This window comes from Zalophus californianus, chromosome 12, assembly GCF_009762305.2.
Source record: "Zalophus californianus isolate mZalCal1 chromosome 12, mZalCal1.pri.v2, whole genome shotgun sequence".
Taxonomy (NCBI): Eukaryota; Metazoa; Chordata; class Mammalia; order Carnivora; family Otariidae; genus Zalophus; species Zalophus californianus.
In genome coordinates, this window is record NC_045606.1 from 91,555,877 (window position 1) to 91,609,136 (window position 53,260).

The window sequence follows — 53,260 nt, forward strand, 5'->3', positions numbered from 1 at the left end:
AGGAAAACCCACCCTAGCAAGAAATGACAAAACTTGCAGTCTTTCACATTCCCTCAGGACTCATGGCCTTGGTGAATGACAGGTAAGTGACAGACAGGTGGTTTCCAAGGACTGGCAGTCAGTAGCATGATGCTAAATTGGAGTAATAGACTCTGGAACATCATTCTGAACTAAGGTCTGGATTACTTTAAAAAACAAAAGAAAAACAAAAAACACAGATCTAGGGGCACCTGGGTGGTTCAGTCGGTTAAGCATCTGATTCTTGATTTCAGCTCAGGTCATGATCTCAGGGTCTTGAGTTGAGCCCCAAGTCAGGCTGCATGCTCAGCGGGGAGTCTGCTTGAGATTCTCTCTCCCCCTCTCCCTCTGCCCCTCCGTCCACCCCCCCCAAAATAAATAAATAAATCCTTTTTAAAAACCCATAGATCTAGCAAGGTGCAATTTACATATCATAAAATTCACCTGTTTTAAGTGTACGATTCATTGTTTTTTAGTAAATTTACAGTCATACAACCATCATCATAGTCCAGATTATTTTTTTACAGTCTCTCAGAAACTGCTGTTCTATTGCAACTGTAATAAAATTGCCAGTTCCAACTTTGCCTCTTACCCATGCAACCAGCTTTTGTGTGTCTATCTTATCATAGGTTTCATAACACCTTAGATTCAGCTATCATTGGGAATAATAGCTTCTTCTCAAGTACACTCAATATGCCATATTCTGCCCTTCATAACTACAGCTACAGTTGAAACAGCCTCTACAGGGATTTGGAGACTTAAAGAAGTATCCCAAACTACTGGAAATCAGAAATCATTTCAATAGATTTAGCAATATCTACAGGGTTGTTTATATCATTACTGGCAATACTGCCCTTAGACCCTGGTGAGAGAAGCCCTGCTCTGAGCTATGCGTTCTGACTGGAGCTACATCAAAGGTAAAGAGGTCATGGAGCCAAGGTGTTCTTGCAGCTGAGGACTGGGGCTGGCTCTCTCCACACTGCCATCTCCAGAAACAGAATTCTGGGAAGTCTGAGAATTCTAAATTGCAACCTGACTTTCTTCATGATGGTGTATTTTTCAAGATAGGAGGATAAAAACATTTTACCTAACAGTTTGCTAGACTGATTTAAAATTTTTCAGTATTTCAAAATATGGCATGCGGAAATCTGTATGACTTCATTTACATGAAATGTTCAGAAGAGGCAAATTCATTGAGACAGAAAATAGATTAGCAGTTGCCGGAGGCTAAAGGGAGGAGGGGAATGATGAATGACTGCTGATGGACGTGGGGTTTCTTTTTGGGATGATGAATGTGTTCCTGAATTCCATAGTGGTGATGGATACACAACTCTGTGAATACAGGTTCCCCTACTATCTGAAAGTAGAGTGTTCCTATGAAACCTTTCCTAAGCTAAAATGTCCTAAAGCAAAGAAGCAATTACTATTGGGGTGCCTGCGTGGTTCAGTCCGTTGAGTGACCGACTCTTGATTTTGGCTTAGGTCGTGATCTCAGGGTCATGGGATTGAGCCCTGCAACAAGCTCCGAGCTCAGCATGGAATCTGCTTGAGTTTCCCTCCCTCTGCCCTGCCCCCTGCCGCTTGTCCACTCTCTCTCCACCCCCACCTAAAATAAATAAATAAATCTTAAAAAAAAAAAAAAAGAAATTACTATTAATTTGTATGGGAAAATTGAGTTCTCCGAGATCCGAATATCACCTTTCTTGGGCTTTTCTGATACCTTAGGATATATCTTGCTAACAGATGCATAGAATAAATCTAGATAAAGCACAGAGGCTCACAGACACAATTCAAAAGCTCAGGTGGCTTGTTGCTGGGATGCTGAGTGTGGTTCCCAGTAAAGGAGCTCAGCAGCACCACTCTCGCTGCTCAGGTGCGAGTTGCCTCTCTTGATGCAAAACGAATGCTGCATGCTATTTTCCCTTTTCTTTGTAAAAGTGAAAACACTCTTCAGATTCCTTTTAGTTAGCAAAAGCAACTGCTAATGCAGGTTTTCCATAAAAGCGAAGTGGCCAAACTTGAACTTTCAAAAAACAGGGGATACTTGTACTAAAAGTCAGTGAATTATATGCTTTAAAAGGATGAGTTTAAAAAAAAAAAGATGAGCTTAGTATTTGAGTGATATTGGAATAAAGCAATTACAAAAATATGTAGACTTCTGTAAAGAAGAACTAAAAAATAATTTTGCTTTAAATTCAACCAAAAGTGGAGATATTTCTAATATTTGGAGCCAAAAGAAACGTAAGTATAGTGCTGGTGAATTTGTGTGTTTCTTAAGCCTATGCATGTTCCTATCTCTGACTATAAGGACATTTGCACCTATACAAAAGTGTATATATGAGTGAATTAAGGTATGTAGTCATTTACTTATTCTCCAAGTGATGGGTGGTTGGAGGCAAGGGCTGGAGCATGAGGAGGATGCAAAAAAAAAAAATCTAGAAAACCATATGTAGCCTTTATGAGCTTATGGTATACATGAGTCTATATAGGGCTAGTTGTATAGAGTGGTATGTAATGTAATTCTACTATGCCACAACTACCTATACACTTGGGAGAATACTCCAGATGTTAGTTCCTTAGTCTGCTAATTCTCAGGGTGAAACTCGGGATGCAAGCGCCGAGAGACCCCACAGGTTAGACATATTGCTCCCAGCTGCCTCTGACCAGAGTCACGTAGTCCGTCCTTACTGTTAAAGAAACCTGTAAAAATGCCTCAGGAAATAATATCAAGTTGCCTCCCAGAAAGTCTGTGGGATGCTGTTCTGCCTGAGATAACAAACATAATGTGCCATGTATGCAAGAAAAAAAAAGTAATTTGCAGCTTAGCCATAGTTACAGGATGTAGAACTTTTGCCTTTGTACTCTAGAGATGACATCACCAGTGCAATCTGCTCAGAATGTTTTGCAGTTACAAGCCCCTAAAGCAGAACGACCAGGCCCCTGAAGCCAAACGACCACCTCGCTACAACCACACCAAAACCAGATTGGGAGACGCCAGAAGGGATAAGATGATCAAAAAAGGAAATATTATAGCTGACCTAATCCGTAATCAGTCAGCATGACCCAAGGCCCTGAGACCCTTACCCTGAATTCTCACCCTTTAAAAACCCCTGCTTGTAAGCCACTGTGGAGTTTGAGACTTTTGAGCATTAATTCCCTCCTTCTTCTGGGTGGCGCCACATCAATAAATAGCCTTTCTTCACCTCAAAACCTCCCTCTCTCAGTTGTTACTGGCTTGCTGCTCATCGGGTGGACGAACCCTCGTTGGGTTCCGTTACAAAGGTTGGACTGCACGTTAACTTTAAGATTCCTTCCAGCTCTAACCTTCCACAACGCCGTGATTTCATCCTCCTCCTGCAGCCGTATTAACTCGGTTCAGGAGTGAAGTAGATAATTAAGTCGTCCAATCAACATATATTTATTACAGTTCCTTATTATGTTTATCTATGTAGATAAGAAACTGTATTTTGGTGAACTCCCGCCTATAAATGCCAACTACTCGGTTCAGCAACTCTAAGCTTCCGTGAGACCGGAGGCCCAAGATCACGTGGCAGTCATCGCCAGGGGTTGCTATGGAGCCCAACACGGTCCAAATCCGTGTGTGTGTGTGTGTGTGTGTGTTTGTGTGTGTGTGTGTGTGTGTGTGTCGGACGTGGTCCTTCAAAAGGACTTTCCCGGGAAACTGGTGTGTGTGTGTGTGTGTGTGTGTGTGTGTGTGTGTGTGTGTGTGTGTGTGTGTGTGTGTGTGTGTGTGTGTCGGACGTGGTCCTTCAAAAGGACTTTCCCGGGAAACTGGTGTGTGTGTGTGTGTGTGTGTGTGTGTGTGTGTGTGTGTGTCGGACGTGGTCCTTCAAAAGGACTTTCCCGGGAAACTGGTGTGTGTGTGTGTGTGTGTGTGTGTGTGTGTGTGTGTGTGTCGGACGTGGTCCTTCAAAAGGACTTTCCCGGGAAACGTGTGTGTGTGTGTGTGTGTGTGTGTGTGTGTGTGTGTGTGTGTTGAAACTGGTGTGTGTGAAGATTTTATTTTATTTATTTGACAGATATACAGCGAATGAGGGAACACAAACAGGGGGAGTGGGAGAGGGAGAAGCAGACTCCCGGTTGAGCTGAGAGCCCGATGCGGGGCTGGATCCCAGGGCCGTGGGACCATGACCTGAGGCGAAAGCAGACGCTTAAGGACTGAGCCACCCAGGGCCCCGGGAAACTCGTATTTGAAAAAGAGTGCCGTTGGAATTCGTTTTTTCTTAAAGTAAACCCATAAGCAGAGATACAAACTTTCACTCCCAGAACAGAGAACGATGCCCCTCCTCCTAAGGGAAGAACTTCCACTCCTTCGGCGGCGGAAGCGGCCGGAACCAAAGAGCCGTGGGCACCGGTTTTCCTGAGAGCGCTTCTCCGTGACGAACCAGACTCCACCCCCGCAGTGTTGCCGTGGAGACGGAGAGAGCTGTGTGGATGCGGAGAGGCGCTGAGGCCGGGCCTTTGCTGTCTGTCCCGGGAAGGGGCTCACCGAACCAACACCAAGATGGTTAGTGGCTCGGAACAGTGAGGGAGAACTTTGAGTAGAGCCTAGGACTGGAGATCAGAGGTTCTCAGCACACTTCTGGTTGAAGTCTAGGAGTGTCAGCGGAGGATGATCTCCCGGCCTTACCCCTGTTCTCACGGGAGACAGGGATGCAACTGTAAACACCTCAAAGCTTTCTTCCCCCTGCTTCTCCATTTCTCCGCACCTAAGCTGCGCGTAGGATGGAAAGCAGACCAAGGAAAGGCTGAGATGACAGACGCTGCGCGAAAGCATCTCTTAGCCCCCTCGAATGAATTGATACAGAAGATTAGGTGTAGTAGCCGTTGGGTTCAGCTCAAGTGCAGGGTGATGGCCCTTTGAGTAAAATACCTGTTACAGAGAGTTTGAACGGGCTTCCCTGGGATTCGTTGGTAAGGATTTGACATGCAAATCCTAGAGCTGTCACTCCGAGTTTAAAACTGACCATCGGAGTTGAATCATAAAGCTATCTTTGTCTTTGTTGCTTCTTTCACAGATGCTTTCAAGGGCCAAACCTGCTGTAGGCGGGGACCTACCGCACACTGACAAAAGAAAGAAGAAAGGTAGGAAGATTCCGAAACTAGAGGAGCTACTTTCACAAAGAGATTTCACTGGAGCTATTACCCTATTGGAGGTAATGTGCAAAGAAGGTTGCTTCTTAGGAGGTGGATACCAGAATATGGATGAATGCTAGGGTGAATGTTGGTTCTATGCTCTTGGAACAGGTGGGCGCTTTTGGGGGGCTTCTTGTAAATCTAGTCAGGCACAGATTGCAGATTCCGTGTCAGCAATAGACCTGATTAACGATGAACTGAGAAGATAGACTTACTTCTTGAGGGATACTTTTAATTATCTCTAGTCCCACTGATGGGGAATTCAGCTATATAATGGAGGGACATTTAGTATTGTATCAGTTCACACAGTGTTTATCCTGACTGCTGACCAATATATGCTCTATTCCTATTATATGTTACAAAATTTGGATCTTTTAAGTAATACCGCCATGCTTCATGTTTATTGTCTAGAATACTACATCTTCAGAAAATACTTCGAATCTCTATGGCAGTAGTTCTCAACTGTTAATGTGCATCAGTATCACCTAGGGTACTGATTCAAATATATACTCCTGGACTCCTACCTTAGGGATTCTGATTCTTTCCAAATCAGTCTGTGGTGGTGCTCAGGAACCTGCATTTTTGACAAGTGGCCCAAGTGCTTCTGATGTAGGTTGTCCAAGGATACTACACTTTGAGAAACTGCCTTGTGGGAATCACACGTTATAGGAGGATGAAGGGGCTCACCAAAGAATGAAGAGAAGAAGCGTTTTGACAGCACAGCCTAGTTATGTTGTGCCAGTCATTTCTCCCTAGCACTACTTCGGTTATATTACTTGTAATCTATCAACAATAATTGTTTTAATTAGCTTTATATATTTCTCAGTCTTCCATGTATAGTCTTCTGTTTCTCACTAGCTCTGATATCGAGCACCTTGTTTGACTTTTTTGGTGTTAGCTTTCTTATCTTTAAAGTGGGGAAGTTGGGGGCGCCTGGGTGGCTCAGTCAGTTAAGCATCTGCCTTCAGCTCAGGTCATGATCTCAGGGTCCTAGGATCGAGCCCCATATCAGACTCCCTGCTCACAGGGGAGTCTTATTCTCCCTCTCCCTCTGCCCCCTCCTTTGCCCCCCCGCAACTCATGCTCTTTCTCTCTCTCTCTCTTTCTCAAATAAATAGATAAAATCTTTAAAAAAATAAATAAAGTAGGGAAGTTGACTTGGAAAGACCTTCTAGCTCTGTAAATCAACGGACTCAGTGGTAGGTATTTCTAATTTTTTTTTAAAGATTTTATCTATTTATTTGACGGAGACAGCAAGAGAGGGAACACAAGCAGGGGTTAGTGGGAGAGGGAGGAGCAGGCTTCTGGCGGAGCAGGGAGCCCCATGCAGAGCTCGATCCCAGGACCTTGGGATCATGACCTGAGCTGAAGGCAGACCCCTAACGACTGAGCCACCCAGGCGCCCCATATGTCTAATTTTTATCAGTCCCTGTTTCTCTTCTCTCTTTTCTTTAAGACGATGACCACATTTTCCTTACTGTGTAATCCCACACTGCTTTTAAGTTGTCAGGGAGGCTCTATTCTGTGCTTACATTCTTAGGTGGGCAGTCACAGTGCCATGATGTATGGGGGTGGGAACTGCTGTGTTTGGGGGAAGGGGGTCTCATGAGCTTTCCTGTGGTTCCAGGTAATTCCTGAAGCAAATTCAGGGAGCCTTCAAATAAGAATTTCTTCAGACTTAAGACACTGTACTCAGATCCACAGCATTTTGTGAAAGGAAGATTTCTAATGTTATGGAGTTAACTACAGGAGTAAGTTCTTATCCTAGACCAGAAAGTATTGATGGATGTCTTCATCTTGTAATAGTCAAGGCACCTAGGGTTCTATACCAATGATCTATAAATATGTGTTGGCTCCCTGTTTAATTTTTTACCAATTTTTTGGTTTATCAGCCTGTAGAATGGAAAACTCTCACCTTACCATGGGAGTTCAAACTCCTCCTTCAAGGCCTCACTCCTTTCCTCCAGAACAGGACTTCTGTTCGCTGGGAAATTCATAAATATTTTTTCACAATGGACACAAATGAGGCCAGTCTTCTGAATATCCTTAAGACTGAGAGGCCCTGGTAAGCCTATTCAAGAGTAATAGAATGATTTAATGGTTTATTCTCAGTGAAAGGTCATACCTATGAATAAATATATGTGTGCACCACTGGGACAGATTTGAAGTGTGAGTTGGAAGGCAGTAGAGCATGGAGGGTGAGAATACATGTGGTGGAGTCAGTGGGCTGTCGTGGTCCCTGCTAGTACCTTCCCTGACTGTGGTGGTCTTGAGTTCATTGCTTAATCTCTCTAACCTTCAGTTATTTGGCATTAGATACTTTGCATAAATCTCGTGTTCCTTAATAACCCCCAGAATTGTAATGGGGTTAACTCTTAAATACTTTCTGGAATAATGTATCAGTAAATACAGGAAAACAAATGTGAAATATTTGAAAATATTTCTTTCTGTTTCTTTCAACTGGAATATTAAGTGAACTAGATTTTTCATCTTGTGAATGTCTAAGAAATAATCTCTCTGTGTTACAGCTTTCTTGAATAATGTATAAAGCAAACATTAAAATTCTTTTAATTCCTAACATTGAAAGGAATTGAAAAGATCATACAGTTATATACATTGTTTCAATATAGCCTGTTTAAGGTGCTCTGCAGCAATAATTGTTCCAGCATTTGATGATGCTTCTTGGAATAAATAAAATGTATATTCTGTTAGTTGTTGCAACATTCAAAGAAACATATGTTTCTGTGACAGAAGGAAATTGTGCTGGAGTGCCTGGATGGCTCAGTCAGTTAAGCATCATCAGACTCTTGATCTCAGCCCAGGTCTTTATTACAGGGTCATGAGTTCAAGCCCCACGTTGGGCTCCATGCTGCGTGTGGAGCCTACTTAAAAAAAAAAAGAAAGAAAGTAATTGTGCTGAGTTCCCTAGGTATAGTCTTAATTAAACAGTATTGTCTTACTTTTATTATTTGCGATTTCCTTGCTGATTTGTTTATCAGTAGTTTAACATAGCAGGGTTTTTTGTTTGTTTGTTTTTAATTTTTTTAAAGATTTTATGTTTAAGTAATCTCTACACCCAGTGTGGGATGCAAAAACTCAAAACCCCGAGATCAAGAGTCACACACTCCACTGACTGAGCCAGCCAGGCACCCCAACATAGCAGTTTTTTAAATAGACAACTTATTCAAAGTCTGTCTGTCTTTTTCTTTTTTCTTTTCTTGTCTTTTCTTTTTTTATGAAATTTTAACCTGAAGTTCAAACGTCATGTTGGGGAACAAGAAGCAGATACTAATCTGTGGATTGGATACTGTGCTTTTCACCTGGGTGACTACAAGAGAGCTTTGGAGGTTAGTAAAAAAAAAAAAAAAAAAAAAAATTACAACACAAGGGTTTTGAAAAAGTTATTAAGCTTTATATTATAATTATACATGCTCCTGGTAAAATTCAAATAATACAGGAGGGAACAAAGTAAAAAGAAAAAAATCACCTATTTGCCTTCTGCAATCCTATTTCTTTGTTAACAGAGGCCACCATTGGCTCTTGTTTGATGTATTGCTTCAGAATTCTTCTATATAAGCTCAAGTATGTATATATATATATATATGAATGTCTTGTTTACTCTTTGCTTTTAGATATATACTAATGGATTGTTCAAAATATCAATATTAGTATTTCTTAAGGAAACCTTCAGAAGAAAAATAAACCCTTTTGATAAAATTTCCATGACGGTTTTCTCAAAAGAAATTCATTTTTATTTTGTTTGGTTAATTTTAGACATAAGAAAGGTTATCTTTATATTTGTGCAAGTTGAGTTTTGAAAGTTGTTTTTCTTGGTCATTGTAAACAGCATCTATGTAATGAACAATCTATAGGAATATGAGTCTAGATAAAATTATAGTTGACTTTTGTCAAGCAGTTTTTAAAGCATAAGTGAAATTGTTTAAACATTTCCCACATATTCTTACCCCCCAAATGTAACCTAAGGATATTTATAGAACATGCATAACCAAAATGAAATGTCCAAGATCAAGTAATGAGGGGGTATGACGAAAAACAAAAACAACAAAATCAGTGAGGGCAAAGGGAAGATATGAAAAGGACAGAATAGAAGCTGGCAGTATTTGTGAAAGATATAGGGGAGAGAGAGTAGCCCAAAAGTAGTAAGAAAAATAACAAAGGTATCTGGTATATACTGGTAAATAGTAAGAGTATATGGAAAACATAGTTGACAAAGTAAATCTCAGAAGGTGTTCTTGTCGGGAAAAAAATGCCTTTTTAAAATGTAAAGCCAAATAAATAAAGCCAGAAAACAATTAGAATGAAATGATATTTGTAGTATATTAAGGTTATCAGGTTTTAAGTTAACTGAACCTATGCATTTCTTATAAGGTATCTTTTGTTTTCCTTTTTTTTTTTAATTAAAAAAATTTTTTTAAAGATTTTATTTATGGGGCGCCTGGGTGGCTCAGTCACTTAAGCATCTGCCTTCGGCTCGGGTCATGATCCCAGGGTTCTGGGATCGAGCCCTGCATCAGGCTCCCTGCTCCTTTGGGAGCCTGCTTCTCCCTCTTCCTCTGCCTGCGTGCTCTCTCTCTCTCCGTCAAATAAATAAATACAATCTTTAAAAAAAGTAAAGATTTTATTATTTATCTGAGAGAGGGAGAGATAGCGAGAGGGAGTATGAACGGGGAGGAGAGGGAGAAGCAGGCTCCCTGTGAGCAGGAAGCCCGACTGGGGGCTCAATCCCAAGACCTTGGGATCATGACCCCAGCCGAAGGCAGACACTTAACTGACTGAGCCACCCAGGCATCCCTCCTTTTTTTTTTTTTTAAGATTTTATTTATTTATTTTTTTTGAGGTGAGGGTGGAGAGGGAGAGGGAAAGAGAATCCAAAGCAGGCTCCACACTGAGCTCAGAGCCAGACACGGGGCTCAATCCCATGACCGGGAGATCATGACCTGAGCCAAAACCAAGAGTTGGAAGCTTAACCGACTGAGCCACCCAGGTGCCCCTTTTGTTTGTCTTTTTAAGTTAGCAAAAATAAAAAATATTTTAGTTATTTTTCATTTCTGCAGTTTGTTAGCCCATATCAATGTTAAAAAGGAGAGAAAAAACAAGTTTTAAAGTGGAAAACACTGCCTGGGTGGTGCAGTCAGTTAAGTGTCAGACTCAGTTTCAGGTCATCACCTCAGGGGTGTGAGATCGAGCCCAGCGTCCAGCTCCGCACTCAGCATGCAGTCTGCTTGATTCTCTTCTCCTTTTGCCCCTCCCCTCTGGGTGTGCCTCTCTCTCTCTCTCAAATAAATAAATAAATCTTAAAAAAAAAAAGGATTATGTGGACAACAGCCCCTCCCCCCGGCCCCCCATGGGTAGGATTGAGTTGTAGCTTCAGTATTTAACCTTGCAGGTGCAGAATAGTTGAGGAGCATATAGGATTCCCTAAATGTGAAGTTGCTCAATCTCAGTAAGAAATCCTATTCCATTATAGAGGAATTGCTCATCGACTGCTTTACTGCTGAAATGAGATCCCTGCTTAATATATATTTCAGGAATATGAAAATGCGACAAAAGAGGAAAATTGCAATCCTGAAGTCTGGGTGAACCTAGCCTGTACCTACTTTTTTCTCGGGATGTATAAACAAGCTGAAGCCGCTGGATTTAAAGGTAAAATGGACCCTTTTAATATCTAGTATTCATCACTAATGGTATGAGTTATTTTGGAGATTTTAAAACATTTAATTCCTTCTTCTATTGAGGGAAAACCAAGTGCAATTAGAAAACTAAAAAATAGGGGTGCCTGGCTGGCTTACTCCGTAGAGCACGTGACTCTTGATTTTGGGGTTGTAAGTTTGAGCCCCATGTTGGATGTAGAGATCACTTAAAAACAAAATATTTTTTAAAAAAAGAAAAGAAAACTAGAAAATAGATTTAATCTTCAAAGAACATTGAATCTGAGCAACTTTATATTTAAAGAGAGAGTTAATGTCTGTGCTGCTTCCTTTCCCCACCCTGCCACCCCAGAAGCTACAACAGACAAGCAGGACGAGAGAAGCAAAAGGGCAAGTTATCTTTTTTAGGCTCCCTCATAGTAGGGGATTGATGTTGTAGGAGCTGGAGGTAGCTGTCTAAGCCCTAGGGATGTGGATTTTATAGCTGCTTTCCCTGCTTCTGAATTTCCCTGTTTTCCCAGGTAATTTCTGCTTGAAGAATCTAGACTTGTTTTCATTTGCTTTACTTGTCCTGACAGCCGTCTAAGAAGAATTGGACATCAACTTGCAAATAAGAATAGGGCAAAGAGAAACAGGGGAGAAAAGATTAAGAATGAGAGTATGAATCAAATTAAATTCAAAGAAATGTAGAGAAACTGGGCAAGGGAATGTTTGTTAGGAAATTTGTTAGGGAAGAATATATTCCAGGATAGAATTCTTAAGAGAATTAACTGATATATACATATTTAGGATTTACATATTATTTTACATATTATTCCAGCTCAAATTCATGGATCTTGTGGAACTCGAAGCTTTTCTTCATTTGAACCCAAACTGTTTCCTGTGTACTCATGTAGTTTTTCTTAATCTAGTTATATGGGCCTTTAAGTTACTTATTTATCTCATGTTTCTAGACTTTATCTGTGCCTAGAATAGGGTTAGACACATAGAAAGTGATCAAGGTAGCTCTCTATCTTTCCATATAATTTTTGTTCTTTTTAATGCATTGAAGTATGAGTTTTTTCTGTAAAGAGATGTAGGGTTAGGTATCTAGAATTAGGAAAATTCTTCAACAGTGCAAAGGGGATTTGGAACTTGAAAGGTGTTAACCTTTTCGCTTGGTTGACTGTTTCAATATGGCAGATTATCATGCTAAAAGATCTGTGGAGTAGAGATTGGGCTAGTATTTAAGAAAAGGCCATGTAATTGAAGAAAAGGAGATTTCTGAAGGAATTGACCAAGAATACTTGGAAGAACAGCTGAATGACATGGATTTCTCCATGAATTGGGATAAACATAACCTTATTTCCAGTGTTTGGTCAGTGTGTGAACAGCACAGCAATGGGCTGCTCCTGGAACTGTATGTGTGGAGTCCTGAGCGGTGGGTCACCATGACAGAAGCAGGTAGAGCAAGTGCTGGGGAAGAAGAGAACAGTTTTTTTCTGGTTCCTGATGCTGTTGCTGCTACTGCAGGTAGAGACCAGACTAAAATATATATACTATAGAAGAGACATATCAGGGTCACACAGATAAGGATTTGGGAAGATTATCTGAGTCTCATGTCATTCTTGCATGGGACTAAGTGCCATAGACAATTAATAAGTGGTTTGAACGTTTTTTTCCAGCTCCAAAAAGCCGACTTCAAAACCGCCTCCTCTTCCACTTGGCTCATAAGGTATTTATGTTCTCATTTCACATTTTTTGTTTTTAAAATATATTTTCTTCCTTCTTTTTTTTTTTAAAGATTTTATTTATTTATTTGAGAGAGAGAGAATGAGAGAGAGCACGAGAGGGAAGAGGGTCAGAGGGAGAAGCAGACTCCCTGCTGAGCAGGGAGCCCGATGTGGGACTCGATCCCGGGACTCCAGGATCATGACCTGAGCCGAAGGCAGTCGCTTAACCAACTGAGCCACCCAGGCGCCCTATTTTCTTCCTTCTTGTTAAAAACAATGGTGAAAGATAATGAACTAGAAATGCTTGTTAATGATATTTCTAGAACAAGTAGAATATTAGTATTAATTTTATAGGATTTTCTTCACCTTAGTGTTCTTTACACTACAAATTAAGAGATGTTAGATTTTAGTTCTTCTTAAGTAGTAGTCATTTAAGATTAGTTTGTTTCAACTATCCTGTTGTCTCTTGGAAGCAGACTCTAAGACACCTTAACTCCTACAAATACACACTTTTCAGAATTGCCTTATAGCAATAAGGTTTTTTTTTTTTAAGAGAGAGAGCGAGCATGCACGAGCAGGGGAGGGGGACGGGCAGAGGGAGAGCGAGAGAGAGAATCTCAAGCAGGCTCCAAGCTGGTTTGGGGCCTGATGCAGGGCTCGATCTCACAACCCTGAGATCATGACCTGAGCTGAAATCAAGAGTTGGATGTTTAACTGACTGAGCCACTAAGACACTCCCCTTTTTAAAGTTTTTTTTTTATTCATTTAAGTAATCTCTATATCCAACATAGGACTCGAACTCATGACCCTGAGATCAAGAGTCACAGGCTCTTCCAACCGAGCCAGATGGGCACCCCAAATTTTCTTTCTTTTTTTTTTTAAGTAAGCTCTACACCCAAAGTGGGGCTTAAACTCATGATCCCAAGATCAAGAATCACATTCTCTACCTGCTGAACCAGCCAGGCACTCCTGATTTATAGCAGTAATTTTGATTATCATCATAAAATGGTTTTTTAAAAATAATTTTCCATATTATAGAAGTTACACATTAATTCTATTAAATAAAATATAAGTAAGCAAAAATTGAAAGAGGAAATAACATCTACACCCACTAAAAAGGACAATTACAGACCAATATCCCTGATGAACATGGATGCAAAAATTCTCAATAAAATACTAGCAAATCGAATTCAACAGTACATTAAAAGAATTATTCATCACAATCAAGTGGGATTTATCCCTGGGCTGCAGGGGTAGTTCAATATTGGTAAATTAATCAATGTGATACACCATATTAATAAAAGAAAGGACAAAAACCATATGATCCTGTCAATAGATGCAGAAAAAGCATTTGACAAAATACAGCATCCCTCAACAAAGTAGATAGATGGAACATACCTCAACATCATAAAGGCCATATACAAAAGACCCACAGCTGATACTGTCCTCAGTGGGGGAAAACTGAGAGCCTTTCCACTATGGTCAGAAACAAACAAGGATGTCCACTCTCACCATTGCTAATTAACATGGTACTGGAGGTCTTAGCCTCAGCAATCAGACAACAAAAAGAAATAAAAGGCATCCAAATTGGCAAGGAAGAAGTCAAATTTTCACTATTTGCAGACGACATGATACTCTACATAAAAAAACCTGAAAGACTCCACCAAACAATTGCTAGAACTGATACATGAATTCAGCAAAATCATAGGATATAAAAATCAATGTCCAGAAATCTGTTGCATTTCTATACACCAATAACAAAGCAGCAGAAAAAGAAATCAAGGAATCGATCCCATTTGCAATTGTACCAAAAACAATAAGATACGTAGGAATAAAGCTGACTAAAGAAATAAAAGATCTATACTCTGAAAACTATAGAACACTTCTGAAAGAAATTGAAGAGGACACAAAGGAATGGAAAAGTATTCCGTGCTCATGGATTAGAACAAACATTGTTAAAGTGTCTATACTACCCAAAGCAATCTACACATTTGATGCAATCCCCATCAAAATACCACCAGCATTTTTCACAGAGCTAAAATAATCTTAAAACTTCTATGGAACCACAAAAGACCCTGAATAGCCAAAGCAATTCTGAAAAAGAAAAACAAAACTGGTGGCATCATGATTCCAGATTTCAAGATATATTACAAAGCTGTAGTGTTCAAGACGGTATGATACTGGCACAAAAACAGACACATAGATCAATGGAACAGAATAGAGAACCCAGAAGTGGATGCACAACTATATGGTCAACTAATCTTCAACAAAGCAGGAAAGAATGTCCAATGGAAAGTCATTCTCTTCAAATGGTGTTGGAAAAACTGGACAGCATCATGCAGAAGAATGAAACTGGACCACTTACCTACACCATACACAAAAATAAATTCAAAATGGATGAAAGACCTTAATGTGAGACAGGAAACCATCAAGATCCTAGAGGAGAACATAGGCAGCAACCTTTTTACCTCAGCCATAGCAACTTCTTACTAGACTCCTCTCTTGAGGCAAGGAAAACAAAAGCCAAAGTAAACTATTGGGAATTCATCAAGATAAAAAAACTTCTGCACAGCAAAGGAAACAATTAACACAATTAAAAGGCAGCCTACAGAATGGGAGAAAATATTTGCAAACCACGTATCTGATAAAGGGTTAGTATCCAAAGTCTACAAAGAACTTATCAAACTCCACACCCAAAAAACAAATAACCCAATTAAGAAATGGGGAGAAGACGTGAATAGACACTTTTCCAAAAAACATATCCAAATGGCTAACAGACACATGAAAAGTGAAAAGATGCTTAACATCACTCAACATCAGGGAAATACAAATCAAAACCTCTCATACCGTCTCATACATCAGGATAGCTAAAATTAACACAAGAAACAACAGGTGTTGGTGAGGGTGCAGAGAAAGGGGAACCCTCTTGCACTGTTGGTGGAAATGCAAACTGGTGCAACCACTCTGGAGAACGGCGTGTAGGTTCCTTGAAATGTTACAAATAGAACTGCCCTGGGGTGCCTGGATGGCTCAGTCAGTTAAGCGTCAGAGTTTGGCTCAGGTTATGATCTCAGGGTCCTGGGATGGAGCCCCGAGTCAGGCTCCTTGCTCAGTGGGGAAGTCTGCTTCTCCCCCTCTCGCTGTCCCTCCCCCCACTCATGCTCTCTCTCTCTCTCTCAAATAAATAAAATCTTAAAAAAAATAAAAATAGAACTACCCTATGATCCAGCAATTGCACTACTAGATATTTACCCAAAGGATACAAAAATACAGATTCAAAGATATACATGCACCCCAATGTTTATAGCAGCGTTATTAAGAATAGCCAAACTATGGAGAGAGCACAAATGTCCATTGACTGATGAATGGATAAAGAAAATGTGGCATATATATATATATATATGAAATGGGCTATAATTCAGCCATAAAAAAGAATGAAATCTTGCCATTTGCAATGACATGGTTGGAGCTAGAGTGTGTTATGCTAAGTGAAGTAGGTCAGTCAGAGAAAGACAAATACCATATGATCTCACTCATATGTGGAATTTAAGAAAGAAAACAGATGAACATATGGGAAGGGGGAAGAGAAAAAAAAGGGGGAGAGGAAAATAAGCCATAAGAAACTCTTAACCATAGTGAACAAATGGAGAGTTGATGGAGGGAGGTAGATGGGGGATGGGCATTAAAGGGGGCACTCGTTATGATGAGCACCTGGTGTTGTATATAAGTGATGGATCACTGAATTCTACTTCGGAAACCAATATTGCACTGTATGTTAACTACCTAAAATTTAAATTAAAAAAATAATAAAGGTAACTTATCTTATTGGTATCTTATATCTCCTTTTAAGATAATTATTTTTAAGGGGCGCCTGGGTAGCTCCATTGATTAAGCATCTGCCTTCAGCTCAGGTCATGATCATGGGGTCCTGGGATCAAGCCCCATATCGGGCTCCTGTTCAGCAGGGAGTCTGCTTCTCCCTCTACCCCTCCCCCTGCTCGTGCACGCGCTCTCTCTCTCCCTCTCTCAAATAAAGCTAATTATGTTTATACACATATTTACATTTTGTTCATTTTTTGTTTTGTAGAATGAGACTCATGCTGAATATATATTTTTGTATTCTGCTTTTTTTTTTTTTTACTTTATATAATGAGTGTATCCCTGAGTCACTAGTCTTTAAGACTGTGACTTTTTAAAAATGGTTTTTAGGGGCGCCTGGGTGGCTCAGTTGGTTAAGCGACTGCCTTCGGCTCAGGTCATGATCCTAGGGTCCTGGAATCGAGCCCCGCATCGGGCTCCCTGCTCTGCGGGAAGCCTGCTTCTCCCTCTCCCACTCCCCCTGCTTGTGTTCCTGCTCTCGTTGTGTCTGTCTCTGTCAAATAAATAAAAAAAAAACTTAAAAATAAAAAAGCTTTTAATTGATATTGCTAAATTATTTTACAGAAAGTTTATCAAATCATCCATAGGCAGTATATTAAAAAAATTATTGTTAATGCATTTAAAAATTTCATAGTATAATTGTCCATCTCTATTTAGTTCTTTCAGTTTTTGCATTACATGTTTTTCAGACTCTATCATTAAGTATATACAAATTTAGAATTGTTCCGTCCATTTAGTGGATTGCAATATCATTGTGAAATGTCTGTCTTTATCTCTAAAAATTTCTCTTCACGTAAAGTCTACTTTGTCATATTTGTATAGCTACACCACTCTTTTGTTTAGTGTTTGTCTATTATATCTCTTTATATACTTTTTTTTAAAAGATTTTATTTATTTATTTGACAGAGAGAGACAGCGAGAGCAGGAACACAAGCAGGGGGAGTGGGAGAGGGAGAAGCAGGCTTCCTGCGGAGCAAGGAGCCGGATGCAGGGCTCGATCCCAGGACCCTGGGATCATAACCTGAGCCGAAGGCAGACGCATAACGACTGAGCCACCCAGGCGCCCTATATACTTTTTTAAACATTTTTTAAGATGAGTCACCCAGGTGTCCCTCTCTTTACATACTTTTAAACTTTCTACCTTACTGTGTCTTTATATTTTTAAAATGTCTCTCTAATTAACAGCATATAAGAATGATAAAAAGAATAGGAGAAAAAATAGAAAGGAAGAAGGAGGAGGAGGGGTCAAGTAATTAACATTAGCTGTGACTCAGAGTCTTTCCATTGTCAAGGCTCTGCCTCCAGAGGCTGTTTTCATTCTTTCTCTGAAGGAGAGACAGGGGAGAAGACAAGGAACTGAAGGGAAATAGAGAGAACTGAGAGAAAAAAATGGCTGAAGGAGGAGTTAAAGTCTCTGTACCACAGGTGTTGATTAACTGCACTCTAACATGAATCTTTCCATGTCTTTTTCCCTCTGACAATTTCAGTTTAATGATGAGAAGAAGTTGATGAACTTTCATCAGAATCTTCAGGATATCACAGAAGATCAACTCAGTTTGGCCTCAATCCACTATATGCGATCTCACTACCAAGAAGCTATTGATATTTATAAGCGAATACTCCTAGATAACAGGTCTGTGTCCTTTCATGTCTACTCCAAGTCTCATTTTGTTAGCTTTTTTCTGTAACTGCTTTGGCTGAGGACCTAGTGTCCTTTCGATCTAGTATCACCATGTGTTCAAATCTGTTTAGCTAATAATGTGGTCAGATTAAGAACTTCTTATTCTCCAGATCAGGATTTCTCCATGTTTATTTCACTGTCACCCTTCCAAGGAGCCTCATTGGTCTCCCTCCTCCCCCATCACCTTCTCATGAAAGTTTGAAACCACAGATATACTGTATGTCCATTTATATACTGAACATATTATCTGTGCCTTATACTTAAAATGAGTACAATTTTCCACTTCTTCATAAGGGTTTTTACCCCTTTGGGGGTGATATGGCCCCTGTTGAAAATGCATGGTCTAAATGTATCATTTCAGCATTGTAATAGGTTGTAGGGAGCTTGCTGACAAAATTAGAAATAAACCATTCTGAAGAACTAACATTCCCACTTTATCACTGACCACTGGGTATCTCTCCCACTTCCCAAAAATATCTCATCCACCTGCCTTCTCCCCTTTTGCTTACCTATACCCAACCCATTCCCCTTCTCAGTCATGGAGTCTGCCTGCTTTGTGTGTCCATCCTTTGTCTGATGTATGCTTATTTACAGTTTAGGCCAGTTACAGCATACATTAGTTTAGTCTTTTTAACATGAACTGGTAGGAGTTGAATGCTTCCCTTTCTCCTTTAGTTGTCATCTCTCATTCTACTTAAATCAAAACATCCAAATATTACAATACAAAAGAAAAATATTGCACTGATGATATCTTGCCTTCTTTCTTCAAAAGGCAAATTCATGTCCTCCTCGCCTGGCTGTCCATTTGAGCCATTAAAAAAGTCTTTGTAGTTTGACAACCTTACTATGAAGTAGACTTAAACTGTTAACCCTTAATTCTTTCATCTAATAGGGAATACCTTGCCCTCAATGTATATGTGGCCCTATGTTACTACAAGTTGGATTACTATGATGTGTCTCAAGAAGTTCTGGCAGTTTACCTTCAGCAAATTCCTGATAGCACCATCGCACTCAATCTTAAGGCCTGTAATCATTTTCGCCTTTACAACGGCAAAGCAGCTGAGGTAGTGATGGAAATGTGTTTTTAATTTACTGAATTCCACTTTGAGTAACCCTATACTTTTTGGGTTATTCATAAGACTCTATTATTTGTAACTCCTGGTTAATATCCCTTTGTTATCGCCAGGGTGATTCTATGAGAACCAACTATATATAAATACTTATATTGATTAGATATTCTAAAAAAATGTCAATTTCTGAGTTCTGTGTGTCTAATGTATTGTAGATATCTTTACCTAGATGCTTTACATTACCTTAAATATGTCAAAACTAAACAGTTCTGCTTCTTCCTCTAAAATAGGTTTGTGACTCTGTGGTTCATTGTCACCAGCATGTAAATCACATCACAAGCCTAGGATTTCCATCAGTCTTTTTCTTCGCCGCCCCATCTAATCATCTACCAGTTCCTTTCAGTTCTGCATCCTAGATATCTCTTTGATCTATCCTTTCTTCTCCTCTACCATTGCTCTAGTCTGAGCACTCCTCATCTTTTATTTCAGTTCTTTAAATAATTTCCCTGCCTCTGGCCTTGTCCTCTCCTGTCTAGCCACTGACATTGTTCCACACACCATGCTCTCCTACTCTCATAGCTTTTCTCATTTCCTGGAATGCCTTATTCTGCTTGGTACAATTCACCGTCTCTTTCAGGATTATCCCAAGAGGCAATAGTGGTAAACATTTTATAAATACTTAGAAATTAGCTAACTTCTAGGCACTGTGCAGAATGCTTTGTATCTATTATTTAGTTCCCCTGACAATCCTGTGAAGAAATTCTGCTTTAGCTTTCTTTATGTAGGAAACTGAGAGTACATAGTAGACCATACTATGGTCTTATGGTCCCATACCATGGGACCTCCTTTTATTTAACACTATACACACACACATATATACACATATACAGAGAGAGAGAGAAAAAAGAGGGCATGTTCTATACTATATTTATTTACAGATATTTATTTATGTAATAAACAGGTGATTTTTTTTTTTAAAGATCTCATTTTTTTAAGTAATCTCTACACCCAACATGGGGCTCGATCTTACAACCCCAAGATCAAGAGTCACACACTCCACCAACCAGCCACCCCTATACAGGTCATTTTTAGATTAACAGTGTGAGGGGGGCCATGGAAATTACTTCCTCAGCCATTATTTTAGTTGATGGCAGAAGCCATCAAAATTCAATGTAAAATTTGTGCATGTGTCAAAATTTTAAAATCCCACCCCTGCCCAAAAAACAGTTCCAGCTGGGATTGTGCCACTGGAGGAGGAGGGAAAGGAACTGAAACCAGCAAACCAACTCTATCAAAGCAAAATTCACTGTGTAAATGTAATAGCAAGGGACATTATTACGTAGCTGACAGCAGACTCAGCTCCTGAGTGAAACAGTGTTTAGTAATCGTGGGAGAGGGGTGGAGTGGAAAGCATATGTCCTTCGCATAGGCCCAGATTCACATTTTGTGGCTTATGTCGATAAAAGTAGTCTGTTCTGGCAATACGAATGCCCACCACTTCAACTGCTTAGTATGCAATCAAGCAGTCCATTTCTTTCTTTCTTTTTTTTTTTTTTTAAAGATTTTATTTATTTATTTGACACAGACACAGCAAGAGAGGGACCACAAGCAGGGGCAGTGGGAGAGGGAGAAGCAGACTCCCCGCAGAGCAGGGAGCCCGATGTGGGGCTCGATCCCAAGACCCTGGGATCATGACCTGAGCTGAAGGCAGAGGCTTAACGACTGAGCCACCCAGGCGCCCTTGAGCAGTCCATTTCTATGTTATGTACAATATGTTCTTGGGTATACTCACTTCAACTGCAGAGTCCCCGGAGTCTGCCTAATTGGCTGGTTTCCAGCATCAGCAGTTTAATAGTAAACTGGTTCGCAATTTGATCTCTTTAGAGTTTATGGCCTTTGGTAAGAGCAAATAAAAGAAATATATTCTTGCCTTTCTACCTTGAGTTAATCTTGGGGATTTGCCAATATTTTCCAGTCTATTAAATGTTTACATTTTGTCTGCATGTGTTCTTTCCATAGTCTGGTATGGGTAGCGTGGTTAACCAGTATTCTGTAGGTCTAGCATGATGTGAGTCAGGGCGCCAAACTATATTTCCTATCCCCCAAAAGACATGCTTTTTCACTTGAAATTGTGTCTGTGATGTTTACATATTAATTTTATAATGTATTCCAGCAGGAGGTGACTATGTCAAATGTACCCTGACAAGCTTTTTCGGGGAGGGGGTTAGCAGTAGAATATAGTTTGTGTTTGCCAATAATTTTATTAAACCACTTAAAAATCAGGCATTCCTCTGGCAATTTGTATAATACGTCCAATATTCTATGGTTCATTCTCTCCACAAACACCAATAGCGTTCTGCCCTTCTGTAGTAAGCATGATATAATCTGTACTGATTCACTTAATTCCTGATGTACTTTAAATAACTTGCCCAAAGTTTTATGACTAACAAGTGACAAATTCAGGTCTCAAACCCCTGTCTATCTGACTCTAAAGCCCATCGACCTAACTGCAAATTTAGGGGTACTTTCTTCTTTTCTCTTATATGTGATTATAGGTAGATACATATAGGTATATATGTAGCTATAGATATAAAATATCATGCATGCTATTTGATAGTTGCCTAGCTATCTTTCATCTAGACAAGCTTATTGAGGATTGAAACTGTGTCTTTTGACATGTGTGTCCTGGTACCTGGCACAACGCACACACAAAGTTGGTGTCAATTAAGTATTGGTTGAATGAGAATACTAAGACTTCACACTTAGTATGACTAAGAAATTAAGGGAGACTCATGTTTAAAGAAGGAGGAGGGGGCGCCTGGGTGGCTCAGTCATTAAGCGTCTGCCTTCAGCTCAGGTCATGATCCCAGGGTCCTGGGATCGAGCCCCGCGTTGGGCTCCCTGCTCTGCGGGGAGCCTGCTTCTCCCTCTCCTACTCCCCCCTGATTGTGTTCCCTCTCTCGCTGTGTCTCTCTTTGTCAAATAAATAAATAAAATCTTTAAAAAAAATAAAGAAGGAGGAGGTTCAAAAGAGGTCAATAAAAATGAAGATTGCGAAGAAGCCATTGGGTTTCATAGGATTTCCTACAATGTGCTACTCTGATTAGGATGTCATTACTATTGGGGTAGATGACAAGGAGATAAGGAATGGGTGAGTAATTGCTTGGATTGGGATTTGTCATGAAGGCTATGGCAGAGGGATGACAAGTAGGTCATGGAGCAGTAGAAGCAGTGACAATAAGAGGCTGCTGAAAGGAAGGGGAATGCTAGTTTCATAGGATAACTAGTTAAAAGAACTTTTTCCCCCAAACTGGGAAGGCCTCCAGAGCAGTGATTAAGAGCAGGAGCTTTGAAATAAGATAGACCCCAAATTCCACTTCTGGGTGGTAGGTATGTGGCTTTCAGTGAACTACTTAACCTCCTTAAGCATCACCTGCAAAATAAGGAAAGTAATAGACTGACTTATTATGGGTCTCTGTAAAGATTAAATGATATGACGTATGTAAAGTCTCTAGCTTGATATACATAGTAAACTCTCAGTAAATATTAACAATTATCACATATTTTGGAGGCAGAAAGATTGTCAAAGCTATCTATCTTTTCCTTTATGTTTGGTGCTTTCTGTATCTTGTTGAAGATGATTTCCTGGCCCAAGATCATATTCTCTGGTATTATCTTCCTTTTTTAAAAAAAAATTATTTTTTAAAAACATGTAATCTCTACCCCGGCTGTGGTACTTGAACTCATGACCCCGAGATCAAGAGTCACATGCTCTTCTGACTGAGCCAACCAGGCACCCTTGGTATTATCTTCTAAAAGCCTTCTTGTTTTGCCTTTTTCAAATACAAATTATCTATATTTATACTATATTATATTTATTTTTAAAAATTTTATTTTTTTTAAGTAATCTCTACACCCAGCATGGGGCTCAAACTCACAACCCCAAGACCAAGAATTGCATGCTCCGTCAACTGAGCCAGCCAGGCACCCCTATAAATATATCTAAGAGGTTTAATTTCTCAATTAAAAGACAAAGATTGGCAAATTAGATGGAAAAGATAAAACCCTAATATATGTTTTAAATATAAGGACAGAAAATTTGAATGTAAAAGGATATGTTTCATGAAGAATATTTCTTACATGGTTTCTATCATTGGTGTCATGCTTTTATTTTTATTTTTTAAAACATTTTTTTAAAATTTTTTATCAATTTGACAGAGAGAGACACAGCGAGAGAGGGAACACAAGCAGGGGGAATGGGAGAGGGAGAAGCAGGCTTCCCGCCGAGCAGGGAGCCCGATGCGGGGCTCGATCCCAGGACCCTGGGACCATGACCTGAGCCGAAGGCAGACGCCTAACGACTGAGCCACCCAGGCGCCCCGGTGTCATGCTTTTAGAAAGGTCATTTTCACTTTAACGTGGATAAGATGATCCATATCTTCCATTTATAGTTTTATTTTTTTAACATCTTCATTGAGATATAACTCACAGACCCTATAATTCACCCTTTTAAATTGTACAATTCATTGGTTTTTATTATATTCACAGATATGTGCAATCACCACCACAGATTTAGAGCATTTGCATTATGCTCAAAAAGAAACCCCATGCCCCTTAGAAACTCCATCAACCCCTGGCCCCCATTCCCCCAGCCCAAACAATTGTGAATCTGCTTTCTGATTCAAGATTTGCTGATTCTGGATATTTCATAAAAAAGTAATATATAATATGTAAACTTTTATGACTGTCTTCTTTTACTTAGCATGTTTATAAATTTCATCATGTTGTAGCCTATATTAGTACTTCATTCATTTTTATGACCAAATATTCTACTGTATCGATAGACTACATTTTATTTTTCCATTCATCAGCTGATGGACATTTGGGTCGTTTCCACTTTTGGCCTATTATGACTAATGAATGCTGTTATAAGCATTTGTGTACATGTTCTTGGACATGTGTTGGACGTGTTTCCATTTCTCTTGGGTATATGTCTAGGAGTGGAATTGTTAGATTAGATGGAGCTCTATATTTAATTGAGGAACTGCCAGACTGTTTTATAAAGTAGCTACACCAGTTTACATTCCCACCAGCAGTGTATAGGAGTTTCCATTTCTCTACATCCTGGCCAGCAGTTATTATCTGACTTTTTTATTGTAGCCATCCCATTGGATGTGCAGTGAAATCTCACTGTGGTTTTGATTTGCATTTCTCTGATGACTAATGATGTTGAACATCTTTTCATGTGCAGTGAGTTCTGCTTTAAATTCTGTGCCCTAGGCATCTCACTTGGTGCAGCCCTTGTTCTGGCAGGCCTTGCCTGAAATCAGAACTGTCCTCATGATACTAAAAGATTTTGTCTTTTCGCTTTCCTTTGCTCAAGTGTGCCGTGAGGCTTTCCAGAGACAGCATAATTTCAAAATAGATCAAATGCAGATACAGACATGCCAATCTAGCTGTCCTCTTTTAAGCCAGACATTAAAGAGATTTGCAAAAATATAAAACAATACTACTCTTCTCACTAAGTTTTTGTTTTGTAAATGCAGTTTTCTTAAGTGAAAAATATTTATGTTAATGTGTAGTGGGCTTATTATTATTTTTGATTAATTGAATACTTTAAAATTTCTGTTTTAATTTATAATACAATATATATTGTACTATGGGCTATTTATGTGGGCTATGACCCACAAAAACAAAAGCTCTTTGGGATCCTTAATAATTTTTAAGATTATAAAAGAGATCCTGAGATCAAAAAGCTTGAAAACTGCTGATCTAGCCTAATATTACCAAACACTTTGGAATTGCTGCTGTGGACAAGAGGAGGGATTAATAAAAGGGTTGCTGAGGCAGAGGCACAATCCCATATGAGATCAAATAGAAGAAGTTTGTAGTGGTTAGTGAGAACAATCAAGAATTTAATTATTTTATCCTGAGAAGCTTAGCTACCTAACTGATGGAAGTAGAAAAAGGAGGAGAGGAAGATTACTCAAAATTATAGATTGGCAAGGTAGGAATAACAGAAAGTGAAGAAGGATAAGTGAATCTAAGGTGTTAGTAAAGATGCTGGAAGTGACCGTTTGTTCTACAGGGAGTGAAGGAGGTAATAGAATACAGAAGAGATCTGATAAGTCTAATAAATAATAGGAGAAGGTATTTTAATTGTGCTAAGTAAATAAAGGCCAATGCAGTAGGAAGGAGGTACTGTGAGAATTCGGGATATAGGTGGAATGATCAGATTGAAGAATCAACCCCAGTTTTCAAAAGTTTAGCTCCTTTATCACCTTTAACTCTGCAAGAAAAGATTAAGTAGGAGTCTTCAGACGTGGGCTCCCCAGTTTCAAACTTGCTGCTTAGTGCAAGGTTCAAATCATTTATTGTTTATAAGCCTCAATGTTCTCATCTGTAAAATGAAGTTAACAATCACACTGACTCTTAGAGTCCTGAGGAACAAATGAAATATGAATGAAATAGCATGTTAAACTCTTTGTAAACTATAAAACATTGTGCAATTATGTGGCATAAGACCTGTACACTTGTCATTTTTCTAAGCCTTTCCTTTTTCTATTTCAGGCAGAACTGAAAAGCTTGATGGACAACGCTTCTTCTTCCTTTGAATTTGCTAAAGAACTCATCAGGCACAATCTGGTGAATAGCCGTTTCCTGTCTTGGCTGAACTGAGTCTTAGGCTACTTCAGTATTTCCCAGCAGTCTAATTATCTAAAGATAATTTAGAAGGGAGATATTGCAACAAATACTTCTCTACTCAAAGTGAACCCCTCCTTGCTATGGAGGAGAGAAAATTAAGTTTCAGATATCAGGTCCTTTCCTCAAGGAAACCCCTACTGGGAGGGCATTAATACATACATAACATTTAGAAAGAAGTGCAAGGCATTGTAGGTCCAAGTGTTCATTCTGTTGGCAAAGACCAAAAGACATGTTCCTTGTGGGTTACAATAAACGGGAAGGATTTTCTGGTCAAAGTCCAGCTGGAGTTCATCTTTGAAGGATGGCTGAGATTTAGAGGGTCCGTTGAAGGCAAGGATATGGAGTTAGAACAAAAATGACATATGTGAAAGATTATGAGCAGGCTAAGCTTACTAGAACAGAAAGTGTGTCCTGGGGCATAGTGAAAAGGAAAGTCTTAGGGAAAAAATAAAGAGGCGGTCAGGTTTAAGGCTGGACTCTGGTGGCCATTGATAAAAAAAAAAGTATCCATATTCAGGTAAAGTTTAATTGATCATGCAGTATTGTGGACACAGCGCAGCTGCTTTCAACTCAGACACCTGGGGACACTGGGAAAATTATGTAATATTGCTGAGTTTCAGATCCCTCACCTGAAAATGGCATTAATAATACCTACACCTTTTCCTTCTGATTTCTCTATTCCTTTTTTTAGCACCAATTCTGCTGTAGACTCTCTCCTCCCCTTTACCTCTGATATCTGCTTGGTCACTTAATCCTACTGATTCTTTCTTGGCAAAGTCTTATATTTACTCCATTCCTTCTCTAATTCAGGCCTCCATCACAGATATAATTTTCTCTGGATAGTTTCTATTATGAGCTTCTGCCTCTTTTCACTTCTCATCTAGTTTATCAACTTAAATTTTTGTGGAGAATGATGTGTTAGAGATAGTAGTCTGAAAATCAAGCTTGGAGAGAGATCAAGACTGGAGAGTAGATTTAGGAGTTTCATAAGAGAAATGATAGCTACAGTCCTGACAACTAAACATGGAAGAAAGGATTAAAAACAGAGAAAAATACGGTCCCACGAGAGCGTTTAAGGAGCTGAAGGAAGGAGAATAAGCAGATAAAACAAGAAAGGGGGGATGGGAAATATCACCTAGATATTGCAGTGCCATTTACAACTGCACATTTTAATCACCTGGGAGGTTTTTAAAAATAATGATGCATGGGCTCCACCCCCCAGAGATTCTTATTTAATGGTTGGGCTAGGGCTCAGCTATCAGGATTTTTTTTCTTAATAGTTTCCCAGGTGGATATGATGTAGAGCCAGAGTAAAGAACCATGATATGTATATATGACTAGAGGGGGTATATCAGCTAGTAAATAGAGATTACCCTTGGAGAGTGGGATTAAAGAGAGAAGGGAGAGCATGGAAATTGTCCTTTGTCCTTTGGTAATACTATATATAAGTTTTTTTCCCTATGAACACATACCACTTTTATAGTTTAAAACAAAGTCTAAACATACTAAGCGATATAAATGGTTGTTCTGAGCACTGGCTTTTGCAGTCAGACTTGAGGTCAAAATCAAGCTACACCATGTACTAGCTTTGGACCTTTGGGTGAGTCCCTTAGCATCGTTGAGACTCAGTGTTCTCATATGTGCCATAAGGGAAATTACAGTACCTACCTTATTTTCTTGTGAGGATTAAATGAGGTAATGTATGTAAGATACTTTACACAGTATCTAACATATAGTGTTTAGTAAATCATGCTTTTGTGGTCATGCTACAGCCACCAGTGTCCAAACTACAGACACAGCATTGAGCAAGAGGACAGAAGAATCCATTGAATTGGTTCAAGGGGTTAATTCCTGACTTGTGAGAGTAAGTTCACTAGTGTGCTGGGAGTAGGAATTAGGGAGTGAGAGAATAATAAGGTTGAAGCAATAAGCCACACAGTTTTGAAGTGTGGCATTGCAAGGAAGGAGAAGAATAGGGCACTATCCGGAGGGAACAATGGCACCAAGAGAAAGATTTTTGTTTGTGTGTATGTTTAAAGTTGGGAAGTAGGACCAGGACAAATGAAGATAGAATAACTGGTAGAGAAACAAGATCCAGATCGAGCTGAAAGTTACGAGAATCCATTGGATTGGGAGAACAAATATTGTCAAAATGTCCATGCTACCCCAAGCAATCTACAGATTTAATGCAATCCCTATCAAAATACCAACAGCATTTTTCACAGAACTAGAACAAACATTCCTAAATTTGTATGGAGCTATGAGAGACCCCAAATAGCCAAAACAATCTTGAAAAGGAAGAACAAAACTGGAGATACCACAATCTCAGATTTCAAGATATACTACAAAGCTGTAGTAATCAAAATACTGTGGTACTGGCATAAAAACAGACACAGAAATCAACAGAACAGAATAGAGAACCCAGAAATAAACACACAATTATATGGTCAATGACTCTTCGACAAAGGAGGCAAGAATATGCAATGGGAAATATCTCTTCAACAAATTATGTTGGGCAAACTGGACAGCTACATCCAAAGAATGAAACTGGACCACTTTCTTACAACATACACAAAAATAAACTCCGAATGGATTAAGAACCTAAATGTGAGATCTGAAACCATAAACATCCTAGAAGAGAGCACAGGCAGTAATCTCTCTGACATCGGCCATAAAACATTTTTCTAGATATGTCCCCTGAGGCAAGCACAACAAAAGCAAAAATAAACTATTGGAACTACATCAAAATTAAAAGCTTCTGCACAGCCAAGGAAATAACAAAACAGGAAGACAACCTATTGAGTGGGAGATATTTGCAAATGACATATCCAAAAGACAGTATCCAAAATATATAAAGAACTTAAACAACTTGAGGCACCTGGGTGACTCAGCTGGTTAAGTGTCTGGCTCTTGATCTCAGTTTACCTCTGGATCTCAGAGTTGTGAGTTCAATTCTGCCTTGGGTTCCACACTGGGCATGGAGTGTACTTAAAAAAAAAAAAAAAGAAAGAACTTCTACAACTCAACACCAAAAAACCCCAAATAATCTAATTAAAAAATGGGCAGAAGACATGAACAGTCATTCTCCAAAGAAGACAGACATACAGATGGCCAACAGACACATGAAAAGATGCTCAACATCACTCATCATCAGGGAAATGCAAATCAAAACCGCAGTGAGATATCACCTCACACCTGTCAGAATGGCTAGACTCAAAAACACAAGAAACAACAAGTGTTGGCAAGGGTGTGGAGAAAAAGGAACCTTTGTGCACTGTTGGTGGGAAAGCAAACTGGTGCAGCCACTCTGGAAAACAGTAAGGAGGTTCCTCAAAAAGTTGAAAACAGAATTACCATGTGATGCAGTAATTCCACTACTGGGTGGAACCCAAAGAACATGAAAACACTAATGCAAAAAAATACATGCACCCCTATGTTTTTTGCAGCACTATTTACAATAGCCAAATATGGAAGCGACCCAGTGTCCATCGATAGATGAATGGATAAAGAAGAATGGATACAACGGATTCCAGTGGATACCGTGGAATATTTTTCACCCATAGAAATGAATGAAATCTTGCCATTTGGGAAGCATGGATGGATCTAGAGAGCATAATGCCAAGTGAAATAAGTCAGTTAGACAAATACCAAATGATTTCACTCGTGGAATTTAAGAAACAAAATAAAGAAAGAAAAAGACAAACCAAAAAACAGACTCTTAACTATAGAGGACAAACTGGTGGTTGGCAAAGGGGAGGTGGGTGGGAGGACGGGTGAAATAGGTGATGGGGATTAAGATTACACTTATCACAATGAACACTGAGTAATGTATATTATACACCTGAAACTAATATAACTAATACAACACTGTATGTTAATTATACTGGAATTAATTTTTCTTAAAGTCATGAGATCAAGAAGACAAGTAGAAGAATTAATCTTAGCAAAAGAAGGGAATATCTCAGACGAGGAAGAATCAAGAAAGATGACCCAGTGGATATTTTTGAGTTAGAAAGGAGAGATTAGGTAGTTCATGTCTGATGGCCTTGATTTCTGTGTATTAATTTGTGAAACAACTTCCTATGTGCCGGACACTGTGCTAGGCTCTGGGTACACAACAGTGCACAAAACTGCTTTCCTGAATGGTATTTTGTTTTAGCTCTTCTCTATAGCATTTACTGTCATATGACATAATACTTAATGTGTTTGCTGTTTGAGGCTCTCTCCCCAGTTGAGGGTAGCCTATGTAGTGACGGGAGTAATTCGTTGCTGCTGTAACCCCAGTGCTTACTACAATTCCAGGCATATGGTAGGTGCTTGTGAGTATTTACGGAGTTAATTAAATGTTACCTACTATGTACCACACATTTAGCCCATTTTAACTCATTCAATCCTCATAATAATCCTGAAAGGTAGACGTTATTAATGCCATTTAGAGATGAGGAAATAGGCTCAGAAAGGTTATATAAATTCCTTCATGGAGCTTGTTTGTTTGTTTGTAGAAAGAGAGAGCAAGTGGGGAGGGCCAGAGGGAGAGGGAGAGAGAATCCCAAACAGACTCCATGCCCAGCAGAGCCCGACGTGGGGCTCGATCCTACAACCCTGAGATCATGACCTGAGCCAAAATCCCAAGAGTTAGATGCTTGGGGCGCCTGGGTGGCTCAGTTGGTTAAGCCTCTGCCTTCAGCTCAGGTCATGATCTCAGGGTCCTTGGATCAGGCTCCCTGCTTAGCAGGGAGTCTGCTTCTCCCTCTTCTTCTTCCTCTGCCCTTAACACTGCTTGTGGTGTGCTCTCTCTCTCTCTCATAAATAAATAAAACCGTTAAAAAAAAAAAGAATTGGATGCTTAACTGACTGAGCCACCCAGGCTCCCCCTTCGTGGAGCTTTTGATACAGAATATCTGTCTAGAAAAATGTTTTATTAATTTTGGGGTACTTTAAGAGTTTTCTGCTGTTCTTGGGGCATCTGGGTGGTTCAGTCATTAGGCATCTGCCTTCGGCCCGGGTCATGATCCCAGGGTCCTGGGATCGAGTCCCGCATCGGGGTCCCTGCTCCGCTGGAGGCCTGCTTCTCCCTCTCCCACTCCCCCTGCCTATGTTCCTGCTCTCGCTATCTCTCTCTCTCTCTCTCTCTGTCAAATAAATAAATAAAATCTTTAAAAAAAAAAAAGAGTTTTCTGCAGTTCTTATGAAGAGAAAAGGAAATGTATACAATAGGCTTATGCCTTTGTTCTGTTCCTTACATTTATTGTAATTTAGATAATAGCTTGCTTTCAATGGGGTCAAGGTGGTGTGTATACTGAGAGCTTCAAAAATATATTCAAGGAATAACTGAGTACCCAGTTATAAGTGGCAACTCCTTAATTAAACATTTCCACCAATAAATATATTCATACTTATTGCCATAATAACAGACTTTATCTTTAGGTTGTTTTCCGAGGAGGTGAAGGGGCTTTGCAGGTGTTGCCTCCCCTGGTTGATGTCATTCCTGAAGCTCGGTTAAACTTAGTGATTTACTACCTTCGTCAAGGTAAGAAAAATTTGTCTTGGTTTTGCTTAAATGAGATATTTTAGAACATTTAATCTCTAACTGAACTACTTGCTCTTAAAATCCGTAATATTTCCAAAAATATATTTGCAACAGGTTCATAGGAGAGAACAAGTTTATTGGTGCTTATTTGTTGTACCTTTTCTCTTTATCCTTTCTTCTTATGTTGCTTCCAACTTTCTCTCTCATTCTGTTTTTCCTTCTTCCTCTTCTTTTTCTGTCTTTTGTTCTCTACCCATTCTATTTCAGTTTTTCCACTGTTTTTACTTCCCCTTCCTTGTGGTTCTTTTTCTATGTATAAGGCACATCCACATTGTCTTGAGTTTCTTTTTTTTATCATATTTGCTCTAATTGTCTGCCTTTCTGTTTCTTTGTGCTTCCAGCTTCTCATGAGAAATATTATGATTCAAAGATGATGTGATACTTACTGCCCCTACTTAAGTAAGGTTAAAATTGTTAGACACATGCCTAAGCAGTCTTTGATCTAACAGTTTTGAGTACAGGATAGTAGCCACCATGTATTGGTGGTGGCACTCTGTCATGGACCCTGGACTAACAGTGTGGGCCTTTTTAGGTGCATGGTAGAAACCAACCAGACAACATATTCCTCACTGAGGAAAATATAAGTGTTTATTAAAATAAGAACATAAACTTGCAAACAGTTCTATTTGATACGTAAGCACAAAGAAATAGGCGTTTGGATATGAATTAAATATCTTATATGTTTTAGAAATTGTTTATTATAAAATTTTTCAAACTAAGCGAAATAGTTTAAACACCCAAAATGCACACCCCAAATATTCATTCCAGATTCAACAGTCTTCAAAATAATGCCATTCTTTCATCCGTTCTCCCTGTCCCCTTTTTGTTGCAGAAATGTCTTAAAGCAAATCCCAGACTTCCTGTCATTTCACTCCTACATACTTAAATATATATTGTCTTTTTCAAAAATCGGTTGTTTTACTTATATAACTACAATGCCATTGCTATTTAATACTCAGTCCATATTCTCAGCTTGAACATTTTTTTAGGTGCTTCATGACTTATAGGTTTCCTAAGATATTTGGTTATCTTTAGGATAATTACTCCACATTGAACTTGATAGAGAGAGTTAGAGGACAGATAAAACAAATCATACTTCCCATGAAAGTTTGAATGCTGAAGGATCTTACCTTTTCGGGACTGTTTCAGAAGGGTTTGCTGGAATACAGACTAGTATAGCTACTTATTTCTTGTATTTCAGATGATGTACAAGAAGCTTATAACTTAATTAAGGATCTGGAACCTACTACTCCTCAGGTAATTGAAAATGTGTTACCATTTTACTAACCAACTTCTGTTGAAAGTAGAATTTCAGAAAGATAGCAGGAAGGCATATTAGAGAAGATTCCAGCTTGTAGAATCTCGGGAAAGACCATATATATTGATTTAGGAATGTCCTGTGAGACTTTCAATATGAAAATGAACATTCTGGATTTATTTTATTTTATTTTATTTATTTGACAGAGAGAGACACAGCAAGAGAGGGAACACAAGCGGGGGAATGGGAGAGGGAGAAGCAGGCTTCCCATAGAGCAGGGATGGATGCGGGGGAGCCCGATGCAGGGCTTGATCCCAGGACCCTGGGATCATGACCTGAGCCGAAGGCAGACGCTTAATGACTGAGCCACCCAGGCGCCCCAAACATTATGGATTTTTTAATGTTTTTAAACTCCCTTATATGTGGTCATTTCCTCCAAATGGTTGAGTTTTGAAAAAACTAAAATCTAGAATTCTGATGGAACTAACAAGATATAGAAACTTATCTCATTAGTATAATTGTAACTTGTCTTTCTCCCCTACTAGATTGTTATTAGCTCTTGGCAGTCAGAGCCTGTGTCTGTTTGTATTTCCAATACTATGTTCACTAAGCATGTAACAGACATTGCACTTACTGAATGAAAGACTGAAATGTTTCTAGACCCCATGAAATCTAAACAGATACATTTCTCCAGGGTATTAAAAGTTTCAGCATCTTTTATACTGCTCTTTTTATGAACCCTCTTAAATAAAAATAGTACCTACATAAAAAATTTATAAAGCTGCTAAGGAAGGTATCTATCAAAGAATAGACCCAAGTCTGACAGCGATAAAGGTGAGGCTCCAGGGTTCCAAAAGAGATAATACCTTACAAATGGAGATCAGAAGATACTTTTTTTTTTTAGGAAAAGGATTTTTAGCAAATAAAAGTTATTATATGATTAGAAAGGGAAGATAATATATATGATGTAGTCACAAAGAATGGCAGTGGCAAGTGGCTAATAAAGTGATAAAAATTGTTACATAAATGTTTTATTGTTAATTTTTTCCATTGAGTTGAAATAAAACTTCTCAAGGTTTCCACTGAGTTTTTTCTGCTTAAGATTGTAAATTTACAAATATGGTGAATTCTATTATGTGGACACTTTCCTGAAAACCAAATTAAAGTCTCCTAATTCTTTCATTCAAGCCAGGGATGGAACAGAGAAAAGTGACTCTGGGTAACTTTTGATAACTTATATGTATGTATATATATATATATATATATATATATATATATATATATAGCATTAAGTCGAAATTAATTTTCATAGCTATGCATTCTTTGGAAATTAATTAGTGTTATTCCATGTTGCCAGGAGTATATCCTCAAAGGAGTAGTCAATGCGGCCCTTGGCCAGGAAATGGGTTCGGTGAGTATGAAATCACTGGTAATCTATAGTTGCAGTTATAGTGCATGGAAAAGATCAAAATGAATGTTAAAGTCCAACCAGCAGTAAGCTCACAAATAGGCTTATGTACAGTTCCTTTCCTGTCTCCATATCTCCCAACCCAGATTCCATTATAAAAAGAATTCTGTGATTTTAAAGACAAAAAAAAAAAAAAAAGCTTTAACTCTAAGAATTGCTGTTTCCTCTTTTAAAAGCCCAATTTTTTAAGCAGTGTTTATATCTAATAATAACTGCAAATCATTGCACAGCTTCATTCTTATTTTCAGTGAGTTTGGTTAACCTTGCACACCCCTGAGCTATAATTTTGGCATCTGTAAAATGGGGATAGTTGTTTCTTTGGCAAAGACTTTTATAAACACCAAAACATTGTTTAAAATTAAGTTCTTATTCATCTGAATATGCCACATTAAGTTCTTTTGGGAACAAAGTAGATATAAATAAATATTTTTATCTCTAGCTCACTCTACAGTGCCTCATATAGCAGATAGGGAGTAAATAGTTATTGAATAAGTGAATGAGTATATTGAATTAATACTCCTTGTTATAACTGTGGCTCCTACCACAAGGTCTAATATATGATAAAAGAGCAGTATCTGTTGAATGTGTGAATGAATGACTAAATGAATGAGTTCATTTAATGATGTTACTTTTAGGATAGAGTTTGGGGATTGGATTTTTTTTCTCCTTTTCTTATCCGACCCAGGGTAGGTTTTAATTTAGTTTCAGGTTATGATTCTCTAGTACTTATGCTAATAAAAATTAGTTTGTTTGGGAGAGGATGTAAAACAAGGGTGTATGTTAAATCCTGGCACATATTTTAAAACCATAAAGTGTAATACAAATAAAATATTTTCAGCTTCTGTCAGCTATCTCAGCTCTGCTTTGTTTTTCAGAGGGACCATATGAAAATTGCCCAGCAGTTCTTCCAGCTGGTGGGAGGGTCAGCGAGTGAGTGTGGTATGTCTGAAATCAGTACTCATTCACATGATTCATAATTGGAGTTGGTCATATATTGACTGGTGAAGTTTGAGTCTCTGTCCAGGGTTACATGTGTCAGACTTGAAAGAAAAGTATCAAAGTATCAAGTAGGCAGTCCTATGGGAGAGACACAGGAGAGAATATTGGGTTAGGTCTTCTCAACATCTCAGCTGAAGTGGGATGAGAGATTATTTAAATACAAGAGAATGAATGTAATCTTTAGTTCATGAGAGTTTTTAAAATTTGATTCTGTTTTTGATCTGAAAAATTAACTTTTATTGATTTTTCTTTTTTTTTAATTTTATTTTATTATGTTAGTCACCATACATGAAGTGTTCCATGATTCATTGTTTTCATATAACACCCAGTGCTCCATGCAGTGCGTGCCCTCCTTAATACCCATCACCAGGCTAACCCATGCCCCCACCCCCTCCCCTCTAGAACCCTCAGTTTGTTTCTCAGAGTCCATAGTCTCTCATGGTTCATCTCCCCCTCTGATTCCCCCCCTTCATTTTTCCCTTCCTTCCCCTAATGTCCTCCATGCTGTTCCTTATTTGTGGAACAAATAAGTGAAACCATATGATAATTGACTTTCTCTGCTTGACTTATTTCACTTAGCATTATCTCCTCCAGTTCCATCCATGTTGATGTAAAAGTTAGGTATTCATCCTTTCTGATGGCTGAGTAATATTCCATTGTATATATGGACCACATCTTCTTTATCCATTCATCTGTTGAAGGGCATTTCGACTCTTCCCACAGTTTGGCTATTGTGGACATTGCAGCTATGAACATTGGGGTGCATATGGCCCTTCTTTTCACTACATCTGTGTCTCTGGGGTAAATACCCAGGAGTACAATTGCTGGGTCATAGGGTAGCTCTATTTTTAGTTTTTTGAGGCACCTCCACACTGTTTTCCAAAGTGGCTGTACCAACTTGCATTCCCACCAACAGTGTAAGAGGGTTCCCCTTTCTCCACAACCTCTCCAACATTTGTTGTTTCTTTCCCTGTCAATTTTTGCCATTCTAACTGGTGTAAGGTGGTATCTCAATGTGGTTTTGATTTGAATTTCCCTGGTGGCTAATGATGATGAACATTTTTTCATGTGTCTGTTAGCCATTTGTATGTCTTCTTCAGAGAAGTGTCTGTTCATGTCTTCTGCCCATTTTTTGACTTGATTATTTGTTTTCTGGGTGTTAAGTTTGAGAAGTTCTTTATAAATCTTGGATACCAGCCCGTTATCTGTAGTGTCATTTGCAAATATCTTCTCCCATTCTGTGGGTTGCCTCTTTGTTTTGTTGACTGTTTCCTTTGCTGTGCAAAAGCTTTTTATCTTGATGAAGTCCCAAAAGTTCATTTTTGCTTTTGTTTCACTAGCCTTTGGAGATGTATTTTGAAAGAAGTCGCTGTGGCCAATGTCAAAGAGGTCACTGCCTATGTTCTTCTCTAGGATTTTGATGAATTCCTGTCTCACATTGAGGTCTTTCATCCATTTTGAGTTTATCTTTGTGTATGGTGTTAGAGAATGGTCAAGTTTCATTCTTCTGCATGTGGCTGTCCAATTTTCCCAGCACCATTTATTGAAGAGACTGTCTTTTTTCCATTGCATTTTTTTTCCTGCTTTGTCGAAGATTATTTGACCATAGAGTTGAGGGTCCATACCTGGGCTCTCTATTCTGTTCCATTGGTCTATATGTCTGTTTTTGTGCTAGTACCATGCTGTCTTGGTGATCACGGCTTTGTAATATAGCTTGAAATCGGGCAACGTGATGCCCCCAGCTTTGTTTTTCTTTTTCAACATTTCCTTGGCGATTCGGGGTCTTTTCTGATTCCATACAAATTTTAGGATTGTTTGTTCCAGCACTTTGAAAAATGTCATTGGAATTTTGATTGGGATGGCGTTGAAGGTATAGATTGCTCCGGGTAGCATAGACATTTTAGCAATGTTTATTCTTCCGATCCATGAGCATGGAATGTTTTTCCATCTTTTTGTGTTTTATTGATTTTTCAAGAGCTCTTTATATATTTGACTTTCATCATGTAGATATTTTTTCGGTGGGTCATTTGCTTTTTAATTTTCCCTATGGTATTTTTTTCACATGTAAAAATATTTAAACCTTATCGAAGCTTATCTTTTTATAATGATATCTTACATGGATATCTAGCTTAGAAAGTGCTTTCGTGCCCCCACAGTATAATATTCACTTGTATTTCCCACCAGTACTTTTGTTGCTTCATTTTTATTATTAAAGTATTGACTTCATCAGTCAAGATTGAGTGTAAGATTTCAGAAAGGGCTATTAAAAGGGCTGATAGTTAGCCAGTATGAACAGATATGGCTATTTGTACCAGTTGTCTAAGGCCAGCATCTATTTTGACGAACAGTATTTGGGGTGAACTAGTTGTTAAATATTTTTATCATCCCTGAATATTCATTTTCTTTCAGATGTTTCACTGAAACCATTTATTGAATAATATTTCCTTTCTTCATTTGATTCATTCATACAACAAAAATTTATTGAAGTGTTGGGGATATAGTAGTAAACAAAACAAACAAGTCCTCCATCCTTGTAGAGCATATAGTCTAGTGGGACAGACAATAAACCCAATAAAGAAAGAGATTATAGTATATCTGACTGTAGTAAGTGCTATGGGGGAAAAATTGAACAGAGCAAGAATGAATAGGAGATCCAGTGGCAAGGGTGGGGGTTAAACTAATTCTCTACTATCTCAAACAGGAATCTGAAAACAGACAGAAAGTTGGTCAGGATCAGGACCAGATGGTTCCATGGCAAATGATTTCTCCATTTGAGATTGGAAGTGCTGGGTTGTCTTAGATGAGTGATGATGGAGACTAAGCCATGTTAGTTGAATGTGCACGTGTCAGAGTGGGTGAGAGACTCAAAGCCCTGGAAAAACATCTGAGGAATACTGTAGCCTGCAGGGTGTGTGTGCATTCTGGAGTCTGTGAGTTAGCCCCAAGAGCGATTATTGGTCACTCTCAAGTACTGTGACCTCCATTATGCTGAGGTTTTGTCCACTGAATAGAATCTATAATTTCAGAATCTGGAAAGATGTCTTGGAATGCATTCCTATCTCTAAATTATAAAGTAACTTAAATTTCAGCTAAAGAGAACTTTCAGTTTCATGAACATACCTGGTTTCTTTTCCCATTCCATTTCAGATACAATACCTGGGAGGCAGTGTATGGCTTCCTGTTTCTTTCTGCTTAAGCAATTTGATGATGTCTTGATATACCTCAACTCATTTAAGGTCAGTATAGAATTTTCTAGATGAGTTTGTCTACAAAATACTATATATAATGTGTCAGAAGTAAGTACTTTTAGAGGGACACCTGGGTGACTCAGTTGGTTAAGTGCCTGCCTTTGGCTCAGGTCATGATCCCAGGGTCCTGGAATCTTGTCCCACATTGGGATCCTCACTCCGCAGGGAGCCTGCTTCTCCCTCTGCCTGCTGCTCCCCCTGCTTTTTGCTCTCTCTCTCTCTCTCTCTCTCTCCCTCTGATAAATAAATAAAATCTTTAAAAAAAAAGATGCTTTTAGAGATGGCCCTTTTACTATAGTGACATTGATGGTGTCAGCTAATTCCTTAAAACTATTTTTGAGTTTATCTAGTATAATTGTTATGTTATTATTGGTGTGTTAATACTCAATGTGACCTATTCCTGGGATGTGTTTCAGAGTTACTTCTACAATGATGACATCTTTAACTTTAATTATGCCCAAGCCAAAGCTGCAACAGGCAATACCAGTGAGGGTGAAGAGGTGGGTATATGCTTTTGATGCATTCAAATGATTCTGTTCAAAAACATCGTTATCTTTAACTTTTTGAGGAATCTCCATACTCTTTTCCAGAGTGAAAAAAATAGATGAACATAGGGGAAAGAAAAAAAAGAGAGGCAAACCATAAACAGACTCTTAACTATAAAGAACAAACTGGGGGTTGCTGGAGGGCAGGGTTGAGGGATGGGCTAAACGGGTGATGGGAATTATGGAGTGCACTTGTGCTGAGCACTGGGTGTTGTCTGTTAAGTGTTGAATCACTAAATTCTACACCTGAAAGTAATATTACACTGTACGTTAGCTAACTGGAATTTAAATCAAAACTTGAAAAAAAATAATAAAAATAAAAACATTGTTATCTTTTTCTCACTGAAATAAAAAGTTCAGGGCAAAGGATTATAAAAATTTCCTTTGTTCTTAGGTTATATTAAAAAGTACAATGTAAATAGACATATAGATTTTATAACCATATTACTGTTTTCCTTTTTCTGCTATATTTTATAAAAGCATAACATATGTTGAGAAAAGTATCCAAATTAAAGTATAGAGCTTGATGAATTTTTGAAGTGAATGTACGCAAATAAACAGTCCTCAGATCATGAAACAGTATTGTCTTAACCCCATACAAACCTCCTCATCTCCTTGTTTGAGTCAGTCCCTTTCTCCCAAGGCTAACCACTATTTTGACTTCTAATTCCATAGACTAATTTGCCTGAATCATTCAAAGCAATTCAGCTGAATTATTCAATTCAGTTGGTTATCATTTAGCAAATTGTTCCACTTGTTATTATTCAAATTCTAATTATTGTCTACCTTCCATTATGTCTTCTTTGTGAGTTATTTTAAAACGTGTATCATAATTTTCAAGTATGTGTATTATCTTGCCCAGGCTATTTCATTTTGATTTCTAACTTAATCGTATTGTGGTCAGCCAGTGTGCTCTGTATTACACCAGTCCTGGGGCACCTGGGTGGCTCAGTCATTAAGCGTCTGCCTTCGGCTCAGGTCATGATCCCAGGGTCCTGGGATCGAGCCCCGCATCGGGCTCCCTGCTCAGAGGGAAGCCTGCTTCTCCCTCTCCCACTCCCCCTGCTTGTGTTCCCTCTCTCGCTGTGTCTCTCTCTGTCAAATAAATAAATAAAATCTTTAGAAAAAAAAAATACACCAGTCCTTCAAAATTTGTTGAGGCTTGCTTTACTGCCCAGTAACATGGTCACGTGTCCTTGAACAAAATAGGTGTTACGCAGTTGTTAATTATTCTGTCCAAATCTTCTATATCCTTACCAAATTTCTTCAGTCAGCTTGTGATATCAATAACTGAGAGAAGTGTGTCAACATCACCATTGTTTTGTCCTTTTCTTAGTAACCTGTAGAGAATTTGACCATCTGTAAGGCTACACTAAGTATCAAATAAGGCAAGCTGATATGGTATTTTTACCGCAAAAATATCTTCATGTTTATTCCCTTTCTTTCCTCTTCTTACAGGTTTTCCTTTTAATCCAAAGTGAGAAGATGAAAAATGATTACATTTACCTCAGTTGGTTAGCTCGGTGCTGTGAGTCTTCTTTTAAATGTTACAGAGGAATCCTCTTTTTCTTCTCTGTTGCATAATCTCCTGGATGGAAATTACAGTGAACATTTCTAATTTTGTTTCATAGAATGAGTAAATAATAATTAAGCAGGCCTGAAAAGTGATAAAATGTCAAAAACATAATATTTTTGTATATTATATAGCCTACAACCTCTCTCTGTCTCTCCCCCTTCATTATCTTTTCTTGCTTCTTTTTTTCCCCTGGATTTAAAATGTTCACAGAGTTTTTAAAGTCATGGGAAAATTTCAGCAATCAGATGTTCTAAGTGAGTCTGAAACTATGTAAGTAGGATTGAATGAATGATACATGACTTTTAAGCAGATGAGAAAAGTGGGAACTACTGGAAATCAACCCAATCTAAAAACACACAATTATGTGAATCCTAACTTAAGTATTTTACATATGGTAGAGTTCTGATGGAGAACCAGCTTAATGCTAACTTTGTAAGCTTTCTACGTAAGAGCTGTTTACCATTTCTTTGTCTGTTTGGAACATAGAACCAAATCCAAAGAATAACAAGATGCAGAATTATATTTCCTATACATTTAAGAGGCAAAAATCTTTGCTTCTTTTTGTAGATATCATGAACAAGAAACCAAGACTAGCCTGGGAACTTTATCTCAAGATGGAAACCTCTGGCGAGTCCTTTAGCCTCTTACAGCTCATTGCTAATGACTGCTACAAGGTGAGTCTGAGTGAGATCTAAAGGGAAACTGAAGATCAGTCTCACGTGCTACACTGATTAATTATTAGGGAGAGGTGTCCTAGAGATTAAATGGCCATTGGTAAGAGGATTCACATAGAACTATCAGAAATGTCATCCCTGGGGCTCCTGGCTGGCTCAGTTGGAAGAGCATGGGACTCTCGATCTCAGGGTTGTGAGTTCAAGCCCCACGTTGGATGTAGAGATTACTTAAAAATAAAATCTTTAGGGCACCTGGGTGGCTCAGTCGTTAAGCGTCTGCCTTCCGCTCAGGTCATGATCCCAGGGTCCTGGGATCGAGCCCCACATCGGGCTCCCCGGTCCGCGGGAAGCCTGCTTCTCCCCCTCCCACTCTCCCTGCTGGTGTTCCCTCTCTCGCTGTGTCTCTCTCTGTCAAATAAACAAAATCTTTAAATAAATAAATAAATAAATAAATAAATAAATAAATAAATAAAATCTTTAGAGGCACCTGGGTGGTTCAGTGGTTAGGTGGCTGACTCATGATCTCAGCTCAGGTCATCATCTCATCATCTCGTGAGTTCACGCCCCATGTTGGGCTCCATGCTAGGTGTGGCACGTACTTTAATAAATAAATGAATAAATAAAATCTTTAAAAAACAAAAAGAGAAAAAAAACAGAAAAAAAATAACAAAAAGAAGGGCGCCTGGGTGGCTCAGTTGGTTAAGCGACTGCCTTTGGCTCAGGGAATGATCCTGGAGTCCTGGGATCAAGTCCCACATTGGGCTCCCTGCTCAGTGGGGAGTCTACTTCTCCCTCAGACCCTCTTCCCTCTTGTGCTCTCTCTCATTCTCTCCCTCTTAAATAAATAAATAAAATCTTAAAAAAAAAAAAGAAAAAGAAATGTCATCCCTTTTATGAACAAACTGAACTCAGAGATAGACAGCATTTCAGGGTTTTACATGTATATTAAGTATGTATGCATATAAGTGAAATATGAAACAATGTATATGAAACAATGATTTAAAGAGATTGTTTTAGATTTCTAAAGGTTGTGTGTGAGTCTTTAGATACCATCCAAGTAGAGATGTTCATCTGGTAGTTGGAAACTTGGTTCTGAAACTCAAGAAAGATGTCTTCTGACATGTAGAGACATAGATTTGGAGAAATCGTCACCATTTCAATAGTAATTAAAGCCCTGGAAAACAAGATTACCTAGGTAAGGAAGGAAAGTGAGAAGAGTAGAGAGTTGCAGACCAAACCTTGGGGAATACTTAGGTGCAAATTGTAGACAGGAGAGACAAAGGAACCAGAAAAAAAAGAATAAAAAAGCAATCAGATTTAGTAAAGGACTGGCTCTCTGTGTGTGTATGCAGGAGCAGGTCTGTGTGTGTGTGTGGAGGCGGGGAGTTGGAAAGGCAGGGAGAAGGAGAGAGGACTTTGGGGCCCTATCCTATAGATTAAAAGCTTTTTTACAAATTAGCCTCAAATTCTGGAAATTCCTTTTTTTGGAATATTTCTTCCTGTCCAAAAGATATGCAAATGTTAGGTAAAAAGAGTCTAGTGTTAAATTAATTAATAATAGCTCATTTCAAAGTGAATAATTACTAAAATCAAGTCAATCACCATCAATGGAAAAGGTTTTAAAACATAGGAAACTTAAAAATGTTTAACATGACTTAGTAGATGGCAATGACATTAAGTGAGTTAGAGGAGGCAGAGGGAAAGAAAACATTCAGAGAGGAATTTTGTTCAGTTGTGAATGTATTAAATCTGAAGTGTGTTTGGAGCTCCAGGTAGAGAGATATTACATGTGGGAAATTACCAGGGTGAGCCTGGAGCTCAGGTGTTCATGTGAGAAGTCAGGATTAGAAATGCAGTTTTAGAAGTTAACAGTAGGGGCATCTGGATTGCTCAGTCAGTTAAGCATCCAACTCTTGATTTTGGCTCAGATTGTGATCCCAGGGTTGTGGGATTGGCTCTGCACGCTGGGCATGGAGCCTCCTTAGGATTCTCTCTCTCCTCTCCTCCCTCTCCCTCTGCCCCTCCCCCTTCCCCACCCATGTGCATGCCCTCCCTCTCTCTCAAAAGAAAGAGAGAGAGAGAGAAGTTAACAGTAGTTAATGGTGGTGGAGGTAGTGGTCGTAATAGTAATAGTAGTAGCAGCAGCAAAGTATGGGAGAGAATGAGGTTAACCAGTGAATGGGATGAGAACCACGTGGACACCAGTGTTTAAGGGATAGAAATAGAATCAGTGAAAGAGACAGAGGATGAAGATGGACATAAAGAAAGAAAAGAACCAGGAGGGGGAAAAGTGCTTTTCATTCCTGTTTTTCTTGTTTCTATTTTATCAAAAGCCAAGGGAGAGAATGTCAAGTCTGCAACCTGACGGAACTGTATGAGACCTGAGAAAACAATAGTGGGTAGACAAGAGAATGAGATTAGAAAGCAGATTCAGTGAGTGTAGACTACAGTAAAAAAAACTGATGCTAACGATAAGGGAAGAAATGTGTTGCTAACTTAAAAGGGAAAACAGGGTTAGGGATTTGGGGTGGGGGAGTATTTTTGCAGGTGGAGGGAGAGGTTTTTTTCTTTTAGAGTAGGGAGTAAAAGTATATCCTTAGGTAGTGGAGCTGTTGAACAGAGAGATATTAAAGATTCAAGAGAGTAGGAACATTTTTTTATTATGTTATGTTAGTCGCCATACATCACTAGTTTTTGATGTAGTGATCCACGCTTCATTGTTTTAGAAGATTTAAGGAACATTTTCGATGGAGGAAGACCCTAAAAGAGATGAGAGGAAGATGGCGTAAAGATCAAAGGAAGATAATGACCTTGACAAACAATTTAGCATAAACTACTGTCTCAGTGGCTCCATGGCCACCCATTAGTTTGGTGAGTCACTGGAAGGGTTCACATGACTCAAAGTTACACTCATGGCTGAGACTTATTACAATATAGAAAAAGCAGGAAAAAGTTATGTATAGGAGAAGACTGGAGAGGTCAAGCCCAGACTTTTTTGCCCTCCCTCTGTGCTAATTGCACACTCATGTCTTTCTCCAGCTGCAAACAACAGAGACATGTGCTATATATCCAGGAAAAACACAAAAAGCAAGTAGGAAAAAAATGGCAGAATTAAGTCCTAACATGACAATAATTGCATTAAATGTAAATGGTCTAAATATGCCAATTAAAAGACAGACATTGACAGGGTGGATAAGAAACCATGACCCAACTATGTGCTTTTTACAAGAAACTCACTTCAAATATAATGACAAAGGTAGGTTGAAAGTAAAAGGACGAAAAACATACATACTGTGAAATAGGCAGTTTCTTTAACAAACAAAGATATGCTTACCATATGACCCAGCAATCACCCTCCTGGGCATCTATCCCAGAGAAATGAAACCTGTGTCTACACAAATACCTATTCTCAATGTCAACAGCAGCTTTATTTGTAATAGCCAAAAACTGGAAATAATCCAAGTGTCCTTCAGTAGTGATTGGTTAAACAAACTGGTTTGGCTTGGACTACTACTCATGGATAAACAGGAATGGTGATGACAAACCTGACTCCATTTCTTGATGTTTGACTACTGACAGCTTTTAAGCCTCACCCTTCCCTCTTCCCCTGTGACCCCTTGACAAAATGATAAGAAATGCTAGGTAGAAAAAAAAAAAAAAAAATGCTAGGTAGTCCCTTCTCTGACGCCATCAGGTGATTCAAACCACACAAGCCCCTGCTCCTGCTCGGGAAACTCATCCCAGCCCCACCCCCAGCCACAAAAAAAACCCAGCCAGTCTCCTTGCCTTGCTCTCTCAGGCCATTTGGAAACTGCTTGAGAGGCCTGACCTACTACCCCCACAGAACTCAATTATACAAGTAAGAAATCTTTCCATGCTCTCTTGGTGTGTGTGTGTGTGTGTGTGTGTGTGTGGCATCATCACTCTTGATATCCAAACCAACTTTGGGTGGAGGTCCCTCCTACTTTTTTAGAGTTATATAATAGGAGCAAACTATTGGTACACACAATAACTCGGATTTTTTAATCTTTTTTTTAAAAGACTATTTGTCAGAGAGAGAGAGCGAGCACAAGCAGGGGGAGCGACAGGCAGAGAGAGAAGCAGGCTTCCCACTGAGCAGGGAGCCCGATGCGGGACTTGATCCCAGGACCCTGGGATCATGACCTGAGCTGAAGGCAGACGCTTAACTGACTGAGCCACCCAGGCGCCCCATAACTCGGATTTTTTTAATTGAAGTATAGTTACACACAATATCACATGAGTTTCAGGTGTACAACATAGTGGTTTGACAGCTGTGTGTGTTACACTGTGCTCACAAGTGTGGCGACTGTCACCATACGCTATTATGAACCATTGACTGTGTTTCCTATGCTGTACCAAAATAACTTGGATTAGCAAGCAATAACCAGGACAGTATCCTGAGTGAAAAAACTCAATCTCAAAGGGTCCTGTACTGCTTGATTTCATATACATATATGTGCTATTTGTGAAATGACAAAACTGTAGAGATGTAGAACAAATTGGTGAGGGGCGCCTGGGGGGCTCAGTCGGTTAAGCTACTGCCTTTGGCTCAGGTCATGATCCTGGGGTCCTGGGATCAAGCACCACGTCCAGCTCCCCGCTCAGCAGAGAGCGTGCTTCTCCCTCTGCCTCTGCCTGCCCACTCTGCCTACTTGTGCTTGCTCTCTATCTCTCTGTCAAATAAATAAAATCTTAAAAGAAAAAAAAAGCAAACTGGTGATTGCTGGGGGCTAGGGCTGGTGACCAGGGAGGGGAGCACACATGACTATAAACAGGTAGCACAGCCTTGTGGTGATGGAATAGTTCTGTATGTTGATAGCAGTGCTAGTTACGTGAGTCTACACATTTGATAAAATGACAGAACTACACGCACGCATTGTAACAATGTCAACTTCCTGGTTTCGATACTGTGATACTGCACTATGGTAAGCTGTAACTGGGGGAATTGGGTGAAAGGTACATGGGACCTCTTTGTACTGTCTTCACAACTTCCTGTAAATCTAGAATTATTTCAAAATAAAATGTTCTAAAAAATGAACCAACTAGAGTTATATCCAGCAATATAGATGCATCTTAACATATGCAAGACACAAAAGAATATTTATGGTATTCGTATAGATAAAATTTTGAGAAGCAAAATTTAATTATATTGTCTAAAGGTATACATAGGTAATAAAACTGTAAAAAAAAGCCAAAGATTTTTGACAAAAACTGATGACCATAAAAGTTGGAATAGTAGTTGCTTCTGGAGAGAAGGAGAAGGTTGTGGTTTGGAAGCGACACAGAGAGCTTCTATTTTGCTGTCAATGTCTTGTTTCTGGACCTGAGTGGTGATTACACTTGCACTCATGTTATAGGCATTAAACTGTACATTTGTGTTTCATATACCATTCACATTGTTATTTCACCAAAAGTAATCTGAATAGAACGTAGGAAGAAGGATTAACCTTGAAAAGGAATAAGAACACTTATTCCTGTGAAATGGGCAGAAATGAGGGAAGGATGAATGAAAGTACAAATATAATTTGAATTGAAGGGAGGAAAGTTGTGTTTTCCCTGAAAGATAGAAAAACGATAAGCTAAGAATGCAATAGAGATCTTAAGGAAACTGGCAAAGGTTTAGAACAACAGTTTACAGAAATTGAGAGGTAACTAAACCACCCTGAACAAGGGGGATTGCCCAGCAATTTGAAGCCTTCATCAAATGGCAACCCTACATTTATAATGGCCAGTCAAGAAAACTCATCTAAGCAGAATTTAATGGTATTAGGCATGCTCTATGAGGCCAAGGAAATGTGTAGTATATTTGGGAAAGAGGTCTATCAAAATGAAGTAAACATTTAGAAGATTTGGTGTTTAGAGTAGCAGTATCCATCTAGGCATTTTGAGAATTTAGGAACAAGGTCAAGAAAAGTAATGTTCTCTGGGGTTGAACATGATCAAATTAGCATAAAATGAATGATAGTAGTCATTTACAGAATGTATCGAGAAAACCTGGAAGATACCCTGCTCAAATCACAATCATCAGTTTATCATCAAGATTATACTATAATTAGAAGAAATGATAAATGTGTTGATTAAATCATAACTTGACTATATGTAGGAAAAATGTTATATTGTTGAAAACTGAATGAAGGTAAGTTGATATAAATCGAACCATGTACTCAAACTGTGATTTTCCTTTTTGTTTTAATAAGAAATTGAAGTTTTATCCAGTTTGCTAGCTGAAAATGTTATCACTAACCATACACTTTTTTATACAGTTCTGTTTCATGGTATCTTTACATTTAGTTTCATTCTGTGCAATCTTTTGAGTACAAGTATTATCACAATATCTTCTTTTAATCAGATGGGCCAGTTCTACTATTCAGCCAAAGCTTTTGATGTCTTAGAGAGACTGGATCCCAACCCTGAATATTGGGAAGGCAAGAGGGGTGCCTGTGTGGGCATTTTCCAGATGATCTTAGCTGGAAGAGAACCCAAGTAAGTAATCGGACAAGAGATAAACTACCTCTATCCTTTTGCTGGTTTGTGAGGAAAAAGAATTGTTTTCTTGGATGCCATCTTCTGAAAACCCAAAACTATAATGATGTTTTATAATGATGAATAGAAGATTAAGATGTTTCATATTTCTATCTGACTTTTTTCCTCCAGAAATTTTTTATGTTGTAAAATCGGGTCATTCTAAATCATATGTACTAGGGACACTGAGCATACTGTAGCTTTCAAATGTAAGAGCAAGATCTATATTTTGCTCCAAATGAATTGTGATTTTCATAAAAAAAAGTCTTTTTCAATCTCTTCTACTAATTCCTTTGCCTATTGGCTTTTTCATGTCTTTTAGTTTAGGCTTCAAAGAATTAGGAATGGAATGCGTATGGTTGATAATTCTTTTTTTTTTCTTTTGCCTTCCCATATTCCAGGAAATACCGAGACAGTAGAGTACATAAAATTAAATGCATACAGCTCCACTTGTAACAAATATGAAAATACTTAAAACTAAATATGTTTTTTTCTTTTTTTCTTTTTTTTTTTTTAGAGATTTTATTTTTATTTATTTGACAGAGAGAGATAGAGAGAGCAGGAACACAAGCAGGGGGAGTGGGAGAGGGAGAAGCAGGCTTCCCGCCAAGCAGAGAGCCCGATGCGGGGCTTGTTCCCAGGACCCTGGGATCATGACCTGAGCCAAAGGCAGACGCTTAATGACTGAGCCACCCAGGCACCCCTAAATATGGTTTTCTAAAAATAATTTTGTGGAATGTATTTGTTACTGGTAAATGGATAGGAGATGTGATTATTTTTTATAAGTAAATAATCTATCAAAAATTACTTCATGCCTTGTATTTACTTCCAATCCTAAATACAAGTTTAAAGAATTTGTTTAGGTGAAAGAAGATGCTTGTGGGGCACCTGGGTGGCTCAGTTGGTTAAGCTGCTGCCTTCGGCTCAGGTCATGATCCCAGGGTCCTGGGATCGAGCCCCACATCGGGCTCTCTGCTCAGCGGAGAGCCTGCCTCTCCCTCTCCCTCTCCCTGCCTCTCTGCCTACTTGTACTCTCTATCTCTCTGTCAAATAAATAAATAAAATCTTAAAAAAAAAAAAAAGAAGATGCTTGAGGGAAAAAAGAAATAGAAAATACAAATGAACTCTTAGGGAAGAGGATCAGTAGGCAGTCACCTATACATTTGGTAAGGTAATAGGGAAGTTTTAGTATGCATTACTTAAAACATGAGTTACAATTTTAATTAAATTTATATTACTTAAAACATAAATATTGGGGGGGGGGCTCCTGGGTGGTTCAGTTAGTTAAGGATACGATTCTTTTTTTATTTTAAAATTTTATTTATTTGAGAGACAGAGTGAGCGAGCGAGAGAGTACAAGCTGGGGTAGGGGCAGAGGGAGAGAAAGAAGCAGACTCCCTGCTGAGCAGGGAGCCCCATGCTGGCTCAATCCCAGGACCCTGGGATCATGACCTGAGCCGAAAGCAGATGCTTAACCTACTGAGCCACCCAGGAGCCCCATGCATCCGATTCTTAATCTCAGCTCAGGTCTTGGTCTCAGGGTCATGAGTTTAAGCCTCACATTGGGCACCACACTGGGCATGGAGCCTACTTAAACAAACAAACAAAACCCATAAATACTGGGCATTTGTCAAATCTTGGCCCTTAACTTTCCTGTCTTCCATATGTATTAATATATTAATTTTCTTGAAGAAAACATCCATTCCTCTGGCTTTGTAAAATTTTATAAATATGGCAGTGACACCCAGTTTATGGTGATTACCACCGTAAAGGAACACTCGGACTCAGAGAAGCAACTTGTTAGTATGGAGCTAGAATTTGAACCCAACTCTTTGAAGCCAGCTCCTTGATATACCCTCCTTCTACTCAGTCGTACAGAACAGACAAAGAAATAGAAATACTTAAGTCATATTAGGACAGAAAAAATAATAACATGTATATAGATAGTATAAGTAAATAAGGAAAACTTGGGTTAGTGAGGAGTTCATAGAATTTCCATTTTATGGAATATTACTCAGCCATCAGAAAGATTGAATACCTACCATTTACATCGACATGGATGGAACTGGAGGGTATTATGCTTAGCGAAATAAGTCAATCAGAGAAAGAAGATTATCATATGGTTTCACTCATATGTGGAATATAAGAAACAGTGCAGAGGATCGTAGGGGAAGGGAGGGAAAACTGAATGGGAAGTCAACAGAGAGGGACAAAAACCATGAGAGACACTTAACTCTAGGAAACAAACAGGGTTGCTGGAGGGGAGGTGGGTGGGAGGATGGGATAACTGGGTGATGGGCATTAAGGTGGACACGTGATGTGATGAGCACTGAGTGTTATACGCAACTGATGAATTATTGAACACTATATCTGAAACTAATGATGTACTATATGTTGGCTAATTGAATTTAAATTGAAAAAAGAATTTCCATTTTACTATGCCACCATAAAAATAGAAGGCTTGGGAGTTCATAACTGGTTTGTGAATACATAGTGACACAGTCTATTACCGAAGCTGTCCTACTGGAAGTATGTGAGGAACAAGTATGAGTTTATGTTCCCTCTTAATTTACATGCTGTATTGAAACACTTTGTCCTTTCAAATCTTTTCCTCAGAGAGACCCTTCGAGAAGTGCTCCATTTACTGAGAAGCACAGGTAACACCCAAGTGGAGTACATCATCCGGATCATGAAGAAATGGGCCAAAGAAAACAGAGTGCCTGTCTAAAATAGCTCCAGAGTCCTCGGGAACCAGTCAGCACTTTGATGTGAAATTGGAAATCATTTTCCTCAAGTTTAATGTAAGATGCAGGGCTCTGTTCTTGGACATTTCCTTCCTTGCCCTTCGAGCCTCAAGATCAGTGACTGACTTGCTTAGAACGAGCCTCCTGGCTGAACTAAGTGCCATAGTCCACACTGTGGCCCCTGTATGATCCGACTAGCAATAAGACTTTGGACTTGTCTGGTGCCTTTCTTCCAAAAATACTCAGAGAACTCTTATGTAATTTACTGACTTTAAGGAGAATGGCATCATTTTTTTTAATATTGGCATTCCATGGCATTTTCCCCTCGCTGCAATAACAAATGCCCTTAATGCTCAAGAGTCACTATCATTCTGTCGTCTTTATCTTAGTCATCTGTACATTATCCCATTTTACTGCGGAATTCCAGAAAGAATTTTGTAATGCGTTTCTGAATCTTGGGAGAACAGAGGTTATAAGTAGCGAGATGATTCTAAGAGTGGCAGTAAGATCCTTTATCAAACTCATTAATAGATAATGGACTTTGGGGATTACTCTTGCAGTAATTCTGATGATAAATAACGTGTTACAGTAGAGTAACAGGAGCACTGGAGTTTTTTAAAAGGTGAGTACTATGAAAAAAATCTGTGTGGTACATTTAAAGGCATTCAAGAGATAGTATACAAATTGCCTTAGTCACTTCTCCATTATATTTTAGGGAACAAAACAGGTTAGGGATATTTTTTTTCATATACCATGCTGAATAAACATCAATTTTGAAAGTAGGGCTACAAAGATTATGTATATGCAGTATGGCTATTTATTAATATAGTGATAATAAAGCATGAACTGTGCAGAGCCCTTTGATGAACCTCCTAATGGCTGGACTCTGTCCTAAGTCATATACCAGCCCCATGTTTCTGAGTTCTTGCAACATAAACCTATTATACAACTGAGCAGTTTTAGACTCATGACTCATTTTTCAGAAAATAGACATACATGTTTTTCTCTACCAGATTACCTTTGTTTCTTTGTTTGTTTGTTTCTGTTAGTTTAAGGTCCCGAGCATTACAGGTGTACAAAGTGTAGAGCCATCCCTATCCGGCATGAGAACTGAAAGAAAGTCCTAATTCCTTGAGCACTACATACAGCTTGGAGAATTCACGCCCCCGGCACGCGCTGTGGCCGAGGAAGCTGTACAGAATGGAGCCGGGAACATGGCAGGGGAGCAGCCAAGGAGAGATCAGTGACTTCAGGGAGGCTTTGCTTTCTGGACAGTTGCAAGAGGTCCTTTCAGTTCCTGTCTTTTATCTTAGACCCAGATCTAATCAGTTCAGAGCACAACTGGCTCAAATAACTGAATTTTAGAAAACAAAATTGCATCATTTTTTTCATATGTCAAAGCTTCTACTTTCTACTTTCCTACTTTTTCAGTAGTTGGTTCTCAGCATCTAAGGTATTCAGTGGATCAGAGCTGGGCAGAACCTGCTATAATTTTAGAATTATCTTGTGACTCTTACTTAAAATATTAGGAAACATAGTAGTGGAAAAAGACAGATGGAACACCTCTGTGGCTTTTGGCAAAGAAATTTGTCTTCCAGTTAATTGCTATTATTTTCAAATTTCCTATACTTGATAAGCTTTTCCATTGATGGTGATTTACTTTTAAACGAGCTTTTGTTGAATTTAACACTCTCGCGTCTCCCTGCCATTTTCCTGTCTTTTGGGAAAAGCAGATACTCCAAACGTAGCAATTCCTGGAATTTTAAACTAATTTTTAAAAAGTTTTTAATCTATAGAAGTGAGCCAAAAAAGCATAAGGACTAGTTTAAGAGGGGTACCATCCAATTCTGTTAGTAAGGATAGCTACTTCTGAACTGTGTCGGCAGGGTCTCAAGATTGCAGAGTCGTGCTGCAGGGCAGTTTCTCTTACGTGTGATGATACAGGAGAGAAGGGGGATGCAGGCTGAGGAATGTAGTGTCATGTACACAGTTCAGAACATCCCTGTACCATGTACAGTTGGTAGCAAAGATTACTTGCAAATGGAAAACATTTTTAATTATTTTTGTATTTCAAAAGAATTATTATATTGTACTGTAAAATACCCAAATTAAAGTTTATTGTTTGGTCTTATTACGGTGTCCTGTTGAGTGCAGTGAATGCCGGTCCTGGGTATGTCATGGGCCTTCTCCCCTTTCTTGACCCCAGAGTGGAGGGAAAAAAATAGTTTGGGGCTCCACAGGTACTCTTTATGAGAGAGGAAAGTAGATACTTTTTTTCGAAGCTTGTCCACTAGGGCTGTGGTTCCTGCTTGGTCATAATAAGTTTGGCTCTTTGCTGAGTCATAGCTCATTTCAAAAGTGTTATAGCTAGCGCATAGTATGATACCTTGCACAAGAAAGCTCACTGATACTTGTTCACTGAATAATTAAGCATATCGTAGCTGGTAGAGCAAAGGACTTGTGAGACCTGACCTCATATAATTCTGTCTCCCATCTAATTATTGTTTTATTATGTGCCAAGCAAATCCTAGGAGCTAGGGATGCAGACAGATAACGCAAATCCTGACCCTTAAGGAGTATATACAACTGAACACAGTAGTGTGTGATTGTTGTCAGCAATACGAACAAAGTATTGAGAGAAAATAAGGCAATGGGTTGGGGCGCCTGGGTGGATCAGTCAGTTAAGGATCCAACTCTTGATTTCTGCTCAGGTCATGATCTTGG

The 53,260-nt window shown here is 38.9% G+C and overlaps 1 protein-coding gene across 4 annotated transcripts; it reads left to right on the forward strand.

Moving 5' to 3' along the window:
- The first annotated feature begins 2,948 nt into the window (after positions 1-2,948).
- On the forward strand, positions 2,949-52,655 carry TTC26 (tetratricopeptide repeat domain 26). Of its 4 annotated transcripts, XR_003516606.1 has the most exons (19): positions 4,407-4,546; positions 5,058-5,195; positions 8,430-8,522; positions 10,725-10,839; positions 12,509-12,558; positions 17,923-18,068; positions 19,009-19,180; positions 25,757-25,831; positions 31,319-31,421; positions 32,683-32,738; positions 34,097-34,150; positions 35,083-35,146; positions 38,354-38,442; positions 38,871-38,954; positions 40,458-40,527; positions 41,143-41,249; positions 47,620-47,753; positions 50,409-51,158; positions 51,586-52,655. XR_003516606.1 is itself a non-coding variant. In XM_027574700.1 (18 exons), exons 1-18 carry the CDS (start codon positions 3,077-3,079, stop codon positions 50,451-50,453), a joined length of 1,926 nt encoding a protein of 641 aa, XP_027430501.1. In that variant the 5' UTR covers positions 2,949-3,076; the 3' UTR covers positions 50,454-52,655. The 4 variants fall into 4 exon arrangements, 3 of the variants coding, with proteins under 3 accessions (XP_027430501.1, XP_027430502.1, XP_027430499.1); XM_027574700.1 differs by lacking the exon at positions 47,620-47,753 and adding an exon at positions 2,949-3,300 and having other exon boundaries at positions 4,306-4,546; positions 50,409-52,655; XM_027574698.1 differs by having other exon boundaries at positions 50,409-52,655.
- The last annotated feature ends 605 nt before the right edge of the window (positions 52,656-53,260 follow it).

Excerpts from the sequence above, each read along its gene's own strand:
- TTC26 (XM_027574700.1), top strand. The coding sequence starts at position 3,077 with ATGACCCAAGGCCCTGAGACCCTTACCCTGAATTCTCACCCTTTAAAA. Across the intron at positions 18,069-19,008 it reads CGAATACTCCTAGATAACAG|GGAATACCTTGCCCTCAATG; the intron begins GTCTGTGTCCTT and ends TTCATCTAATAG. Across the intron at positions 25,832-31,318 it reads AACTCATCAGGCACAATCTG|GTTGTTTTCCGAGGAGGTGA; the intron begins GTGAATAGCCGT and ends CTTTATCTTTAG.